Source organism: Phacochoerus africanus, chromosome 4, assembly GCF_016906955.1.
Source record: "Phacochoerus africanus isolate WHEZ1 chromosome 4, ROS_Pafr_v1, whole genome shotgun sequence".
In the NCBI taxonomy this organism is placed as follows: Eukaryota; Metazoa; Chordata; class Mammalia; order Artiodactyla; family Suidae; genus Phacochoerus; species Phacochoerus africanus.
Window position 1 is genome coordinate 12010186 of NC_062547.1, and position 64091 is coordinate 12074276.

The 64091-nt window shown below is 39.3% G+C and overlaps 3 protein-coding genes and 1 pseudogene across 3 annotated transcripts; all 4 read left to right on the forward strand.

Moving 5' to 3' along the window:
• The first annotated feature begins 6407 nt into the window (after positions 1–6407).
• On the forward strand, positions 6408–7346 carry LOC125123962 (olfactory receptor 5AN1-like). The gene has a single exon (XM_047774135.1). The coding sequence runs from the start codon at positions 6408–6410 to the stop codon at positions 7344–7346; it is 939 nt and encodes a 312-aa protein (XP_047630091.1).
• A 7955-nt stretch (positions 7347–15301) lies between these two features.
• Positions 15302–16380, forward strand: LOC125124410 (olfactory receptor 1440-like; annotated as a pseudogene).
• Positions 16381–22047: 5667 nt separating this feature from the next.
• On the forward strand, positions 22048–22992 carry LOC125123963 (olfactory receptor 1440-like). The gene has a single exon (XM_047774136.1). The coding sequence runs from the start codon at positions 22048–22050 to the stop codon at positions 22990–22992; it is 945 nt and encodes a 314-aa protein (XP_047630092.1).
• Positions 22993–34931: 11939 nt separating this feature from the next.
• LOC125124411 (olfactory receptor 1440-like) lies at positions 34932–35894 on the forward strand. The gene has a single exon (XM_047774524.1). The coding sequence runs from the start codon at positions 34935–34937 to the stop codon at positions 35892–35894; it is 960 nt and encodes a 319-aa protein (XP_047630480.1). The 5' UTR covers positions 34932–34934.
• The last annotated feature ends 28197 nt before the right edge of the window (positions 35895–64091 follow it).

Consider the following 64091-nt stretch of genomic DNA (forward strand, 5'->3'; position numbering starts at 1 on the left):
ATAGATTTTTTAATTCATGCATTATCATATATGTGGTTTGCAAGCTTTTTCTCTCATTCCATAGGTTTCCTTTTCTCTCTCTCTCTTTTTTTTTTTTTTTTTTGGTCTTTTTGGCATTTCTTGGGCCGCTCCCGCGGCATATGGAAGTTCCCAGGCTAGGGGTCTAATGGGAGCTGTAGCCACCAGCCAATGCCAGAGCCACAGCAACGCAGGATCCAAGCCGCGTCTGCAACCTACACCACAGCTCACGGCAACGCCGGATCGTTAACCCACTGAGCAAGGCCAGGGACCGAACCCGCAACCTCATGGTTCCTAGTCGGATTCATTAACCACTGCACCACGACGGGAACTCCCTTTTCTCTCTTTTTAAAAACTATTTATTTTGCTGTGCAGAAGGGTTTTTTATTTGATACAAATCCAGTTGTTGAATTTTGAGATTTTTTTTTGCTTTTTCCTTAGGTGAGGTATTCAAAAAATCTTTGCCAACACCCATATCAAGAAATTTCCCCCCTTGTTTTCTTCCAGGTGTTTTATGGTTATTGGTTATACAGACCCCATTATTTAAGACTCAATTCCCTTCAAGTTAATTTTTTTGAGTGGTGTTAAAATTGAGATCTAGTAATCACATTCTTTTCATCTGAATATCCGGTTTTCCCTGCACCTCTCACTGAAGAGACTCTCTTCTCTCCATTGAGTATTTTGGTTACCATTGGTTACCATTGGCTTGAAACATCTTCCTACACTATCATTCCCAGCCTCTATTTTTAAAGCTAAAATGAGTCTCTTGAAAGAAGCACATTGTTGCATATTGCTTTTGTATTTATTTAGACAGTCTATGTCTTTTGGCAGGAGAATTTAATCTGCTGATGTTTAAAATAATGACTGATAGCTTATGACATTATTGACAGATTGTTAATTGTTTGTTTTATAGATTCATTATTCCTTGCTTCTTATCTTGCTGTCTTCTTTTGTGAAGTGATGTGTTTGTGTAGCAGTATGCTTTGACCTTTTATCATAATCTTTTGAGTAGAAACTACAGGTTTTTCCTTTGTGGGTACCATGAGGCTTACATGAAATATATTTATAACATCCTATTTTAAGCTGATAACAATTTAACTTGGATCGCATTCTACATTTGACACTACTTCATCCCCTGCTCCTACTTTTTATGTTATTAACGCTGCAATTTAAAAGGTTTAATATAGGAATTATTTTAGCTATGACTTTTCCTTAGATGTCTATTTTTATTTTTTTTATTTTTTTTTGTCTTTTGTTGTTGTTGCTATTTCTTGGGCCGCTCCCGCGGCATATGGAGGTTCCCAGGCTAGGGGCTGAATCGGAGCTGTAGCCACCGGCCTACGCCAGAGCCACAGCAACGCAGGATCCGAGCCGCGTCTGCAACCTACACCACAGCTCATGGCAACGCCGGATCGTTAACCCACTGAGCAAGGGCAGGGACCAAACCCGAAACCTCATGGTTCCTAGTCAATTCGTTAACCACTGCGCCACGACGGGAACTCCCTATTTTTAAAATTTAAATCAGCATAAGTGCATTACATACCACCAGTACAATATTAAAGCAGCTGACTTTGACTCTGTATTACACTTACCAGTGCAACGTACACCTACATTCAAATGCTTATTTCCTTGTGAAATACCTTCTGGCATTTCTTGGAAGGCAGGTCTGGCAGTGATGAATGTCCCAGCTTTTCTTTGGTTTTAAAAGTTTTATCTCTGAAGGACCACTTTGCCATGTATAGTGTTCTTGGTTAATAGTTTTTCTTCTAATAAGAAAGAAAGGACCCTCTCTTGACCTAAAAAATTGCTGTTGAGAAATCAGCCCATTATTTTATGAGGGGGAATTCCCTTTTAGGTGCTAGGTTGCCTTTTTCTTGTTCCTTTCAAAATGCTCACCTTTGACATTTAACGGTTTAACTATCATATGTGTCAGTGTAACCCTTCATGACACCTAGTTGGGGGCTTAGGGACCTCTTGAACGTGAATGTCTCTTTTGCTCCCCAGATTTGGGAAGTTTTTGGTCAATAATGACTTATGAATTCTTTCTATTCCTTTCTCTTCTGGGAATACCAAAATGAGTGTATTTTTTTGTCTTGATGGTGATGGTGTCCCATAGTAAATCTTGTAGTTCTTAAATTTTTTTCATTCTTTTGTTTTCTTTGACTGAATAATTTAAAATGACTGATTTTCTATCTCACTGATTCTTCCTGCTTGGTTGAGTGTACTGTTAAAACCCTCTATTGATTTCTTCAGTTCAGTCATTTTATTATTAAGCCCTAGGGTTTCAGGTTTTGTTTGTTTCTTTCTTTGTTTATGCCATACCTATGGCATGTGGAAGTTCCTGGGCCAGGGACTGAATCCAAGCCCCTGCTGCAAATGCAGCAATGACAGATTCTTTAACTCACTCTGCTAAGCCATGGATTGAACCTGAACCTCTACAGTGACCAAAGCCACTGCAGTTGTTTTCTTAACCCACCACCACATGGAGAACTCCTGCTTTTATGTGTGTGTGTGCACGCGCATGTGTCTGTGTGTGTGTATGGTTTCTCTTTCTTTGTTGAACTCATTTTGTTCATTTTGTTAATGCATTCTTTTCTAAATTTCTCTTAGTTGTCATTCTATGTGTTTGCCTTGGCAAAGAAAGCCGTTCTTCTAGATGGGTCATCTGGTAATGTCCTTGGGCTGCTGGGGCTAGCTATTAAAGTCTATTTCTAGGTGAGAACACTGTCCATGTTCTGAGGTTGGGGAGAAGATGCCAATGGTTTGACACAGTTGATAGGCTTTCTGCCTTGGTATTTGGGCCAAGGGTGGCATTAAGAGAGGCACAGCCATTGATTGGGCTCTCTGCTCACATGCTACTGTAAACAGGGTTGTAGGATGGGTTATGTACCATTCCAGGTGCATTGGTAAGTTCTTCTAACCAGGTAGGGCTGAAGGCTGTATTCAGCAGTAGTTCAGGCTAGCCTTGGCTGGGCACGGTGACAGAACAGGCCCCAACACTGGCCAGTCTCCATATTTGGGTAACTCCACAAGTTCCCTGGCCTGATGGAGCCACTAGCTTTGGTCTGCAGACGGGCAGAGCCACTGACTGGATACTCCACTCACATGCTCCTGACTTGTGTAATTTTCTGAGTGTTCCAGCCATGCTTCCTGTAGGGGTGGTGCTTGAGGATAACCTCAGTAGTAGGGAGGATTATGAATTAGAGATGCAAGAGAATAGGCTTCAAGGATAGTAAGGCTTACTGTATGGAGTCTCATAGCAGGCAGAACTGCTGCAAGCAGGAACTCAGTCTGCTCAAAGTACTAATTATTGCAAATCCTGTCCCTCTTATCTGGCACAATCTGATTCCCAGTGGTCAAACTCCATGGAATTACCACATAGCTTCTGGGAAATGAGACTGGAGTGGGCCTCCTGAGCAGTGACACATAACGCTGGGGGAGCCGGATGTCCATATTGGCCTCTCTTTTTCCCACTAAAGAAAGCATAGGCCAAGAGGGGTCCTCTTGGTATAGTATTGTGTTGTATAGCAGAAGGGCAATGCAGTCAAATGTACTGCTCCTCTCCCCTTCTAATGTGGGCCTTCTCCCTCTCTGTGGTCTAGGGGTGTGCTTCTGCCTCATCCCTGTGTTTTAAGATTTTCACATCGTTATCTTGTCTGTGAATAATTGCTAATACATGTATATTTTTTGTCCTTTTGGTGCTGCACCTGTGGCATATGGAGCTACAGCTGCTGGCCTATGCCTTAGCAACAGCAACGCCACAAGAACACCACAGCAATGCCACATCTGAGCTGCATCTGCAAACTACACCACAGCTCAGGGCAATGCCAGATCCTTAACCCACTGAGCAATGCCAGGGATTGAACCTGAAACCTCATGGGTCCTAGTTGGATTCCTTTCCACTGTGCAACTACGGGAATGCTGCAAACATTTTTTTTGGTGACAGGAACTGAAGTCAGGAATGACCTATGTTGTCATCGTGATTGTATCACTGAGAACTAAGTCTCTAAAGTCTGACCTTTCACAGAGTATTACACTGTTTCCCAGGATGCAAAATATCTTAAAATCAGGACAGGTGTGGGGGCCAGTAGTGAGTTCTTTTAGCATCATTTTGGAATTGTGTGTATAAAAACTTCCTTAAGAAGGCTTATTTCATAATTTAATTGGGCATCCATTCTGTGTATATCAGGATCATAAATCAGATGTAATTTTGCACATCATTTTGGACTTGATGTATTGAATATATTTGTATAAAAATGTGAAAAGTTATTATTTACAGTGTAATTTTTTATAAGTAAAGAAATAGGAGTTCCTGTCGTGGCGCAGTGGTTAACGAATCCCACTAGGAACCATGAGGTTGCGGGTTCGGTCCCTGCCCTTGCTCAGTGGGTTAACGATCCGGCGTTGCCGTGAGCTGTGGTGTAGGTTGCAGACGCGGCTTGGATCCTGCGTTGCTGTGGCTCTGGTGTAGGCCGGTGGCTACAGCTCCGATTCAACCCCTAGCCTGGGAACCTCCATATGCCGCGGGAACGGCCCAAGAAATAGCAACAATAACAACAACAACAATAACAACAACAACAAAAGACAAAAAAAAAGAAATAATTTTTAGGGAGTTCCAATTGTGGTGCAGTGGAAACAAATCTGTCTATGATCCATGAGGATGTGGGTTTGACCCGTAGCCTGATTCAGTGGGTCAGGGATCCAGCATTGCCATGAGCTGTGGTGTAGGTTGCAAATGTGGCTCGGATCCTACATTGCTATGGCTGTGGCATATGCTAGCAGCTGTAGCTGCGATTCATTCCCTAATCTGGGAATTTCCATATGGCATGGGTGCAGCCCTAAAAAAGCAAAAAGAGCAAAGAAGTAATTTTTAAATTTTATCTAGATGACCATCATGGAGAGTAGAGTTTTTTTTTGTTTTTGTTTTTTGTCTTTTTACCTTTTCTAGGACTGCACCCATGGCATATGGAGTTTCCCAGGCTAGGGGTCCAATCAGAGCTACAGCTGCTGGCCTATGCCACAGCCACAGCAACGCGGTATTGGAGCGAAGTCTGCAACCTACACCACAGCTCACAGAATGCCGGATCCTCAACCCACTGAGCAAGGCCAGGATTGAACCCGCAACCTCATGGTTCTTAGTCGGACTCATTAACCACTGAGCCACAACGGGAACTCCGAGAGTAGAGCTATTTCAAATGTTTCCTTTTCTTTTGTTAATGTGGTGTATGACATTGCTTGATTGTCATACGTTGAAGCATTCCTTTGACCTTGTAAGATGTCCAACCTGATCATGGTGTGTGATCCTTTTCATATATTGTTGGATTTGTTTTGTTAATTTTGGTGACACTTTTTGCATCTACATTCATCAAACATATTGGCCTGTCATTGTCTTTCTTATAGTGTTTTTGTCTGATTTTGGTATCAGAGTAATAGTGGCCTCATTGAATGAATTTGGGAGTGTTTCTTTAAATTAAATTAAATTAATAATCTGTCTAGATGGCTATCTGGGAAAGAACATCATTTCAAACTTATTCTGAAATGATGCACTTATGCTTTACGATTGTAAAGCAGAAGTTCTATATTGAATTATTAGAAGCCTTTTAAAAACTTGTTATTTCAATCAATGACATCATCTTTATATTTGTTCTCACAGGATTTCTATTGTCATTTCAACATTTTCAATCAACTTTTAAAATATGTCTTTTTTTCTGAAATTCAAATTTATTGGTCAGAGAACAGCTGAGCTGTAGGACAATTACTTTTTTTGTTGCACTCTGTATATATCATTCTATGCAGTGTAAAATGATAAAATTCAATAGTGGATTTCAGGAAGACTTTGAAGATGCATGTTACATATAAAGTTACAATAAATATACACAGGGAGGGACAAAAGTTACCATAAAATAAGCCTTTTTTTAGGGGTCTTGTGGCATATGGAGCTTCCCAGGTTGGAGATCAAATCAGAGCTACAGCTGCTGGCCTATGCAACACCATAGCAACAGCAACATAGGATCCAAGCCACATCTGTGAACTACACTACAGCTCACTGCATGCCAGACCCGCTGAGTGAGGCCAGGGATTGAACCCACATCCTCATGGATACTGGTCAGATTTGTTACCACTGGGCTACAATGGGAACTCCTCATAAACCTTTTAAGTTTAACGAGACCTCATGAAAATAACTGAGAACCTGAAGTGCTCAGAAGGCATTTCTTAAAATTCTAGATGAAAAGCTAGGGGTTTTCCTTTCAGGACAGTGACACATTTGCGTTTTTCCAGTGTTCAATGGAGGAAAAATATGCCACATATGAGAACTGTAATGTTACCATTTCACCTGAGTCAACAATGCGTTCTCTTGTCTTTTTTCTAATTTCAGGAGCACCAAGCCAATGATTAGGGGAGGAAATACTACAGAGATCACCTCTTTCATCTTCTTGGGATTCTCAGATTTTCCCAGAATCAAGGCAATGCTCTTTGTTGTATTCCTGGTGATCTATATGACAACCCTGACTTGGAATATGTGCCTCATCATCTTAATAAGAATGTATGCCCACCTCCACACACCCATGTACTTCTTCCTCAGTAATCTGTCCTTCATTGATATTTGCTATGTGAGCTCCACAGCTCCCAAGATGCTCTATGACTTCTTCCAGGATCAGAAAATGATCACTTATGTGGGTTGTTTCGTTCAGAGTTTGGTTTTTTCGACCATGGGACTGAGCGAGTCTTGTCTCATGACAGTCATGGCTTATGACCGCTATGCTGCCATTTGTAACCCTCTCCTCTATTCATCAATCATGTCACCCTCTCTCTGTGGTCGCATGGTGCTGGGGTCCTATATGGCTGGACTCTCTAGTTCTCTGACCCAAGTGAGTGCCATGGTTCAGCTCCACTTCTGTGGGCCTAATGTCATCCGCCACTTCTTCTGTGACCTGCCCCAGCTGTTAGTTCTTTCCTGCTCTGACACGTTCTTCTTACAACTCTTGACTATTGTATTAACTATGATCTTTGGGATAATAAATGCCCTGGTGATCATGATGTCCTATGTCTACATTGTCATCTCCATCATGAAGATCACTTCCGCAAAAGGCCGGTCCAAGGCTTTCAACACCTGTGCTTCTCACTTGACAGCAGTTACCCTCTTCTACACCTCAGGTATGTTTGTCTATTTGAGTTCCAGCTCTGGCGGTTCCTCCAGCTTTGACAGATTTGCCTCCGTGTTCTACACTGTGGTGATTCCCATGTTGAACCCTTTGATATACAGTCTGAGGAACAAAGACATCAAAGATGCCTTGAAGAGGTTGCAAAAGAGGAGAAGGTATTGCTGAGGTCACAAATTCTGAGATATCCAGCATAGTTGTTGTGTCGGAATCCTCATACACTGTAATATCTTACATAATAAGATTCAAATGGAATATAACAAAAATCATTCTGCCTTTCGATTAGAAATTTTTAATTTGATAAAGATAATATGCCAAAATGGCCTGACAGCTGAACCAAACCAAAAACACACAATATTTTTTTGTTAGCCATCTTTTTTTAGTACTCAATGAATTTATTACATTTATAGTTGTACAACGATCATCATAATCCAATTTCCATCCCACAATATTTTCAAGTCATGGAGGATCATTATTTTCATCCTACCATCATTCTACTTTCTGTTCCTATGAGCTCAACTCTTTTAAATTGCACATGTTAGTGACATTATATAGTACTTTTCTTTCTCAGTCTGGCTTATGTCACTTCACACATTTCCCCCAGGTTTCATCCATATCACCACAAATGACAAGATTGCCTTCACTAACAAGTCTGAATAACATTATACTGTATGTGTGTCCCATGTCATTTATCTACTGAGGAGCACTTGGGTTGTTTCCAAACCTTGGCTTTGTGATTAATGCTGCAATAAACATGGAAGTGTGTTTCTGTTCAATAACCCATTTTTATTTGAATTGGATGCATATCCATAGTAGAAATGCTGGACCATGTGGTAAATCTATTTTTAATTATTTGAGGAATCTTCATAATTGGAGATTATGTATTGGATTGGGGATTATGTAATTGGATTAGCTGTAGTAGCTAAACCAATTTATATGCCTACTAACTATAAGACTTCTTTTACCTTCATATCCTTAGCAACACCTGTGCTCGCTCTTTCTGTCTCTCTCTTTTTTTTTTTTTTACAAAACAACCCTTTTATAATGCAAAAATTTAAACACTGAAAAGTAGAATATTATAATAACTCCCTTTGTGTCCATTATCCAGTTTAAACAATTATCAACTCATAGCTAGTCTTATATCATCTGTACTCCTACCCACTTTCTCCCACTTTCACAGATTAGTTTGAGGCAAATCCTAGACATCATAGAGTTTTATCTGCAAATTTCAATATGCTTTTTTAAAGGACAAAAGCTTTCAAAAATATATAATCTTAATGTCGTTTTCTCACCAACAAAATAATAATTCTTTAGTATCATTAGATGTCCAATGTTCAAACATCCTCTCCTATTTGTCACAAAATATTTTTATAGTTTTTATTTCTCAAATCAGGATTAAAATACACTGCAGTTGGTTGATATATATTTTTTTCTTTTTAAATTTTTACCAGAATCTGGGAGTTCCTGTCGTGGCGCAGTGGTTAACAAATCCGACTAGGAACCATGAGGTTGCGGGTTCAGTCCCTGCCCTTGCTCAGTGGGTTAACAATCCGGCGTTGCCCTGAGCTATGGTGTAGGTTGCAGAAGCAGCTCGGATCCCATGTTGCTGTGGCTCTGGCGTAGGCCGGGGCTACAGCTCCGATTAGACCCCTAACCTGGGAACCTCCATATGCCACGGGAGCTGCCCAAGAAATAGCAAATAAATAAATAAATAAAAAATAAAAAAGCCATTAAAAAAAAGAAAGAAAAAATAAATTTTTACCAGAATCTTTGTTTACAAGCTTCTCATATAGGTCATACATTTGTCTTTCCTTCGTACCATCATTAGGATCCGAGGCAATAGGACTGAGTTGAAACAAAATTAGAAAGCACAGAGATATGTCTATATGCAGTGGTAGTGATAGCTTATGGTACCAAAGATATTTAACTTTTGTCTAAAACCACTTCTCTCTGTTATTTCTTTTTAAAAAAAATTTAAAGAGTAGTAGATTTAAAATGTGTTAATTTCTGCTGTATGCTAAAGTGATTCAGTTACACATATATACCTACCCATTCCCATTCAGATTATTATGGGTCGTTGAGTAGATTTCTCTTTGATATACAGTAGGTTCCCAATGACCATCCATTCTGTATACAATAGTGTGTATATGACAATCTCAAGCACCCAATTCATCCCCCACGCTCTACCCCCTGCTGTTCACCTTTGGTAACCATAGATGTGTCCTTCCTTCCTTCCTTCCTTCTTTCCTTCCTTCCTTCCTTCTTTCCTTTTCTTCCTTCCTTTTCTCTCTCTCTCTTTCTTTCTCTCTCTCTCTCTCTCTTTCTTTCTTTCTTTCTTTCTTTCTTTCTTTCTTTCTTTCTTTCTTTCTTTCTTTCTTTCTTTCTTCTTTTCTTCCTTCCTTCCTTCCTTCTTCCTTTCTTAAGTCTGTGATTCTGTTTATCTTTTGTAAATAAGTTTGTTTATATCATTGTTTTGGTTCCCTCATATTGTGATATCGTATAATATCTGTCTTTTTTTGTCTGACTTCACTTTGCATAGTTATCTCTATGCTCATTCATACAAGATCTTTAATGTAAAAATTATGGTTTGAACAAAACCAAAATCTGTAGTAAATTCAAAAAAGATAATGAGAGAAGAATCTAAGCATACCATTACACAGAACCAGGAAATTATGAAGGAAGAGAGCAAGAGAAGAAGAAAGAAACAAAGGAATTACAAAGCAGCTGGAAAAAGATTAACAAATTGGCCAAATGGCTAAATCTTTCCCTATCTGACTTATTTCACTAAGCATAATATTTTCTATGTCCATTTACATTGCTGAAAATGGCAGGATTTCATTCTTTTTCATGATCGAGTAATATCTATTGCAAATCCCACTTTTGACAATGTATAGATCATCCAGAAAAAATATCAGTAATGAAACATTGGAATTAAGCTACACTAAAACAGATGGACTTAACCAACATTTACATAATATCTGTTTAAAGAAGCATATCTACTCTTTAGTAGGGCCTATGGAAGATTTTCTAAGATAGAGCATATGTTAGGCTACAAAACATATCTTAATAAATTTAAGAAAATTGAAATTGTATCAAGTACATTTTCCAGTCATAAAAGTATGAAACTAGAAATCAAGTACAAGAAGAAAACTGAAAGATTCACAAATATGAGGAGGTGAAACTGAACACCATAGGTCAAGGAAGAAATAAAAACAGAAATTCAATCTTGAGGCAAATGAAATGGAAAAACAGTATATCAAAACTTATGGAATGAAGAAAAATCAGTTCAAAGAAGGAAGCTCACAGAAAAGAATGCCTGCATTAAGAAATAATAAAAGTAATTTAAACACCCTAAATTTATAACACAAGGAACTAGAAATGGAAAACAAAACTAAGTCCAAAATTAGAAGAAGAAAGGAAATAATAAGGATCAGGATGGAAAAAAAGATAACACAGAGTAAAAATACAATAGGAAAGAATGATGAAACTAGGAGCTGATATTTTTAACTGATGAACAAAACAGACAAATATTTTTATTAGATTCATCAAGAAAATAAGGGAGAGGACTGAAATAAATAAAATTAGAAAGGAAAGAAGAAACATTAAAACTGGTTTTGAGACTGTGGCAGTGCTGGATCCTTTAATCCAGGGATAGAATCCACTCCTCTGCAATGAGCCGAGCTGCTGCAGTCAGATTCTTAACCCATTTCACCAGTGTGATCTCTTCCTTCCTCCCTCCCTCCCTCCCTCCCTCCCTCCCTTCCTTCCTTCTTTCCTTCCTTCCCTCCCTTTCTTTCTTCTTTCTTTCTTTCTGTGTCTGCAGCTTGCAGAAGTTCTTGGGCCAGAAATTGAACTTGAACCTCAGCAGTGACAACATCAAATCCTTAATCACTAGGCCACCAGGGAACTCCAGGATAGGCTATTTTTTATTGGATTTTTTTTTCTGCCAACACTTTGAATATATCATTCAACTCCCTCCTAGCTTGTAGGGTTTCTGTTGAGAAATTTGATGAAAGCTTAAGGAAGATTTCTTTGTAGGTTACACTCGTTTTTCTTCCTTTCTGCTCTTGGTGTCCTTTTTTTTTCTTTGGTTTTTGACAATTTTACTACAATATATTATGGAAAAGGTTATTTTGAGGTTATATCTATCAATTTGTGAATTTGGATGTCCATATCTCTCCCCAGGTTTGGGAAATTCTTGGCTCTCTTATGTTTAAATAGACTTTGTGCCCTTTTCTCCATCTCTTCTCCTTTGGGAACCCCCATTCTTTTAATATTTGTGTTTCATGGTATCTCATAGATCATGTAGGCTTTCTTTGTTCTTTTTCATTTTTTTTAAAATTTATTCTTTTCTGAATGTGTCATTTCAAAGTCCCTATTTCATGTCTCACTGATACTCTCTTCCCCTTGGCATATTCTGCTTTAGATCCTTTAAATTTCATTTTTTATTTCATTTATTGAATTCTTCAGCTCCAGAATTCTGTTCAATTCTTTTTTATGATTTCTACTGCTTTGTTAAATTTCTCATTTCGCTCATGTATTTTTTTCCTGATATCATTGAGTTGTTTTTCTGTTTTCTTGTAATTCTTGGGTTTCTTCAAACCAGCTATTTTGATATCTTTATCAGATTGACTACAAAAGTCTGTGTCTTTGTGTTCAGTTACTGGAGGATTATTGCTAACTTTTGGTGATGACATATTTTCTTAATTCTGCATGTTACTTGGAGTTTTGAGTTGCTGCTTTTGTATGTGAAGTAGCAGGCACCTCTCATCTTTACTTATGTTTTTGGGTGGGAGACTTTCTCATTGGTTTTGGTTATAACTAAAATTTTCTCCAACCTTGTATAAATACACCATCTCCACCCTCTTGCTTCCCCTTGCAATTGATTTCTTAAACTTGTAGTTATTTTTTCGTTCTTACAGCTTATGAGGTTGGCTGCTGACAAACTTTCTTTTGTTTTCTACATTGTTGCAATATTGCTCAAGTTTTGGATTTTCCCTTGCCTACAGGACATGGTCCAATTTTCTGAGTGTGTCTATTATTTACTAGAGTCCATTATCCTGCCACACTTGAGCATGTGCACAATGAGCTGGCACAGATTTGGGGGACAAGTGAGTTTAGAACACAGGGCATTGCATTTCTTGCAGACCAGGTGTAGGGATCCTTGGTCTCACAGCAAGTCATGAAAACCATCAGCAGAAACAACATCCTTTTAATGTCCTTTGATATTTTTATCTGACACTTTTCCCATACCCCCACCCCACCCCATCATTGAGTTCCAGCTTCAATACTCTGGGTACTGTAGAGAGGAATATGCTTCCCCACAGAATTCTACACAGCAGAGTTATCCAGGCACTTACTCAGCCCTCTCCCTTTGCTCCTTGGGAGACATTGTTGCCAGGTAGTTCAGCACTGTGCTGTGTTGCTTCATGGGATGGGTGGCACTGGCATACTTCTTCCAGTAGAGTACTGAAATCCAATGGAGAACTGATTCCCACCTTGGCAATATGGAACTTTTGCAAGGCCTGTCTCATCCATGGGTGTCTACCCAAGCCAATCACTCTTGTGGTTTTCCCTGACCACAGCCAAGGGGGGTTAGGGCCAGTTTACTGGCTTCTGGTTCCACAGCCCATACTACATGGATAGCTGCCGATGCTTATTTGTTAAAAGGAGGGATAGAAAAGAGGAATATCATGACACAGTGATGCTGACATCACATTTTTAAGTTATTTTGTAATTTTTTAAAAAGTGAAATGGTGCCCTTTTTTAAAACCCGACTTTGGTTGGAAAGTTCTGGACAAGATGGAAGATTTTACCCCGACATCTTGCTCATTCCCAATTACATTCCCACCAAAATGACTTGCAAAATTTAGGTATAGTGACTTATCCATATTACTACTTCAATAGAGCTAAAGAGAGCCCATTTGTGAGTAGTTTCTCATCTCACTCTTCTGGTTATATTAGATTAAAGGGTCTTGTGTGGAAGTGAGGGAGAGGTTTTGTAACTCTCCCCTGATCTCTATTTAGAGATGGAATAGGACTAAATAGATGTGAGCTGAGGAGTAAACAGAACTTCAGTAGTAATTCCTTTTAAAAAAGAAACAAAACAATTAACTAATGCCACCCCAACAGAAAAAAAAATTTAAAATTTACAAGGAGATCCTGCTGAGTAGCATTGAGAACTTTGTCTAGATACTCATGTTGCAACAGAACAAAGGGTGGGGAAAAAATGTAATTATAATGTATATATGTAAGGATAACTTGATCCCCTTGCTGTACAGTGGGAAAATAAAAAAAAAGCATTTAAAAAGATACACTGTGTTTGTGTGTGTGTGCGCGTGTCCACTACCTTTTGAAATATTGATAATAGCTTTCTATTGCCATTTCATAGGTGATGGAAATTAATAAACCTTATGATTCTTGATGTAGGAGGCAACTCACCAATTATTGATATGTCTCTGACCCCGTATATTTTTTCTTTTTTTAAATAATGATTTTTTTCCCATTATAGGTAGTTTACAGTGTTCTTTCAATTTTCTACTGTACAGCAAAGTGACCTAGTCACACATACATATATACATTCTTTTTTCTCAAATTATCATGCTCCATCATAAGTGACTAGATATAGTTCCCAGTGCTACACAGCAGGATCTCATTGCTAATCCATTCCAAAGGCAGTAGTTGCATCTTAACATGATTTCTTAATTTAAAAAATCAACATCTCAGATATTATTTCATATCAGACATGTCTAATGTATATACTTTTTCTGGAAAATCTGGAATGGTACTAAGTCTATTTAAAGTCAGGAAGATGGACAAATGAATTCTGAAAATTCCATTTAGTGCCTGGAATGTGATATTATTTTCCAGCAATAAGAAAGCAAACATTGTTCCATTTGTTTAGGTTGGACGATTTCACTTTACCCTTAGGCTCTGAGAGAGATGGTGTTTCTTCTTACAGGAATCATGCTTTCTTCTCTAGAGTGTGTAGGATTATTGGGGGTGTTCATACAAAGTGACAAGTGTGAATACAGTTTCATTTTGGATGAATGGGGCTACTTGCCTCCATCTTGTCAGGATTTTCAGTATCAAAATAGGCCTTTACACAAGGGAGAATTTATGTTACTTAATTTATATTTAAAATGTTTCTTATTTTTACTTTTTATTGGAGCATTCTTACATATGCACAAAAATATGTGCAGCATAAATGTAATAGATACAAACTATTACATTTAGAATGGATAAGAAATGAGGTCCTACTGTACAGAACAGGGAACAATATCCAGTTTCTTGGGATAGGCCATGATGGAAGATAATATAAGAAAGGGGGTGTGTATAGATGTATGCTGTACATCAGAAATTGGCATGGCATTGTAAATCAACTATACTTTAATAAGAAAATAAAAATAAATATATACTATAATGGTATAGAGACAACACTTCTGTAACCACAAGTAACATCAGAAAATGTAGCATTGTCATCATCCCGGAAGCCATTGGTGTCTTTCTGAATCACAAAATGCCCTATCCCCATTAGATGTAAGTTTTTTTTTTCTTTTTAGGGCTGCACATGTGGCATGTCAAAGTTCCTAGGCTAGGGCTCAAATCAGAGCTGTGCTTGCCAGCCTATGCCACCGCAACACTGCATCTGAGCTTCATCTATGACCTATGCCACAGCTTGCAGCAATACCAGATCCCTTAACCCACTGAGCAAGGTCAGGGATTGAGCTCACATCCTCATGGATACTAGTCAGGTTCTTAACCCACTAAGATACAGTGGGAACTCCTGGATGTTCTTTTCTTTATGTGGGTTATACTTCAATGAAAAGATTTCTTAAAAATAAAGAAATAAAAGTGCATATAGGCAGTTTCTTTTTTCTTGTTATATTGTTTACAGGGAACTATATAAGCTAGAGGGCTGAAGAGCAGGGTAACATCACCCACTTTTAATAGCCCAAGAATATTGTATTAACAGATTTCTTTTATTATCTCTCTTCAGATCTCAGAAGCACAATGACAATGGGTGGAAGAAGCATTACAGTTACCAGGCTTATCTTACCAGAATTCTCTGAATTTATGAGGGTGAAAATATCCTATTTTCAATATTTCTAGGCACTGATCTTATGACAGTGTCCTGGAACCTGGGTCTCATAACACTGACCAGGTTAGACTCTTACCTGCACTCACTCACATATTTTATCAATACAATTTCCTCCTTGGATGTTTGTTATGTTTCCCGCACAGCTCCCAAGATTCTCTCAGATTTCTTCAAGAAGCATAGATTCATCTCCTTTACAGGGTGCACCATGCAATACTTCTTCTTCTCTAGCCTGGGTCTAACTGAGTGCTGTCTCCTGGCCTCCATGGCTTATGATCACTATGCTGCAAATGGCAATCCTCTCCTCTACACAGCCATCATGTCCCTCACCATCTCCACCATTGTATAATTGGATTTTGGGGCTCATTCATTCAACTGCGTGCCTTACTTCAGCTCCATTTCTGTGGACCAAATGTCATCAATCATTTCTTCTGTGACCTGCCGCAACTGCTAATCTTGTCCTGCTCTGATACCTTTTTCTTATAAGTTATAACCTCTGTGCTGACAGTGATCTTTAGATTTGTCTTTCCTAGTTATAATGATATCCTATGGTTATATCATTGCCACATTTTTTTTTTGGTCTTTTTAGGGCTGCACTTGTGGCATAAGGAAGTTCCCAGGCCAGGTGTTAAATCAGAACTGTAGCCCCTGCCCTACGCCACAGCCACAGCAATGCTGGATCCAAACCATGTCTGCAACCTACACCACAGGTCACGGCAATGCCAGATCCTTAAGCCACTGAGCAAGGCCAGGGATTGAATCTGCATCCTCATGGATACTATTACTGCTGAGCCACAACGGGAGCTCCATTGCCACAGTTTTGAAACTCACATTGGTTGAAGGTAGGTCCAAGGCCTTCCACACCTGTGCTTTTCACCTGACAGCAGGGACCCTCTCTTATGGCTCAGGAATATTTGTCTATTTGTACTCTAGCTCTGATGATTCTCTGAGTCAAAACAAGCTAGCCTTTATTGCACATATTGTGTTGATCCCCACGTTAATCCACTGGTTTATAACCTGAGAAACCAGGGAATCAAAGATGCCCTAAACAGATGGAAGAAGAAAATATTAAACTGGAATTGTTTATTATGGGGTGCCTTTTAGGTCTTAGGACAACAATCATAGAACAATGTACGAAAAGTAGCTGTAATAGCACCTATAAGAATTTTAATAAATTATGTAACTTGTAAATATCTTCTTTGCCTTTGCTCCAGGAAAGAAGATTGTATTTTCATCCCTGTGAAGTCAGACTTGACTATGTGATTTCTTATGGCAAATAAAATGTGGGCAGAGGTGACATATTTCATTTTTGGTCAGAGGCTGTGTGTGTGTATTTATGTCCTTTTTTAATCTTCTCCTTTCCCAAGGCTCCCATTAGTGGTTGATTCATAAGGAATAAGATGATGATTCAGGAGAATAACACCCCCCACAGCTGACCCAAGATAAGACATATAATACTGGCCAGAAATAAATATGTTTTGGATTATTTGTTTTTGTAGTGTATTCATTCTACTAGTTATGTTATAGAAATTTGTACAGGTAGTGGTGTGATTTTTTTTTAATAAATTTGATAAAATTTGTAAGTTTTTTTAGGGCCTGGCAGTCAGTGTCAAGTAATGTGTTATTGCTAACTGGAAGAATAGCAATTCAGGCTTAGCACTGTAAAAACATTTGATATAACAGTCACTTGAGGTAATTTAAAATGGAGATTACATGGGAAAATCGAATGTTTCCAGTGCCAGTTCTTTGCTGTTAGATGCATTTAACAAGTTTCCACAAAAATTAGTCAAACACAAAAAAAATTGTCAGTTTGCAAGTAAAAATAAGAGAGAATATAGAAAGAGTTAAGAAATTTGAGGAGTTGAAGTGTTAGAAGAGAAGCTTTTCATTTCCAACAAGTAAATATAGAAGTTAGGACTCTGAGAAAATAGACAAATAAAACTCTGCCCTGCATCAAGGACAAAATCAAAGATGTAGTCATCATATCCCATGGCTATAAAGTCTAAATTGTTGAAGGTTATGCTCAGTAAATCTTTTAAATTTGACAAAGTGGTTCATGTTAAAGAAATCAAGAGAGTTACAGTATGACGCTCACAGAGAATCCATATATACCTAAGATATTTGAAATCTGTATCTATATACTGTATCTGTTTATCCATTGAGTTCTAGAGATCTATAAATAATTGTGAATATAAATGTGGCTCATTATATGTGAATAGGTAGATAAAAAGTCACCTATTAATCTGGACTAATGGAAATTTGACTATTTGAGACCGAAAAGAATCCTTGACCCATCAGTCTTCAATGGCCATGAAAGAGACTGGGACGGCTGATAAAGCCCCCAATAGAGACTTTCTTCGGTTTCCTAGTCAAGTGTTGCCAAGGAAGATAAATGTCCAAGTAAGGACTTTTCAGAAGGCAGAATTAAGTGTCGTGAAAGATAGTGGACTGGGGAGAGTGGAAATCGTTGCTAACCATGGAGTAGTCTACAATGTAATTATGGGGATTCCTCCTAAAAGATGCTTAGGAGGATTCTGGGATTGCAAGACCAGTGAGTGCTATATGTCTTCTTTCACTTTCAAAAGAGTTCTGTTTACTGCTGTTGTCCTGTCCATGTTTCACTATTAAATATTGGGGTGTACAGAAAACATAACTTGTTTAGCCTACATGTATCCAAACCAATAAGAATGATATATACATTATTAAGAGACTTGTAGGAATCCCTCAAAGATATAGTTCCAATTGGAAAAGATACCAATACAAATAGGGCTGACAAAAGATTAGTATCTAGAATATAAAATGATCTCCTATGAATAAAAAGACAAATGTCTTAAAGTGGGCTAAGTAAATCAACATCCATGATTATTAGAGAAATGCAAATCAAAACTACCATGAGATACCACCTCACACCACTCACAATGGCCATCATTCATAAGTCCACAAATAACAAATGCTGGAGGGCGTGTGGAGAAAAGGGAACCCTCCTGCACTGTTGGTGGGAATGTAAGCTGGTACAACCACTATGGAGAACAGCATGGAGGTACCTTAGAAAACTATACGTAGAACTACCATATGACCCCGCAATCCCACTCTTGGGCATGTATTTGGACAAAATTTTCCTTAGAAAAGACACATGCACCTGTATGTTCATTGCAGCACTATTCACAATAGCCAAGACATGGAATCAACCCAAATGTCCATCGACAGATGATTGGATTAGGAAGATGTGGTATATATACACAATGGAATGCTACTCATCCATAGAAAAGAATGACATAATGACATTTGAAGCAATATGGATGGAACTAGAGACTCTAGTACTGAGTGAAGTAAGTCAGACAGAGAAAGACAAATACCATATGATATCACTCATATCTGGAATCTAATATACAGCACAAATGAACCTTTCCACATAAAAGAAAATCATGGACTTGGAGAATAGACTTGTAGTTGACAAAGGGGATGGGGAGGGAGTGGGATGGATTGGGAGCTTGGGGTTAATAGATGCAGACTATTGCCTTTGGGATGGATTAGCAACAAGATCCTGCTTTGTAGCAGTGGGAACTGTGTCTGGTCATTTATGATGGAGCATGAAAATGTGAGAAAATAAAATGTATACATATATGTGTAACTGGGTCACCGTGCTGTACAGTAGAAAATTGACAGAACACTGTAAACCAGTTATAATGGAAAAAAATAAAAATCATTTTATATTTATAATAATATATTAACCAATTATTATAATACATTATAATAAAATATAAACTGGATCTTTGACTAAGAGAGAAAAAAACCACATGCTTTTTCTTTTTCTGTTATTTGAACAGGTGTGTACACTTTCTCTAGCAAGAGCCATCTCATCTCATTGCAAAGAACAATGTTAGGGTAAGGAGAATTTCACATAAAAGATGCTCAAGTTTAAAACTAGAGGTTCTATTTAAACAATAAACTCCTATGAAATTCACTTACTGCAGAGGGAAATAGAAGCAGAGATTTTTAAAAACCCACCAAGATGGCATTGCAGCAACCAGAATGAAACCATAGAACATGTAATTATTTCTTATGGCTTCCATAAGTACTCAGAAAGGGGAGCCAGGTGAAGTACTGGACTTATGAAGTGAGATAGGATGGATACCTGTGCCTTCTAGACCTGGATATTAAAAACAAATGGGCCATAACCTATGGAAGAGTCTGCAAAACGCTTAAAACTCAGTTATGTGAAGCCCTTACACGCAACTAAAAGTTTATGTGAGATACATATTATACTATACTATGGGGAGTCAATTAGCAAAACGCAGACTGTAAGAAGTCCTGAAGGGAGAAACAAATTTCATAGAAGAGAGAGAAAGAGGCAGAAAGAGCTACAGAGACAGAATCATAGAGACACACAGAGAGAGAAAGAGAGAACACAAAAAAGAATAGCACTCAAGTTAGCAATTAGATATGCGCAGGTGAGTGACAAAACTATAAATAAAAGTACTGATTATTATTAAACCAGAATAGTGGATACCTGTATGTGGGAAGGAGGGGCCTAATTTTGGGATGGAGTATGAGGGAGATTTTTGACATAGAAAGCAAAGCATTATCTTCTCATATTGGTGGAGCTACTAGGGTATTCTTATGTAATTCATTAAGCTGTATATCTTTATGTTGTTTTCTGTATTTAATTATTTTTAATAATAAGGTTAAATTTTTTTAAATAAAAAGCTAGCATATTATAATCAAGGTTGATGAGATCAGAAATACCTAGGTTGCATTTATATTGTTAAAAACAAAACAAAATGTAAGATAATGATCCAATATAGTAAGAAAAACATTAACCAAATAAAAATTTGGATAGGATATTATACAACCATTAAAATAGAGCATGCAAATGTTTAAAAATATGAAAATCATATTGTATAACAAATGCTAAGTAGGGAATTGTATATATACTATGTCCTCATTTTTATAAAGATATGAGCAGAAAAAAATGGAGACATCACAACAATTACATTATTAGCAATATTAAAATTTCTAACATTTATTGAGTGCTTCTAGGTACTGTACAGGTATTATCTCATTTAAGTTCTGTTAGCAATCCATTTTATTGATTAAGTAACTGATGCACTGTTGCAGTAAAAGTTTAAGTGAAAGGATCAAAGACACAGAGCTGGTAAGTAATTAAGTCAGAATTCAACCCAAGTGGGTCCATCCAGAGCCCGAGGACATAATCACCACAACCTCATTGAATGACTGTTCTGATAAAGAATTCAAATGCTGAGTGACCATACAATTTGGTTAGCCTGGGACAATCTAAATTTAGGCTTATTGTCCTGATACAATTAGTGTTAACTCATTTTCATGCTCAAGGTTGTCCAGTTTCAATAATAAATACTATGATCACCCTGCATTGAGAGCCCCTCCCAGATCTCATGCTTCTAAAAGTCTAGAAAGGAAAATTTGAACATGATTCAGTTAGGTCATGAGGTGCGCAGGATAATGTGGAGAAATGGAATCGACTAGGGACATTACTCCATTTATTTCTCCATCCAGCACTCAAGAGAATAATTAACCGAAAACATTGCCTTATGTTAGTTGCCTCCTCTCTCTCCACACAGGACCCTAAGGAAACATTTAAGAGAATCTTGAGTTAGAAGCACCTCTCTTATAGCAATATGTAGCAGGAACCACGACCCAAAGCGCAGAGCCTGGAGGAAGTCAACCTCTCTATCCTGAATGCTCATGTTATGTTTATATCCTCTAATTCCTGAAAGAACTCTACCTGTGTCTGGGCATCTAGAGTGCCATCAAGGTCCAGATCCAGGAAAAGACAGCCGTAGCAGCACACTTACCTGCTTCCACCAGGACACTCCTGCTAGAATATCTACAAGAATATCTGGGTGGGTAAAATCATAATGAGACAACTGGCTTTTTTGCCCCCTTTTTCTTCTTGCAACCATGCTCTCCTCTGCCCTCAACCCAGAGGCCTCATGTATCCAGTTTCAATGATTATTTTTCCTTTTTTATTTTCTCACAGTAACCATGTCCCTTCTCCCCTATCCCAATGGGATTATTTGAATTATAACGGAAACTGAGGGGTTTGAGTCTAAAGAGAAATATTTAACATTGAATTTCAGATATTAGCAAGTAGGTAGCATGAGGAATGGAGGGCATAGAGGCTCAGGATCTAGGCTAGCAAAAGCTGAGAAAATTCAGCCCCTCCAAACTAGCTCTACAACACTACCAAAGGTCTATATAAAACAGACCTAATTTAACCTCAAATAAACTTTTTAAGATATGTTCCATTATAGTTATTTTACTAGTTTTCAGATGAAATAACTTAGGTAGAAAGCTAACAATCTCTTTAGAGTTATAAAGTTCACAGACAGCAAAGCCACATCCCCTTAGAAGTATGTGATATCTAAGGCCATGCTGTTAGTCACTAAAATATATATAGGAGTTGTTTCCTATTAATAATATCCTAAAATTTCCCAAGTATCTTTTAAGAAGGGCTTTCCAAATGTTAACATACTTTCTTTCACCTTCATGAGAGGTTGATGGGTTAATAATGAAAAATGTAATATCCTCCTTTACATGTGGGAAAATCGACACCCAGAACCATTATTTAGGGACAAAGTTAACCAAGGTTATTTCCTATAAAACAATTCAATATTTCTCTTTATTCTGTGTTCAGTGTGGGTATAGGCAGTTTATTCCAATAGAAATTGGGGTAACTCGACTTAGAGATTTATTCTCTTCTCTCCCTGTAGACCCCAGGATCAGCGAACAATGGCTGGGGGAAAGAACAGTACAACAATTACAAGGTTCATTCTCTTGGGATTCTCTGAATTTCCAAAGCTCACTGCTGTCCTCTTTTCAGTATTCCTAGGGATCTACCTCATGACAGTGTCCTGGAACATGGGTCTTATCATGCTTATCAGGATGGACTCGCATTTGCACACACCTATGTACTTTTTTCTCAGTAACCTATCCTTGCTGGACATCTGCTATGTTTCCACCATAGCCCCCAGAATGCTCTCTGATTTCTTCAAGAAGTATAAATTCATCTCCTTTATGGGATGCACCGTGCAGTACTTCTTCTTCTCTAGCCTGGGTCTGACCGAGTGCTGCCTCCTGGCCGCCATGGCTTACGATCGCTATGCTGCGGTTTGCAATCCTCTCCTCTACGCAGCCATCATGTCCCCCACCCTCTGTGTGCAGATGGTGGCCGGATCTTGTGTAACTGGATTCTTTGGCTCATTCATTCAACTATGTGCCTTGTTTCAGCTCCATTTTTGTGGCCCAAATGTCATCAATCATTTCTTCTGTGACCTGCCCCAACTGCTAATCTTATCCTGCTCTGACACCTTTTTCTTTCAAGTCATGACCTCTGTGCTCACAGTGATCTTTGGACTCACATCTGTCCTGGTTATTATAATATCCTATTGTTACATTGTTGCCACCATTCTGAAGATCACTTCAGCTGAAGGCAGGTCCAAGGCCTTCAATACCTGTGCTTCTCACCTGACAGCAGTGACCCTCTTCTTTGGCTCAGGTATCTTCATTTATATGTATCCTAATTCTGGTGATTCCCTGAGCCAAAACAAGTTGGTATCTGTCTTATACACTGTTATAATTCCCATGCTAAATCCACTGATCTACAGTCTAAGGAACAAGGAAATCCAAGATGCCCTAAGTAGATGCAAGAAGAGAAACTTTTCCTGGTGTTACTAATCATGGAATTTATTTCAGATGAACAGTGTAAGAGAAATGTCAACTAAAATATAGATCCTGAACTCTCCTACTTGCAGACTGAATTGTAGTTGCTATAGTCTTCTTTTATAGACCAGGACTGGCACAAGGACAAGAAAAATGCATAAGCATCTAGAAGTTTAATATCTCCATCCTTCATCAGTGATGATCTAATACATCAATGGGCCAAGCAATCCACAAGTATTTTTGTAGCCGGTCAGCATGGTGTGACCATTCAACTTCAATATTCCATCCCCACTTAGCTTGTACTACCTCAGGGACCAACAATGCCAGTGCTGGTCAAGGCTGCCAGGAGAACAGCAAGCCTCCTCATAGCATCTCACTTTAGGTAGGACAGGAATTATTATTAGTAGGGAGAGATCTTTTTTTTTTTTTCCTTTGGCTACACCCACAGCATGTGAAAGTTCCCAGGCCAGAGACTGAACCTGTGCCACAGGTCAGAGATTGACCCAAGCCACTGTAGTGGAAGTATTGGATCCTCAACCTGCTGTGCTAACAATGGAACTCCCTTGGAAGATATTTTTATGAAGAATTTCCTAAATAATTAGGTTAGTTCTCACATTTAACCTATTCTTTCATCTCTGGAAATTATGAATTAATTTCTTCATTTACATATTTGTTCAAAGCAAACGATTTTTTAACGTCACATACAAATAAATGTGTTGTAGGGAGTTCCTGTTGTGGCGCAGTGGTTAACGAATCCGACTAGGAACCATGAGATTGCGGGTTCAATCCCTGGCCTTGCTCAGTGGGTAAACGATCTGGTGTTGCCGTGAGCTGTGGTGTAGGTGGCAGACGCGGCTCGGATCCCGCGTTGCTCTGGCTCTGGCATAGACTGGCAGCTACAGCTCTGATTAGACCCCTAGCCTGGGAACCTCCATATGCCGTGGGAGCAGCCCAAGAAATGACAAAAAAAAAAAAAAAAGACAAATAAATGTGTTGTAATAAGAATGCTTAACTTGGGTGTTGTTTTTAAGGTTTGGTTGATCAATGGCTTATTAGGGACCCTTAGGCAATTCCTTGTCCCTCATTGCTATAGAGTCATCTTGTTCTTCGTTCTTCACTGTGTCACCAGAAAAGGGAATCAGAAAATGGTACTTTGTTGGTGAGGTTGTCCAGAACCTGATTTAGGCACCTCCAACAATGTCTTCATGTTCCTTTTTTTTTTCTTTTAAAGTAGATCAAGCCTCCATTAGGAAGTTTTTTTCTCAATAACTAACAAGGGGGAAGTGGGTGATAAAATCAGCTATAAGAAGCTGAACTTCTGGTGCATAAGAAAGTATAGATTTTCCCATCTCCCTTTTAACCTTGGTTGGAATTGTTGCAAGGCATAGAGAAATACTGGAGAGTTGAGGCTGGGACAAAAACACACTCCCCTTGTTTATCTTCTGATAGAATTCTGATTTCTATAATCTTAGGCCAGAAATAAAAGATGTACTCAAGAGAGTATTCCTGGTAAAAGGCATCATGTACATTTCTCCTTTTATGTTCAGAAGGGAAAGTTCAAAATCCTCACAAGCATTATTTAAGAACTTAAAGCAAACCCATGGACAACTATAGACGCAATAGCTTTGAAGATCCTACCTCTCGGACTCCATATTCCTGGGGGGAGAATCTGATTTCATGGCACTTGGAAGTGAAAAAGAATGTTCTTTTGGACAAAAGCTGAGTTACAGTTATTGGATAAGACTTTTGTCAAGGGAAGTTAGATATAAGGCTGTAAATCTAGATTTCATCTAATGTCTTTTTCAGCACTAACATCTGTTGTGATCCCATTCAGACCACCCTCAGCGTTAGCCTAACGATAAAAGACCTTAAGTGAATGGACTGGCGTTGTGAAAGAAAAATAACTCCATACATGTCACACAACTTGCTTGGCTGAATCTTTAATATTTTTATGGTCATAGAGAGTTAAAATCTCTGAAGAGAAAGACTTCTTTGAGTCAATGTCTTAGCCAGACAATGTCATAGTTAACCATAATTACTGAACATTACAAATCTCTTCAATTATGAAAAAATAATCCTCAGAAAGAGTGATTTGGCCTTGAATTAAGAGGAGCCTATTTACATTGTCTACCAAGATCCCTTTTATTCTGACCTTCAAATTACCTATAAGCATGAATGTATAGAATAAATATCCCTGTGGAGGAATTTCTCATGAATGACAAAGCTTCAGAGATTGATTTATCATGAAAGAGTCCCAATAATTAGACTCTGGGGAAGTACTGTGTGCTTGCTTCTCTTTTTATAACTATATAAGATTAACATTTTTATCTTAGTGCTCTTTTTAAAGAAACAGTGGTAACTAATGTAAAGTTGCTTTACGGGAAACGTAATCTGCAGCTATTACTTCTCTCATGCAGTATCTTCTGGGTTTCTAGGCTGCTTCAGGAATTTAGCACCATGACTGAGAACAGACATGCTCTGAGCTATGGAGTAGTAAACTCTGTGTTTTAAGACATTACATTTTCCTTTCTGTGTTAGCAGAAGAGGATGGGGTTTGGTAGATTCTAGGACCCTGGGCATAAGCTACATGCTCCTAATACAGCATTGATTGCTGATGGATTGTTCTGTTTGTCACTATACATTTCAATGATCTTATATTCAAGTACTCCCATATCCCACGTTACATAAGTGTTCTAATACTTTATTTCTGATTAATAAAAGTAGATGTCAAAAAGTGAAGAGAAAACGGGGGTTTGGAAAAGGTTCCTGTTTCCTAAATTGAGACACATTGGCAGGAATGGATCAGTGGTTGCTATACTTATTGCAAGAGCAGCTTCAGAAAGATTAATATTCACCTGACATTCAGAAAGTCATCAGAGCCATTTTCATCCACAGGCTTGACCATGGCGTGGTACCTAGGTCCCAGAATTTTAAAAATGGTTGAGGCAGTGAGCAGCAAATTGGATGTCTCAGAAAACCAAACATCAAATTAGAAAACTACCTTGGGATCTTTCCTAAGAATTCAAAGAAAAAGTATAAACAGATGAATATGATCAGCCAGATGGTGAGGCATGAGGAATTGCTTCAGTAGATCCAATGTAATGTAATAGGAAGTTCAAAAGGCAATAATTAAACAGACATAGACAACAGGATGGTTGACTTTTAAGAAAAGATAATTCCTTTGATCTGAAGAAGAATATTGAAAACTTGCCTGTTTTAATCAAGTGATTTGCTTGTTAATTCCAATCAAAATCCCAATAGCATTCAATGGTGGTGGTAGAGGGAATGGTGAAAAGAATTTTGTAAAATGATGCTAATGTTCCACTTGGAAAATAAAGGTTGACAATAACAAGAATATTTTGGAAACAAAACACTTCATAAGTAATGGCTTGTGTCCCTAGGTAGTCAACTTATACAATAATTTAAACTATGTGGAAATGGTATACAAGTTGAAAAGTAGAACAAAAAACTCTATTTTAAAAATATCCAGTTAGATTAAAATTAATTTTTAATAAAGGAAGCCCCTACAAGTTATTTATAAAAAGACTATTAAATTTACAATTTTGAGATTAAATATTTCAGAATATAAAAATAAGTTTGGGAGTTCTTGTCATGGCTCAGTGGAAATTAATCCAGCTAGCATCTATGAGGACATAGGTTCTACCCCTGGTCTCTCTCAGTGGGTTAAGGATCTGGCATCGCTGTGAGCTGTGGTGTAGATTGCAGATGTGGCTCAGATCTGACATTGCTGTGGCTGTGGTGTAGACCATTAGCTACAGCTCCGATTGGACCCCTAGCCTGGGAACCTCCATATGCCACGGAGGCAGCCCCAAAAAGCAAAAAAAAAAAAAGTAAAGGAACAAATGATATTCTACAAAGGGTTAATAATTTGATGGAGTTTTTATTCACTGTCTTGAAAATTAATCAGATTATTACAAACCCCATTTAAGGCTGAATTACAAAAGAGAATATGACTCTAAGAAAATAATGAAAAATAGCTCAAGCTCAAAGTAATCAGATAAATGCAAATTACAACAGCTATTTCTGCCACATTGCACCTGTCAAATTAATAAAAGTAATTTAAAATATGGAATAGAATTTAATTATTCTGAAAGATCCTTAATTGAATATTCCATTTTTTTAGGCCTGGTTAGGTCCCTAACACTCACCATAAAATAAATTATTTTTCCTTTCTTTGGGGACAAATTGAAATTGACAGTTTGATTATTATGTGAATTTTACCAATATCATCACGTTCATTTTTCTGAAGATCTATTTCACCTCTGGTAACCAAATGACTGTGCAATGTTTTAGAAATCTGTCAAACCCACCAGAATAGTAGCAATAGAAACATCTTCACCATGGAGAATATTTGATTATTTTTCAGGATGATAAAGATAATGTCTCTGGAGGGGGAAGATGGGCAGGCTGCCAGCAGCCCTTTATAAGACTGGCGGTATTTTAACATTAGTGTTCCTTGGGAGTTCCTGTTGTAGAGCAGCAGAAATGAATAATTAATATCCATGAGGCTGCAGGTTCCACCCCTGGCCTCGCTCAGTTGGTTAGGGACCCAGCATTGCTGTGAGCTGTGGTATAGGTTGCTGACAGCTCAGATCCTGTGTGGCTGTGATCAGCATGCCCTGGTGGCTACAGCTCCCATTTGACCCCTAGCCTGGGAACTTCCAGAAAGCAAAAAGCAAAAATAAATAAATAAATAAATAAAAATAATATTCTTCAAGTGTCACACAAACCCACACGGTGTGGGTGATTTTCCTGCGTCTGCTTCTTCATTGCCTCCATGGCTCTTGAGAGAGGGCAGGAACTGACGCAAACATAAAGCTGATGCTGCCTTCTCTCTAAATCCACTCAGGCTCACTGTTGTCTTACTAGCCAAAGCTATTGAAGTGTGAGAAGCTAACCTAGCAGCTACCACTAACTACACTGCTGCCCAGAAAATGCTTGATATTTGACACAAGATAAACACTAACCTATTGGAATGAAAGACATCAACAAACTACCATTATGGCCAAGACAATGGATGCTAATGAAATGCTAGCCATGTTAGTTAGTGGTAATGAGAATAGGTCATGCTTCTTGAGCCTTTACCAAGGGCCAAGCACTGTTCTGTGTACTTTACATATATTTTCTCATCTAGTTCTTACAATTTCACCAGAGATGCATTACTGCTATATACATTTTTTAATCTGAAAAAACTGGAAGTTGGAGTAACTGTCCCAATGCTTAATAGCTCATGAGTGATACAGATAAAGTTGAAACGTAGTCAGTCTGAGTAGAATTAATTATTCCTTAGAATGGGAGTTTCATGTTTGTGTCTTTCTATAATGGTGGTAGGATGACATTTACCAGTGAATTTTTACCCCTTTGTGTTTCATTGAATTCCTTTGTTTGAATCTTGAAAGTCTTTCTCCAAGCTAGAAAGTCAGACATTAGTCACTCATATGAGATAGAAAGTTACCACCACAGAACGAGGGAATAAATAGTGAAAATTCCTGTTGTTTAAATTCAAAATCTTTGGTTCAACTGAAAGACCAAAAAAGGCTTGGAAGCTGATAAACTTGATCAAACCAAATAAATATTCTCCATATTGGTGAGTGGACAAAGCCAAGAACTGGGTGTGAACCAGGAAAGTTTGGTGGATTATTTGGGGATTCTCGTCCCTTGCTCCCTGATCATTTTGGGTTAAGTCTAGAGTCCAGAATGATAAATAAGCTCTTTTGAAAAATCCAAAGGAGAAGGCACTCATGGGTGCCCCTTGACTGGGAGCACGCAAAAGTAATACAGATTCTAGAATTCTTCTATTTACCACATAAATATAAGGTGGCAGCCTAGAGTGTAAAGAGCAGCAAGAAAAGCCTAGGCTGATAAAGTTCTTGAGAAAATCCTCCTGAGTTTTCTGTGGCTAAGAGAGGCATGGGAAAGGATCATAAATTTTCTTATGCAACCCAGGAGGGGTGGGAAAGGGGTAATAAATCAAAAGAGCCAGACGGTCATGGAGGAGGAAAATGCAAAGTACATGGACTAATGACCAAAGGCCACCTCTTATAAAATCACCAGAGAGATTTGTATTTGGTGTGGATGACAATAACCACGGACAGAGCTGACTGAAGAAAAGCCTCCAAACCATGCAGTACAAGAGACACAAAGGCCCAATCCATAAGTACACATGCCTTTTGGTTGTAGTAACCGAGGCACTTTCTTAACTCATTCTCTCTGCTCTTACCATTGGGAAAGAGGATGGCTCCCACCAGAATGAAGGGGTGAAGGCAAAAAGGAAGTCAGTGATGTGAGTATATTCACAGACAGATAAAAATAGGGCTTGGAAAATAAATAGCAGAAAGTGAATCATTGATGGAGCCAAGCCTCGATGTGACTGCAGGTGAATAACTTTATCCTTGGAGGGTAGGAGAGCAATTATTTATTTGAAATAAGCATGAGTAATGGAGAGATGAACACCAGTGCTGGTAAACTTAGGAGCTGAGACAGAATAAAGCTGAGAGGCTTTATTGTGATGGCAAAATAAAGGCAAAGGCAACTACTAAAAATTAGTAATATGCTGCACTCTACAGAATTAGACACCACATATAATTTGCAGCAGCACCTGCTTTTTCAGATTTTCCTTGATGCTATCTCCGTCACCACAAGTACTTGGGGAAAAGCACTGACCTATAAACTCCATAAGCTTGTCTCATAGCTGTGACACTTGCATCTTTCTTTGGGGGATCAAGGACTCATACCATCCCAAATAACGGATGAAAGATCGGAGTTTTGAGATAGTAGTACCCTAACCAAAACTATACTGAGAATGCAAGTAAACTACCAGTGGACTTAAGGGATCTTTTTTTGTGTGTGTATGAGAAAAATGTTCTAAAATTGGATTGTGGGAATGATTCCACAATCTACTAAAAATCACTGTACACTTAAAATGGTGAATTTTATAATATACTTCAACAAAAATCATGGAAACAAAAATAATATTAGAAGAAGAAGAAAAAATAAATACCTCCAAGAAAGACTGGCTAAAAGATATGAAATGTCCTGTTATACTCTGAGCCATAGAAATGAACTTAGTATAAAATTATTCAATAATCGGAGTTCCCATCATGGCTCAGTGGAAACAAATCTGACTAGGAACCATGAGGTTGTGGGTTCGATCCCTGGCCTTGCCCAGTGGGTTAAGGATCCAGCATTGCCATGAGCCGTGATGGAGTTCGCAGACGTGGCTCGGACATGGCATTGCTGTGGCTGTGGTGTAGGCTGGCAGCAACAGCTCCAATTAGACCCCTAGCCTGAGAACCTCCATATGCTGTGGGTGCAGGCTTTAAAAAGACAAAAAAAAAAGCAAAAAAAATAAGCAAAAAAAATGTGGATAGCAACATGCACATGAAAAGGTACTCAACATCATTAATCATCAGGGAAATTCAATCAAACCACCATGACATATCACCTCATGCCTGTCAGTATAGCTATTATCAAAAAAGACAACAAATATCGAGTGTTGGTGAGGATTTGGAGAAAAGGGAATTCCTGTTCATTGCTGGTGGGAATGTAAATTGGTGCAGTCACTGTGGAAACAGTATAACGTTCCTCAAAAAATTCAAGACCTACCAGAAGATGTAGTAATTCTACCTCTGGGAATTTTTCTGAAGAAAATACAAACATTAATTCGAAAAGCTATATCCACTCTGATGTTCGTTATGGAAGCAAATTAAGGGCGGCTCATAGGATGAATGAATAAAGAAAATGTGATACACACACACATACACACACCTGCACACATGGCAATGGAGTGGTTCTCAGTCATTAAAAAGGTGAATCTTGCCATTTGTGACAACACGAATGGACCTAGACTGTAAAATACTAAGTGATATAAAGTCGGAGGAAGACGCATACCATATAATTTTATTTATTTGTGGAATCTAAAGAAACAAAAGAACAAACATAGGAAAATATAAATAGACTCAGATACAGAGAACAAATCGGTGGTTGTGGAGAAGAGTGAGGTAAGAGGATGAATGAAGGAGATTAAGTACAAACCTCCAGTTATAAATGCCGTAGTATGTAATGTTAGAGCATGGAGAATGTAGTCAATATTTTAGTAAATTTGTATGGTGATAGATGGTAACTAGACTTATAGCGGTGATCATTTCACAATGTATAAAACTTCAAATTATGTTGTACACCTGCAATGAACATAATATTGTAAATTAATTGTAATTCAATACATAATAAATAAAGAGAAACATTATATAACTTAATACCCAAGTTTGTAATGGGGTTTAAGAATTTTTTTAAAAAACATTTTAGGGAAAAAAGAAAAAGAAAAATGAATCTTTTTAATCAATTTTTTATTTTTATTTACATATGTATTATGACATGTCAAGTGAGACAGGTACATTATAATATTCTGAAAATATAATATTCAGCAAAGACTGGCAAAAATCAATCCATAAGGTTTTAGACAAAGATGATGTGTGAGATGTGCTCCTATTCTAGTCATCCATTGGTCTAAAAAAGTTTTCTCAACTTGAATCATCCACAAAGAGAAAACGGAATCGGCAGGGGAATCTTTCATGTTTTCTATGGTCGTTGCACTAGAGAGCAATTACCTGGACAGGTTAATTAGCCATCCTCTTTCCACTTTGGATTCTAAGGAGGCATTTAAATGAACCCCAGGTGGAAGTGCCTCTCTTCTCAAAGCTGGTCAGATTGCAGGGCCAAAGAAGAGTTTGGAAGGGAAGGCCCTCCCATAGGAATGTTCCTTTAGGAGACAGTTGAAAGATGGTAAATGTCCAATGACTGTCCTAGGAATCTAGGAAGCTGTCCAGACTAGGAAGGGGCAGTGGATATTCCATTGGGGTCTGCAGGGGATGGTCCTTTGGAGTTCCCAGACTCCAGAGGGATAAACAGCATCAGTGGTCCACCTTCCTCACAGACATCTAGATGAGAACTGTGGTCAATGGCAGCATGGGGCACATAGCAATGGTATTCAAGGACTCCGACTCCCAACTTGAGAGCCTCCCTCATCCGCATAGCCCTGTTTTCCCTCCATCATAATCAAAACAGAGGAAATTCTACCTACTTCCAGGAATCATGCAAGGTACTCAGTGTATGATCTCTTGATATCCTTACTGTGACCCTACAACCAATCATTACATCTCTATTTCATGAGTGAAGAAACTGAGGTTCAGAAAGGTTAAAGTAACTTGGTCCAGGTTATGTAGTAAGTGCTTTTGACCCAAGACTCTCACACTTTTCTTCCCCCTCTTCCAGATCTATCTGAGGTTGATATTCATTCAGGGTTACACTCAGAACCTCTTTCTAAAGAAGACCTTCTCAGGTTACTGTGAGTTCTTGACAATTGGTGTTATTTCTCATGGAACAAGTACATTCTTGCCATCAGCTTATGATTGGCGGTAAAGTTGAAAGTACAATTGACATCTTTCTGTTATCAAGAAAATCATGCAGGATATAGAAGTTATATTTTTAGATACGTTATGACAATCTCCTGCATTGACCATGATGGAAAATAATATTTAAAAGAGAATGTATATATTTATAAAATGATCTCAAAGTGAAACAATGAAGGAATGTTTTTCTTACCACTTATCAAAATGTTCTATTACTTTAAAATAAAATATAGTTATACATAATTATAAAATGTTGTGCAGGGCTAGACATAGGATTCATGGACTATTAGATTAACAATTGGGCAGATTTTGACTCAGCAGTAATGAACCTGACTAGGATCCATGAGGACATGGGTTTGATCCCTGACCTTACTCAGTGGGTTGAGCATCTGGTGTTGCCTTGTGCTATGGGGTAGGTTGAAGACGCAGCTCGGATCTGGTGGTGATATGGCTCTGGTGTAGGCTGGCAGCTACAACTCTGATTTCACCCCTAGTTTGCGAACTTCCGTATGTCAATGGTGCAGCCCTAAAAAGACCCCCCCAAAAAAAAAATTGGGCAGAAGGGAATTTGTAAACAACTTCATCTTAGAAGTGACTTTAATCAATGCAGAAATCATTCCATTAATTGTGTTAGGACAAGTGGCAGTTTGGAAAAAGAAAACCAAAATCATCTTATGTGCATACCTCACTCCGTATACTAATATGCTCGGAAATTTTCAATGTAAATATAAAATTATAAGTGAATTAAAAGAAAATGTAAAAGACTTTTGGATTGTGTAAAGAAGTCTTTTTCAGTATAATACCAAGGCCAGGAACATAAATATCATAGAAAATTGATGATCTAAAAATAAGAAAAATCTGTATAACAAATTTCAGTATAAACAATATTGATAATAAGTGACAAACTTGGAAAAGATTTAGCAAAATGTGTGAGGGAGAGAGAGTTATCATCTTTGATATGTTAAGAGCTCCTACAAAGCAATGATAAACAGCCTACTAAAAATGGGTAAAGGGGTAAAGGGGTTCTCTTGTGGTGCCGTGGGTTAAGGATCCACCATCGACACTGTAAGCAGCTTGGGTCGCTGCTGTGATGTGTGTTCAATCCCTGGCCCAGGAACTTCCACATGACTTAGGCACTACTTAAAAAAAGATAGAATTCCCATCGTGGCACAGTGGAAACGAATCCAATTAGGAGCCATGAAGTTGCGGGTTCGATCCCTGGCCTCACTCAATGGGTTAAGGATCCAGCATTGCCATGAGCTGTGGTGTAGGTTGCAGATGCGGCTCAGACCTGGTGTTGCTGTGGCTCTGGAGTAGGCTGGCAGCAACAGCTCCGATTAGACCCCTAGCCTGGAAACCTCCTTGTGCCATGGGTGTGGCCCTAAAAAGACAAAAGACAAAAAATAAAAAATAAAAATAAGATAAAAAATAAATAAAATGAAATGGGTTAAAAAATACATGTATATAAGCAAATCAGTAAACTCAATGCAAATGAAATTCAATGAAATAATATTTTTTTACCTGTAAGGTTGTCAAAGTATAAAGTTAAACGACTATGGGCAGTATTGATAATGGGATGGTAAGGTATATTGTCAAAAACTCTTAACACTTGTGTAAATTAGTACCAAGTTTTAGACAGCATTTTGGCAATATCTTCGTGTGTATATGTGCACACACATGTGTGCAGAAACATTTGCAAGAATATATCACAAACTATCAAGTATAACTGGGAAATGGGATTCCCAAAGTTTTTTAAAAATAAGTTTTATAGTGAGATACTGTTTTAAAATGTTCTTTTTTATAGTTGAATTTTTAATTAAAGTGTAGTTGATTTACAATGTTGTGGCAATTTCTGCTGTACAGAAAAGTGACCCAGTCATATGTATACATATATACACATTCCCTTTCTTATGTAATCTTCCATCATGATCTAACCCAAGTGATTGGATATAGTTCCCTGTGCTGCACAGCAGGACCTCATTGCTTATCCATTCTAAATGTAATAGTTTGCATCTCCCAACCCCAAACTCCCATTCCATCCAACTCCCTCTCCCCTCCCCTTTGACAACCCTAAGTCTGTTTTCAGTGTCTGTGAGTCTGTTTCTGTTTTGTAGCTAGGTTAAAAAATATTATATTATCTTTTTTTTTTTTTGCTTTTTAGGGCTGTACCCTAGGCATATGGAGGTTCCCAGGCTAGGGGTCTAATTGGAGCTACAGCTGCTGGCCTATACCACAGCCACAGCAAAGCCAGATCTGAGCCATATCTTCGAACTACATCACAGCTCACAGCAATGCCAGACCTTTAACCCACTAGGCAAGGCCAGGGATTGAACCCAAAACCTCATGGTTCCTAATCGGATTCATTTCCGCTGCGCCATGACGGGAACTCCAAAAAATATTATCTTGACTATGGATAATTTTGTTCCAAAACCACGAAACTATATCCAAAACAAATATGTTTCCTAATACTGAAACAGTCAATCATTAACCCAAGCATCTTTTTGCAGTGTGAAGAAATTTCTCAAGACAATGGCTGGAGGAGGAAACAATACAATAGTCACCAAATTCATTCTTTTGGGATTCTCAGATTCTCCCAAGTTCAAAATTGTTCTCTTTGCTGTATTCTTGGGGATTTACCTCTTGACAGTGGTCTGGAACGTGGGCCTCATCCTTCTGATTAGAATGGACTCCTGCCTACATACGCCCATGTACTTCTTCCTCAGCAACTTATCCTTCTTAGATTTCTGCTATGTTACCTCCACAACCCCCCAAATGCTCTCAAGCTTCTTCCAGAAGCCTGAATTCATCTCCCTTACAGGGTGCACCATGCAGTACTTCTTCTTCTCTAGCCTGGGTCTGACCGAGTGCTGCCTCCTGGCCGCCATGGCTTACGATCGCTATGCTGCGGTTTGCAATCCTCTCCTCTACGCAGCCATCATGTCCCCCACCCTCTGTGTGCAGATGCTGGCTGGAGTCTATATAACCGGTATCCTTGGCTCGTTGATCCAACTGTGTGCTTTACTTCAGCTCAATTTCTGTGGCCCGAATATTATCAACCACTTCTTTTGTGACCTGCCTCAATTACTAGTCCTCTCCTGCTCTGAAACCCTTTTCCTACAAGTCATGAAATTTGCGATAGCAGTGATTTTTGGCATGACATCCGTCTTAATCATCATGATATCGTATAGTTATATCATTGCTGCCATCTTGAAGATCAGCTCAGTGGAAGGCAGGTCCAAGGCCTTCAACACCTGTGCTTCTCACCTGACAGCAGTGACCCTTTTCTTTGGATCAGGACTCTTTGTCTATATGCACCCCAGTGCTAATAACGCTCTGGGCTATGATAAGACGGCATCTGTCTTCTACACAGTGGTGACCCCCATGGTGAATCCTTTGATTTACAGTCTAAGGAATAAGGAAATTAAAGATGCCCTTAAGAGGTGTAAGAAGAGAATGTTTTCCCATTGCCATAAAGGCCCGATAGGTTAGTAACCCTGCTGACTGGAAGTTTCCAGGCTCTGGAAGGGAAATGCATGTAACTTCATTCAACATCGCTAATGCTCTGGCAGGATTACCACTGAGTCAAAACATCCAAATCCAGAACTGGTTGAGTGCCATGCAAAGCCTGTGGCTTCTTTGAGTCTTGACGGTAGACTCTCCTCTCTTACACCAGCAATGACTTCACAAAGCAGTTAATATATTATTTATTTTATTTTATTTTATTTTTAAAGGTTTTATTGAAGCATAGTTAATTTACAAGGTTGTGATAATTTCTTCTGTACAACACAGTGACCCAGTCATACATATACACATATTCATCCTTGATCAGATTCGTTGCCCACGTAGATTATCGCAGAATACGGGGGAGAATTCTCGGTGCTATACAGCAGGTCCCCATTGGCCAATCATCCTATACACTTCAGTGTGCATATGCCAGTCCCGAATCCCCATTCCATCCCTCCTCCCCACCCCCGACCTGTCCCCTTTGGTAACCATAAGTTTTTCAAAGTCTGTTAGTCTATTTTTGTTGTGCAAAAAAGTTCATTTGTACCCTTTTTTTTTTTAAATATTCCATGTATAGGTGATATATGATACTTGTCTTTCACTGTCTGACTAACTTCACTCAGTATGATAGTTTCTAAGTCCATCCATGTTGCTGCAAATGACATTATGTCATTCTTTGTATGGCTAATATTCCAGCAGTTAATATATTAATTTTCATGTACATATAACCTTCAATTTATCAGTGTTTACATACCCTTTCAGAATTTCAGACTGCAGGCTGGAGAGAATGGTACTAAACACAAGGCCAGTAAATAATCTTTTTCATAAGCAACATCCCAAATGGAACAAGGACCACTGTGTCCCAGACTCCAAACCCTCTGGATGCCTTGGCATATTCCAGCTTATTGATGTGGGGATGTGGAGAGAAGCAGAACTTTAATTTTGATATAACTTCCCTGCCATGGAAACCTACCATAGGGACTTTGGTCTAGAGTTTGTTTTCCGGATTTTGATTTTTTTTTTTCCTTTTTAGGGCTGCACCCACGGCATATGGAAGTTCCCAGGCTAGGGGTCAAATAGGAGCTACAGCTGCCAGCCTATGCCACAGCCGCAGCAACGCCAGATCTGAGTTGCTTCTGAGAACTACACTACAGCTCATGGCAATGCCGGCTCCTTAACTCACTGAGCAAAGCCAGGGACCGAACCCACGTAGTCATGGATATTAGTCAGGCTGGTTACTGCTGAGCCATGAGGGGAACTTCTCCCAGGTTTCAATTTTTAGAACTCAACATCGCTAGGTGAACGAACAAGGGGATTCCTATGATACTAACCTGACATGGAAGAGCTAAAATAGGAAGAAACAAAGTGATCATTTGCATTCTGAAATATATTGAAAAGATTATATGTCTCTTATGATGGCATTGAATAACGCGAACACCCACCACTAAAAAACAACTAAAGATGATGGACAAAATCTTTTTATTTTATTTTTTATTTTTTAATTTTTTTTATCTTTTGTCTTTCTAGGACTGCACCCATGGCACATGGACGTTCCCAGGCTAGGGGTCTAATCTGAGCTGTTGCTGCCGGCCTACACCAGAGCCACAGCAACGCCAGATCCGAGCTGTGTCTGCAACCTACACCACAGCTCATGGCAATGCCGGATCCTTAACCCACTGAGCAAGGCCACGGATCAAACCTGCAACCTCATGGTTCTTAGTTGGATTCATTTCCATTGCCCCACAATGGGAACTCCCACAAAACTTTTTTAAAAAATATTTAAAAATACATTTTTGAGAAGGCAAGAAAAGAAAGGAAATCAACATCCAAGTATAAAGTAAAATCAGGAATCCTGGAAGTAAAGCAGCTGTGGAAATGACTTTTACATTAGAGGAATCAGCTAAACTCTGGTAGTATCAGGACTGTATATATATATATATTTTAAATCTGTCTGCAAATTTCTTTAGCAATATAATGGGAATAAACGTAGTGTCTATTTCACAACATTGTTGAAAGAAGTTAAAAAGTAATCTTTATAAAAGCAAAGCGGATTGCATATCACATAACAATCACTCAAAAAGATTAACTATTACATTATTATTATTATGCTAATCTTTAAAAAATTATAGTTGATTTATAGTGTTGTGCCAATTGTTCCTGTACAGCATAGTGACCTAGTCATATATATATAAACTGAAGAAGGTGTATGTATGTATATACACATTCTTTTTCTCATACTGTCTTCCATCATGTTCTTTTTTTTTTTTTTGTCTTTTTGGGGCCCTAGTCTCAGCATATGGAGTTCCTAAGCTAGGAGTCCAATCAGAGCTGTAGCCACCAGCCTAGGCCAGAGGGACAGAAATGCTGGATTGGAGCCAGGTCTGCGACTTACACCACAGGTCAGGGCAACACTGGATCCTTAACCCACTGAGCGAGGCCAGAGATCAAATCCTCATCCTCATAGATCGGGTTTGTTAACTGCTGAGCCGCAACGGGAACTCCCCCATCGCGTTAGATCCCAAGAGATTGGATATAGTTCCCTGTGTTGTATAGTATGACCTCATCGCTTATCCATTCTAAATGTAATAAATAGTTTGCATCTACCAACCCCAAACTCCTGATCCATCCTACTCCCCTCCCCCTTCCCCTCGGCAACTACAATCTGTTCTCTATGCCAGTGAGTCTGTTTCTGTTTTGTAGATAGGTTCATTTGTGTCATATTTGAGATGCCACATTTAAAAGATATTATAAAGTGTTTGCCTTTCTTTTTTGGACTTACTTTGTTTAGTATAAGAATCTCTAGTTGCATCCATGTTGCTACTAATGGCATTATTTTGTTCTTTTGTATGGCTAACTAGTATTCCATTGTGTATATGTACCATGTACCATGTCTTCTTAATCCACTCATCTGTCGATGGACATTTAGTTAGTTTTCATGTCTTGGCTATTGTGAATAGTGGTACAATGAACATAGAGGTGCATGTATTTTTTGAGTGAAACGTTCGTCCAGATATATCTCCAAGAGTGGGATTGCTGGATCATATTAACAAATCTACAAATAGCAAATGCTAGAAAGGGTGCAGAGAAAAGGGAACCCTCCTCACTGTTGGTGGGAATGTAAATTTTTACAACCTCTATGGAAAAGAGTATGGAGGTTCACCAGGAAACTAAATCTAGAACTACCACATGATCCAGCAATCCCACTCCTGGGGCTGTATCCTGACAAGGACATGGGGCTCAGGGAGAAGAAGTTCAAGCCTGAGGCTGCCTTAGACTTGACAGGAGACCCATATGTACCTGTGAGAATTTGGTGGGCTGAACTTTGATGTGAGAGGAAATTAAGGAGAAAAAAAAGTCCTATCTCACAAAAACATAAAAAAAGAAAACTTAACTCTCTCAGGCTTCATGCTGGGTGTGGAGAAAAGTAAATTGAAACTTTGTGGGGTTCTTATCGTGGCTTAGCGCTTAATGAACGCGACGAGTATCCATGAACATGTGAGCTCAATCCCTGGCCTCACTCAGTGGGTTAAGGATCTAGCGTTGCCGTGAGCTGCGGTGTAGGTCGCAGACGTGGTTTGGATCCCGTGTTGCTGTGACATTGGCTTAGGCCAGTGGCTACAGCTCTGATTGGACTTCTAGACTGGGAACCTCCATATGCTGAGGGGCAGCACTAAAAAAATATAAAAGAAAATTTGTAACCACACTCGTGGAGGTTTGGGGTTAAAAAATTTGACTAGCAGCCATGAGGACACAGGTTCAATCCCTGGCCTCACTCAGTGGGTTAAGGATCCAGCGTTGCCATGAGCTGTGGTGTAGGTCACAGATGCTGCTTGTATCTTGTGTTGCTGTGGCTGTGGCGCAGGCCAGCAGCTATAGCTCCAACTGGACCCATAGCCTTGGAACCTCTATATGCCATAAGCGCAGCCCTAAAAACCAAAAAAAGAAAAAGAAAGAAAGAAAGAAAGAAAGAAAGAAAGAAAGAAAGAAAGAAAGAAAGAAAGAAAGAAAGAAAGAAAGAAAGAAAGAAAGGAAGGAAGGAAGGAAGGAAGGAAGAAAGAAAGAAAGAAAGAAAGAAGGAAGGAAGAAACAACATTTCATGGGTAAAAGCCAGGAAGACATGGACATGTCAAACTTTTAAAGGAGTCAGGAATGGCAACTGTCTTAACACAAATATAAATTAGGTGTGACTGATATGGTCAAAGATAAGAAAGAAAATTGAAAAAAGACCAGGAAAATTAAGTTTACTGAAGATTTCTTTGTCTGGCACTGTGGTGAATTATATGCGGTACCCGAAGGACCCTTGGAGTTGACACGAGTGAAATGCTGAATTTGAAATAAAATCATCTTTCAAATGAATTTCCAGGGAGCTTAATGAAAAGGAGGAAGATGCTAAGTCCTAAAATGAAGTGAAGCCAGGAACCCAGGGGAGCAAATAAAAACTAAAAACAGCTATTACTTTGGAGAGCCCTCCTGAATTCTGGAGACCCTGAACTTGGGTCTGTGTGGGTGGTGAAAGCCCAAAAGACAAGACTCCACACCATGGCCCAGGTGAACTAGGAGGCTGTACCCTCTGGAAATTAGCAAGATGTCCCACAGATTCAAGAACAAAAAGAACAGCTCATTGAAAAAAAATAAAATAAAAGCACAAACCTCTATACAGAGTCAAACCACTGTAACTGAGAACGGAAAAGTCCCTATAAATAGACCTGCAAAATCTTCAGATATTCAAATTATCAGTAAAGACGATAAGGGAGTTAGGACTAGCTAAGGTGAAACACAGATTAAATTTCCCCTCAAAAAAATACTCCCTCCTCAAAGGGAGAAATACTGACAATAAATCAGAGACCTGGTAACCCAGAGCACTGAAAGCTGGGAAAATCAAAGAGGGGAATGAAATCACAATATGGATGGAAGATGAGGGCATATGTGAAATGAATAAGTCAGAGAAAGACAAGTATAATCTGGTCTCACTTATATGTGGAATCTAAAAACTAACAAACAGGAGTTTCCATTGTGGCTCAGTGGGTTAAGAAGCTGATCAGTGTCCATGAGGATGTGGGTTCGATCCTTGGCCTTGCTCAGTGGGTTAAGGGTCTGGCATTGCCACAAGCTGCCGTATAAGTCACAGATGTGTCTCAGATCCAGTGTTGCTGTGGCTGTGGTGTCGGCTGGCAGCTGCAGCTCTGATTCGACCCCTAGTCTGGGAACTTCCACTTTGCCGCAGGTGCTGCCATAAAAAGGAAAATAAATAACTAAATACATTTTTTTAATTAAAAAATGGATACAAAGAACAGATTGGTGGTTGCCACAGGTAAGGAGTGGGGAGCAGGCAAATGCATAAAGGGAATGAAAAAAAAATAGAAACTTTTAGTTATAAAATGAATAAGTCATGGGAATATAATGTACAGCATGACGACTATAGTTCATAATATTGTACCGTCTATCTAAAAGCTGCTAAGAGAATATAACTTAAAAGCTCTCATCACAAGAAAAAAAAAAAAGCTGTACCAGGTGTAGTGATAGATAACTAAACGTTGTGGTGAGCACTTCACAAAATACTGAATCATGTTGTATTGCAATCAGATATGATGTTATAGATCCATCATATGTCCAAAAAAAGGAGGAGGCTTCGTTTATCCACGCGGTAGAATATTATTTGGCTAATAAAAAAGGAGTGAACTACCGACATGGGTTATCGCATGGATGAGCTTTGAAAGCATCACGCCAATGAAAGAACTAGTCACAACGGATCATGTATTGTGTGATTCCGTTTTAGAATAGGCAGATCTATACAGAGAGAAAGTGGAGGAGTGTTTGCCTAGGTACAGGGGGTGGAGAGGAACAGGGAGTCATTAGATGCTAATGAATGTGGATGAAAATATTCTAAAATTAGATTGTGGTAATGGCTGGAAAACTGCATCTACTGAAAGTCACTGAATTTTATCATACGTGAAACATGTTTCCATAAAGCTGTTTCTTATTTTTTGTTTTTTAAAAAAAGAGATTGGAAAGTGCACAGGACCGAAGGTGACATTCTTGGGAAGGCGCCGTTTCTGTGGTGGATATTCCTTAAAGAGTTGGCAATGAAAGAGAAAAATGAATTGAGCATGGAAATGAAAGCTTCTAAGAAAAATTTTAAAAATGAGCAAAACACTAACCTCTGTTCCTGAATAAAGTTGCTACACAAATGAAACTGTCCTTCTCTATACCAATAGAAGAGGACACATTTATTAAACTAAGAAATGTACTAAATGTTCAAACTCCGTCCTTGTTTGATCCCCACATAGCCCTGCACAGGCTTAGACCTCAGGCCCTAATAGAACTGGGATTGCCCACTGACTAATAGCAATTTCCCCACCTGACATGCTATGGCATGGTCCAGATACATCATTCACCTGTCAGACATGCACTCTACAACTCAATGTTCTTAGGACAGAGTTAGCAAACTCAGGTTGGGCTGCTCTAGGCTTAAATATCAATATGAGAGAGACAGATCAATGTTGGGGGGAAAAAAGTTGTTCTTAATTATTTTTTTTTCTTTTTAAGGCTGCACCTGGGGCATATGGAAGTTCCCAGCCTAGGGGTCAAATCAGAGCCACAGCTGCCAGCCTACAGTGCAGCCACAGCAATGTGAGATCTGAACTGCGCCTGTGACCCACAGCACAGCTCGCAGCAATGCTGGAACCTTAACCCACTGAGCAAGGCCAGGGATTGAAACTGCATCCTCATGGATGCTTGTCTGGTTCTTAATCTGCTAAACCACATCAAGAACCCCAGAAAAGTTGCTTTTAATCCACAATCCTGGCAATATGGTGGACTCCGTGTCCCGCAAAGTTGTCTCCGAAGATTCTGCTCTGCCGTGAAAGTGTTTAGAGGGACAGAGGCAAGTAATCTCAGTTAATCATTGAGATGGGAGGGCGGGGTCAGAACCATCCCCATCCCCCACTGTGCAGGCTTGTCTAGAGGCTTGTATGCAGGCTTGTCCCCTTCTTGTGATTTTTCTTTAGATGCTCTCTTATTCACACAGTTTGTTCTCGAGGTTACTGAAGGAGAAGCTACGGAAGACATCTGGTCATCTGTTAATTACTTATTCTTCCTTTCTACTTCTTTGCTCCATGGAAAGAACCAAAAGGTAAGGCAAGGTATTGTGTGGTCAAAAGACGTGAAAGTTGTACTAGGCCCAGAGGTGAGTAGAGCCTGGGGGTGCCTGGTTTAAGGTTAGTGACAAGACCAGGGGACCTCCTGCAGAGAGCTCATTCCTGCAAAGAGCTCTTTCTTTCCAAGAGCTGCTCACAACAGAACTGAGCCAAATGAAGGAAGAGGAAGGGGTGGCCTTTCTGGTCAGAAGCAGAAATGAAGAGATTCATCATAGGTTTCCTTGAAATAGCCACTTTTCATTATGCACTTGAAATACGGTTTGATTTGGATAATTTATTTAAATGTAGATTGTGAAGAATGCATAACATAGCTATAAAGATGACCAAATTAACCAATGAATATAAAAAGGGCAGTAAAATAGAACACAGTCTTGTATGATATGCATCTGGTATGTTGAGACATCAACATGATATCCTGTTAGACCTTCATTAACCAGCAGAGGGGGTTCCTTCACAAGACTCTAATGTAACTGAGCCATGGACACAGGACAAGGAGCGGAGTGGATGGCGCTGACTAGTGATGTGATGATACTAACTGCAGTGTGTGTAATTCTTTACAGTTTGTATCCATAAATGTTTGGTCTTCATGATCACTTGGCTTTGAGGCCTTCATCTATAAGATGAGGAAGCAGAACCTCAGCTTGCCTTTGCAGACGTGCCCTAGCAAATGAGCAGCAGATGACAGAATGGTCACGAGTGTGTACCCGCATATTAACATCTCTCACACAGTGGTCCAAATAAGATACTCTTTCCCCCCAATACTTTCCACTTTATCTAGAATGATTCCTTTAGATATCTTGGCATGCATGTCTGGGAGAGGCTAAATATATCCATCTTTGTGTCTAGGAGTCATGAATATTTATCTTCAATACTGTTCTTCACCCCAAGGGTTCAGAATCTCTTAATCCCTTATATTTTTGGATGGAGATAAGGAAATTCTCACTGTAAGAAGGTTCCTCCTAAAACAACAAAAAAGAAAGGTCCTCCTTGAACTAAGCAACAAACTCTTTCCAAGTAACTTCAATTGGTTCTCATCTGCAAATGGGATGTAAAAAAAAAATACCCTCCCTCCTTACTTCCCAAGATGCAAGAAGAGGTGGCACTCTACTTGAAAAGCTGGGTGCAGCTAAAACAGCCCAATATCTTCTTTTACTCTGTTCAGGAGGAAGACAATAAGTAGAGAACCCAGCCACCTTGTGCTCAAACTTCTCACCTACAGAACTATGAGATACTATATGCCTATAGTTTTAAGCTACTAAATGTGGGGTAATTCATTATGCAATAATGGGAAACTAATATCCTCATTTACATTTTAGTATGCTTCTCTGTAAAACTACCTCCTCGCCCCGAACTTTGCAGTTGAAATCCTGATACAGCTTTAAAAAGTCTTGTGCGGAAAAATGGTTCTATTCAATTCAGGAAACAACCAGTGAGACAGGAACTGGAATACTAAGATGAATAGGAAGTTGAAACCCTAAAAGACTTCAAATAAAAATTAAAATAAGTAGACACATAACTATTATCTGAGTCAGAAAGTGATGGATGCCATGAGGGAATGACAAGTACAAGTTATGAGAGGTTAGAACTGGGAGAATTCATAGCCGGTTGAGGGTGTCAAGAAAAGTTATCTTGGGATGGAGGCAGGGAATATAATAAGGAATCAACAGGAGGCTCAGAAAAGAGTTTATGCCACAGTGACTGTCTATGGGATTGTAGACCTTATTTAAATAGCTGAGCTCTTCAGCAACCGAAGTCTGGGAATAGCATGGGGAAAGGAAGAAAATTATGAGGGGTGGTTATAGGAACAACTTAAGAGTCATGGCCTCATGAACCTGGGAGGGTTTGAGGAACAAAAAGACACCAAGAATAGAGTCATTGAGAGTTGCACAGTAGAAAAACAGGAAGTGTTGGTAAAGGGAAATTTTAGGGTTGGAGATTTTACATTTAAGCAGTGTCCCATTACAGTGAGGTCTGGGATGGGGCTGCCACATCTGTTAGAATTTGAAGTTGGTGGTGGTTTAGAGGTCAAGACAGTGTGCAGCTAGGGAATTTCAAAGCATCAACCTTGAAATCATGATTTATATTTTTGATGGCTCTTAAACATAGCTAAAAAAAAAAATTGACTTGAAAAGCATATGGAAGAATCAGAATGAGGCGAAGTCAATCCAGAAATATTCTCAGTATTCTTGAGTTCCAAATTTGGTCCTAAGGAAAGGCAACATATGGGTGAGCAATAGGTCATTTCTTGCCCTTCCTAGCCATGTGTGGTTGCTCATAAGCTGATTGGCCAAACCCACTGGTGGTCGACTTGAGAAGAGTGATGTCTTGAGACCTCAATCAAAGACAAAACAGGGGGAGTGTGCAGAGGGAACCTGTTGGTTTTCCACTCTCTCTTTCTGTCACTTCTGATAGACTTTCAAGACCGAGTTTAGCTTTTTAAGACTAATTAATGATTGAATAAAATAAACCGATACTTGGTAACCTACAGCTGCTGTCTCCTCTCTTCCTTTCTTGCCTCTCCAAATCATCAACATCCACACAGACTAAAATGCTCCTTATTCATCTGGCTCTTTGTGGCCTTATAGACGAGGCCTTTCCCACCATCTGGGAGCCAGCTGGATAGCCCTCTGCAGCGAACATTCATTAGCCTAGCCTCCTGTATCCAATCACAGCTGCCTTTTCTCCTTGAAATTCAGCCCACTGACCATAGGCTAGGTTTAAGATCAAGCAAATTCAGAATGGTTGTACATTTCCCAGCAACATCAGCTCTGGGTCATTTGAAGGTCTATTTGAAGGGATAACTCAGCCTTGCAATACACAGTTAATTGGCTGCATGATTCCCAGTGGCTCCATGCTTGCCCGTGTTCCAGGCCCCAGAAAGGCTTCTTTAGGAAAGTCTTGGGGAGGGCTCTCTCAGCAGGGGACACCACAGCCATGTGGCTTCCCAGAAGAGCTGAAACCCTTCCCATCCCTCTAAATGGGACTAAAGGATCAGAATCTCTTAAAGAAGAGACAATAGACATTGTGTGTGAAGGTCCACATGTGCTTGGGCAATTATTTTCCAGGTTTTACCATCTCGTTTATAGATTCAAGACAGAATAGATTTCAGAGGACTCCTTCTGCATTCACCCAGGATCCAGAAAAATAAACTTTCTTTTTTTTTTTTTTTTTTGAACATGCTCATGACATGCAGAAATTTCTAGGCCAGGAATCAAACCTGTGCCACAGCAGTGACTCAAGCCATAGCAGTAACAATGCTGGATCTTAACCTGCTGAGCCACCAGGGCTCTCCTCATGTTATTTATTTATTTTCCTGTTTAAATTTTTTTCTTTTTTGTGGCCGCACCTGCAGGATATGGAAGTTCCTGGATGAGGGGTTGAATCTGAGCTGCAGCTGCAGGCCTGCGTCACAGCCACAGCAACACCAGATCCCAGCTGCCTCTGTGACCTACACCACAGCTGGGGGTGACCTGGATTCTTAATCCACTGAGTGGGGCCAGGGATCAAACCCACATCCTCACGGAGACCACGTCATGTCCTTAACCTGCTGAGCCACAGTGGGAAGTCCTCTTCATGTTATTTTCAACAAAGTAAAACAAATACTTGCAGAGGAAGATGAGACTAGCTTTAAGCAAAAGCATAAAGTCCTATAATTTTTGTCCTCTGTCTTACCTCCTCTCTTTTTAAGCCCCTCCCTTCTTGATTCTGGGTTCCTCCCATATCGCTTGCCTCAGTTGTTCCTGCATCTCTTGTGATTGGAAGCATGGGCTTAATTTCTGGCTCTGCCAACGAGTGGTTGTGACCTCTGAGCAGCCAGCAGAACCATTGCCACAGATTATCCCTCTCTATGGCCTTTTCTCCAGTCTCTAAACCTGTTCCAGTTTCCCTCATCTTGAGGATTCTTTTGTTGACAGGGCTAGGCCTTGAATCCACGTTTCCATTTCCTTCTCTTCTTTTCCTGCTAAACTGGCATCTCACTTTCTTTAGCACCTGGCTTCACAGATGCCCTCTCAGATCCCCATTCCAGATACCCCATCTGGAATGGATGGGCTTCTGTTGCAACTGTGCTGGGAAGACCACCCCTTCCTTCCTCCTTGCCACATCCAGTGGCTTTTGGTTCATATTTTTCTGCCTTTGATTTCCATGCCACGTTCACCAAACCTCACTGGGTGGAAAGGACCTTGTGGATCAGCTAAGAAACTTGGGTGTCATCAGGCTATTAATGAACAACACCACTCATGAATATTCTTGAACAGGGATTGACATGATGGGACGGTGTTTCAGGAAGGTCTTTCTGCAGGTTAACATGGAAGGATTGAATTGGAGAGAGTCTGAAGGCCAAGAGAAGGCAATGGAAAGATGTTGGCAGATCATGAACAATCAGGTTGAAACAAAAGGGGGCTGGAATGGAGATGTCACCAAAGAAGAACTTGATTCTGTTGATGATATTCTTATTCTGAAAATATTAAAGAAAGAAAGTTGTTTATGAAATTTTTCTCTTGGGGAGGAGAGAGGGGAGATAGGCAAGAATTAAAAACAAAAAATATAGTCTTCCAGTATTTCATCCTTAAAACTTTCACTGCAGTGAGTAGTAAAAAACTGGAGGGTTTGTGTGTGTGTGTGTGTGTGTGTGTGTGTGTGTTTATTCCATATTTTTTAATCTGGAAAAGGTTAATTACATACAAATTACTGCATTGACCACGAGGGTCCTTTCCCCAATGTCAAGGCTTAGAGGGACCCTGAGAAGGTAGGACTAAGGCCAAGAGCTGGGAATTTTGGGAAAGGGTATAATTTTTTGAGCTTCACAGTAGGAGATTTTAACCCTGATAGAAGATGAGTGGGTGGGGTTTGGGAGTGGAGAAGGGAAAATGAAGCAGATTTTTCTCATCTGGATGCAGATGGAAGAACTGCCAACATAAACTGGGTGTAGCTGCCATCACAACCTTGAAAGAAGCCACAGAGTCCTGCGGGTTTGCACAATACCCACTTCCTTCTGTTCCTTGCCATATCCTTTCACAAGACACACAAAGAGACTTCAAGTCTTTTCAAGTCAGTTATTTGATAAATCATAAGAAAAGCACGGACATGTGGGATATCTGGCCTTAGTCAAACACTGGAAGTTTTTTTTTTTTTCTTTTAAACTCCCTGTACTTAGATTTTTCTTAAAAAATGAAGTCTATCAGGTGATTGTTTTTCCCGCATTGCCATCCATTTTTTCTTGTCTTTAAGATGATGGTAGAGGGAGGTGGGATAGAGGGGACTGAACATGAACTTTGGATTCTGGAAGGCCTTAGTACAAATTCCAACTTTACCACAACCTCTCTGCATGACCTCTGGCAAGTACTGCTTCAAAATTCCACTCTCTCCTTTGAAAATGCATTTAAGAATCTTTCCCTGGGGAACAACTGTGAGGATATTATGAAATAAAGGATACAAAAGGCCCAGTCCACACAACCAAAAATGGCAGTACCTGTCTTCTTTCCTCTTTCTCCTTATTGTACAGAATCATAGAATCTTAGAATTTTAAGGAACCCCACAAGATCAACTACTTCAGCCTCTCTCTCTTAAATTCTATGGCCACACCAGCACCCTCAGCATGTGGAAATTTCCAGGCCAGGGACTGAATCCAAGCCCCAGCTGTGACTTACCTACGTGCAATGCCAGATCCTTTAACGCACTGCCAGGGATTGAACCTGCACCTGCACAGTGATACAGTGATCCATTTTTTTTTTTTTTTGGTCAGCCCCACGGCATAGGTGTTCCCAGGTCACGGATCAAACACAAGTCGTAGTTGCTGCCTAAGCCACTGCATTGGCAACACTGGATCCTTAACCCACTGTGCTGGGCTAGGGATTGAACCTGAGTCCCAGCACTCCCAAGACACTACTGATCCTGTTGCACCACAATGGGAACTCCTACAGTCGGATTCTTAACACACTGCACCATAGCGGGAGCTGCCTCTTTTTCTCTTTTTAAAAATAGCCTATGTATTTTACTTTTCTCCAGAGATACAAACAACATATAATATTATATTAGTTTCATGAGTACCACATAATGATTTGGGATATGAAATGAGTCCCACAGTAGGTTTATGCAGTTAAGAAACATCACCTTGTATAGTTACAATTTGTTTCTTGAGATGAGGACTTTTAAGATATACTCTCTTAGCAACTTTTAAGTATATGATGTGCTACTGTTAACTAGAGTTAACAGGCTGTGCATTACATCTCCAAAACTTATGTGTCATATGACCAGAAGTTTGTACCTCTTGGCTATTTTCCATCTTTTCCCCCACCTCCACCCCTTGCCTCTGGCAACCAATCTAGTCTCTGTTTCTATGAGTTTGTGTGTTTGTTTTTAGATTCCACTTATAAGTGAGATCATCACTGTCAAGTGTACTATCTTCTTCTTACTTCTTTCTGGTGATGGAGAATTTACTTCTTTCCAGAACCTCCACTCTACCTTTGGATCATCCTATTGTTTTCTTTATTTTTTTCAAGCTTTTTATTAATTTTTTTCCCACTGTACAGCAAGGGGATCAAGTTATCCTTACATGTATATATTTTCCCCCCACCCTTTGTTGCAATATGAGTATCTAGACATAGTTCTCAATGCTACTCAGCAGGATCTCCTTGTAAATCTATTCTAAGTTGTGTCTGATAAGCCCAAGCTCCCGATCCCTCCCACTCCCTCCCCCTCCCCCTCCCATCAGGCAGCCACAAGTCTCTTCTCCAAGTCCATGATTTTCTTTTCTAAGGAGATGTTCATTTGTGCTGGATATTAGATTCCAGTTATAAGTGATATCATATGGTATTTGTCTTTGTCTTTCTGGCTCATTTCACTCAGTATGAGATTCTCTAGTTCCATTCATGCTGCTGCAATGGCATTATATCATTCTTTTTTATGGCTGAGTAGTATTCCATTGTGTATATATACCACTTCTTCCTAAGCCAATCCTCTGTTGATGGACATTTGGGTTGTTTCCATGTCCTGGCTACTGTGAATAGTGCTGCAATGAACATGCGGGTGCATGTGTCTCTTTTAAGTAGAGTTTTGTTCGGATAGATGCCCAAGAGTGGGATTGCAGGGTCATATGGAAGTTCTATGTATAGATTGCTAAGGTATCTCCAAACTGTTCTCCACAGTGGCTGTACCAGTTTCCATTCCCACCAACAGTGCAGGAGGGTTCCCTTTTCTCCACAGCCCCTCCAGCACTTGTTCTTTGTGGACTTATGAATGATGGCCATTCTGACTGATGTGAGGTGGTATCTCATGGTAGTTTTGATTTGCATCTCTCTTATAATCAGCGATGTTGAGCATTTTTTCATGTGTTTTCTGGCCATCTGTATATCTTCCTTGGAGAAATGTCTATTCAGGTCTTTTGCCCATTTTTCCATTGATTGATTGGCTTTTTTGCTGCTGGGTTGTATAAGTTGCTTATATATTCTAGAGATTAAGCCCTTGCCCGTTGCATCATTTGAAACTATTTTCTCCCACTCTGTAAGCTGTCTTTTGTTTTCTTTTGGGTTTCCTTTCCTGTGCAAAAGCTTTTCAGTTTGATGAGGTCCCATGGGTTTATTTTTGCTCTAATTTCTATTGCTTTGGGAGACTGACCTGAGAAAATATTCATGATGTTGATGTCAGAGAGTGTTTTGCCTATGTTCTCTTCTAGGAGTCTGATGGTGTCTTGTCTTATATTTAAGTCTTTCAGCCATTTTGAATTTATTTTTGTGCATGGTGTGAGGCTGTGTTCTAATTCCATTGCTTTGCATGCAGCTGTCCAGGTTTCCCAGCAATGCTTGCTGAATAGACTTTCTTTTTCCCATTTTATGTTCTTTCCTCCCTTGTCAAAGATTAATTGACTATAGGTGTCAGGGTTTATTTCCGGGTTCTCTACTCTTTTCCTTTGGTCTGTTTTGATACCAGTACCACACTGTTTTGATGACTGTGGCTTTGTAATATTTCTTGAAGTCTGGGAGAGTTATGCCTCCTGCTTGTTTTTTGTTTCTCAGGATTGCTTTGGCGATTCTGGGTCTTTTGTTGCTCCATATAAATTTTTGGATTGTTTGACTATTGTTTTCTTATCATCTGTCTCTATCTCTTTCTCTCTCCCAATGTTGCCCATTCAGTCCTAGCTCCAACCCTTGGATTCATCCAAAGGATATTTTTACAGTGAAGAAGTTCTGTAAAATATCTAGTGCTTTACAAAGGTAACTGTTATTCATGATATAGTGACATATTTTGAAGCCAAAAGCCACTCTTGGCTTTCACTGCCTCTAGGGTTATGTTGTTGGAACCAGAGCAGGAATTAGGAATCTAATGGAGGTAGGGCCAATGGAAATCAATTCCACCCAACCAAAGCTGGCATACTTTTTGTCCTCTGAGTCCAGATGGGCAGCCAAACTGCCAACAGGTTCTCTCTGGGACATGTCATACCCCACAGCCTAGAGAGACCCGAAGGTACCCAGGAGAGAATGGATTTTGCTTTAAACCCCATCAAGTCTTCCCCTTGGTGGTCAATTTAAAGTAGCTATATCCAAATTTTATTTATCGCATTGGCCAACACCAGTGCTCCATGTGCAATCAGAGATGCATTTCATTCTTGCTATAAGCTTCTGGTCTTCGCCATTTGTCTGAAACCCAGAGTTTAAGGAGTTTTGGATGAGTTTTCTCTTTGATCTTTCTTAGAAATGAGTTGCGGTAGATACTAGAAGCACAGAATGGGAAAGTTAGAAAGACCCCTTTAGGCTCTTTGGATTAATACGTACACACTACTATTTATCAGACACATAATTCACAAGGACCCATTGTATGGCACATGAAACTCAATATTCTGTAATAATCTACATGGGGAAAGAATCTGAAAATGAATGGATATGTGTATAATTATAACTAAGTCACTTTGCTGTGCACCTGAAACTAACACAGCATTGTAAATCAACTTTACTCCAATATAAAATTTAAAAAAAAATTTTAAAGACCCTTAAAAGTCGGAAAGGTGGAACAAGCAGAATGCTGGAGTCCTCCTCTTGACGGCTCTGACTTTAGCCAGAGGAGCTGGACTTGACCTATTTTATATTCTGGAATTCTGCAGATCTCATTTTTTAAAAGTTTCTGCTGCTTATAAATGAAAGGAAGGAAAGTGGACTAGAAAACAATGATCTAAGCCAATATTTTCCTTGTATAGATTGGACATAAGAAGATTAAGATTCAGAGATCCTGTTGTAGCTCAGCAGTAACAAGACGGACTAGGATCCAAGAGAATACAGGCTCAGTCCCTGGCCTCCTTCAGTGTGTTAAGGATCTGGTATTGCCAGGAGCTGCAGTGTAGTTTGAAGACATGGCTCAGATCTGGTGTTGCTGTGTCTGTGACATAGGCAACAGCTGAAGCTCTGATTCTACACTTAGCTTGGGAACTTCCATATGCCATGGGTACAACCCTAATAAGAAAAAAAAGAAGATTAAGATTCAGTAAGAAAAAAAAAATTTTTCCCCCAAGGTCACCTAGTCAAAAGGTAGGAGAAATAGGACTTGAATCAGCGTTTTATTTTTTAGCTTTCAGGCTAATGCTTTTTGTGCCATTCTAAACTCATGAATGTATTTACATGTGTGACTGTGTCTGCAGTTTTAAAAAATTGTCTAGTTTCCTTGGATTTTCTCTAGTGACCACTGAGACTTCACGTTTTAGAATAAGGTAAAGCAGAAAGAGCTACTCCTGGGGAATGAGATTTACGTTCTAATTTCCCCTCAGACAATAACTCTCTCTCTCTGGCTTTAGTTGTATTATTTGTAATGGACAAAGGCTGGGCTAAATGGTTTCTACTTCTGATATTTTATTATCTTAGGCATATTGCCAGAATTTCCTGGATATCCATGGAATGTTTAAAATAGGGTAGATCGGGAGTTCATGTCTCAGTGACTAACAAACATGACTAGCATCCTCGAGGATGCGGGTTCCATCCCTGGCCTTGCTCAGCAGGTTAAGAATCTGGCGTTAAGGATCCGTGAGCTATGGTGTAGGTCGCAGAGGTGGCTCAGATCCTGTGTTGCTGCGGCTCTGGCGTAGGCCGGCTGCTATAGCTCTGATTGGACCCCTAGCCTGGGAACCTCCATATGCCACGGGTGCGGCCCTAAAAAGACAAAAAGGCAAATAATAATAATAATGATAATAATGTAGATCTAGTAGTCTTGGGATTAGGGAAAGTTTATGATATCTATATAGTAATTATTTTATAATGCTTTATTTAGCCAGTCAATAAATATTCATTGGACACCTACAACATGCTAAGCACTATAACAGATGAGGAGAAATAATTGATGAAAGCAGAAAACACATTTCTTTTCCTGCATGTTAGTTAGTCTTCCTAGATTTGCTTCATCAATTCCTCTGAACTACAAATACCTTCTGCATCTCAATGAATCATTTATTTAGGAATTACCACATTAGACCTTCATTCCTCTTTATCTTGATAGCGGCTTAATCTTTTTAAAATGTCAATAGACTTACCCCGGTTGAGGAGAAGAAAACTCTTGACAATGATTTTCAGAATTCGAGTTTCACATAACCAGTCTTGCCCAGTCAGTTGGAAAAAGAAAAAGATCGCATCTACTGCAGTTCTGTCTGTATTATGGTCCCATGGGCTCTTGCATGGCATTCAGGAAAGAGAACAGGCTCTGGGTCAAAGCATCAAGCATTTAAATCTTGGTTTAATCTTTTGTCACTTAATAGCTCTTTGAGCTGTCATAACTTCAATGAGCTTTTCGTCTGTAATACATGTCTTTTGGGATTGTTGTAGATTAAACTCATTTGGCAAGTATTATTTAATGTCCGCTATATTCCGGCAACAATGCAAGGCAGTAAAGGTTGTAATACCCTCCCAGAGTTGACAGTTTAAGATACAGACAGGACAAGTCAGCAAACAAAAGTAAATACAAGGTGTTAGTGTTATCCAATAAGACAACGTATAGCTATAAATATTGGCAATATAATTTTTATTACTTTCTAGGTCACAAAGGGCATACAGTTGATGTAGCAATTATTATCATGTACAAGTATATCCTTCTGAGTTAGCTGGCGGGTGCAGAGATCAGACCCTGGATTAGGGAGGAAGTAGGACTGGATTCATATCCTGACCGTGCTGATCATTTTTTTCTGAATGAAATTATCCTTTTAATAAGAAGAGGCATTATTGGGATCTGCTTTTTATAAAAAATTAATTTTATTGGAATATAGTTGATTTACAATGTTGTCTTCATTTCAGGTGTACAGCCAAGTGAATCAGTCATATATATACATATACCCATTCTTTTTCCCATATAGATTACTACAAACTATTGAGAAGATTTTACTGTGCTATACAGTAGGTTCTCATTAATCATCTATTTTATATAGTAGTGTGTATATGTTATTCCCATCCTCCCATTTCTTCCCTCCCTCCAATGGTTTCACCTTTGGTAACCATAAGATGGATTTGCTAAATAATAGAAATATTTCATTTTCTCTCCAAAACTTGATGTAAGTTATTTCATTTAATGTTCACAATCTAAGAGGTGTTCCTATTATTGTCTCCACGTTACAGTAGAGGAGATCTGGAGTTATTGTTGTGGCTCAGTTGTTAACGAATCTGACTGGGAACCATGAGGTTGCGAGTTCAATCCCTGGCCTCGCCCAGTGGGTTAGGGATCCGGTGTTGTCATGATCTGTGGTGTAGGTAGCAGACGCAGCTCGGATCCTGTGTTGCTGTGGCTCTGGCATAGCCTGGTGGCTACAGCTCCGATTGAACCCCTAGCCTGGGAACCTCCATATGCCGTGGGTGTGGCCCTGGAAAAGGCAAAAAAAAAAAAAGAGGAGATCTGAGAATAACGGGTCAGTTTGAGCAAGGCCACACAGCCAGTGAGTAGTGATGTGAGGACTGGAGTCTAACTGTGTCTGACATCAAATCCCTGTGTCTGACATCAATACCATGATGGATGTGAAAATGCTGCAGAAAATTAAAAGCACTGTCAAAATAAGTGGTGGTGGGTCTCGGACCACTCAACCCAATTTATATATGGTTATTACGGCATGGAAATTTAATGTACATCACATTTTCTATTTATGCATGTTTACCTACAGATGATTCAGGTCAGAATAATCAGGTTATTGACGTAGTAATCCTATAAAATAATTGGTAAGTCACCTTTATCACACTTAAAAATGTAATAGACTAGGGAGTTCCCATTCTGGCTCAGTGGGTTAAGAACCCTACTAGTATCCATGAGGATGTGGGTTCCATCCCTGGCCTCATTCAGTGGGATAAGGATCTGGCATTGCTGCAGACTGTGGCATAGGTCATAGATGCAGCTCTGATCCCACCTTGTTGCGGCTGTGGTATAGGCCTGAAGCTGCAGCTCTGATTCAACTCTGAGCCTGGGAACTTCCATATGCCACAGGTTTGGCCCTAAAAAAAGTAATAGACTAAATGTCATAGAACCTTGAGTTTGAGGTGGCAAGAATTGGGATGAGTCTTGCTAAAATATACATTTGACAATAACGTTAGCTGTTAGCTGCTTCTAGTGTATATTTTATTTCAATTATTGTATTTTGCATCTCTTCTTGTTTAAGTTTTATATCTTGTATCTTTTTGGTCAGTGTTTCCTGTAAGTTATCCATCTTTGCCTCCAGTTTATTTCCAATGTCTTGTATCATCTTCAGCATCAACAATCTAAAGTCTTTTTCCTGGGGGCTGAGAATCTCCTCATCGCTTAGCTGATTTTCTGGGGTTTTTCCTTTCTCCTTCATCTGATTTATAGTTCTCTATCTTTTCATTTTTATAAGATTTTGGTGTGGTGACCCTTTTGCAGATAATAGAGTTGTACCCTCTCTTACTTCTGGTGTCCGCCCTCCCTGTGGCTGAAGTTGGTATGGGGGACTCCTGTAGGCTTCCTGGTGGGAGGGGCTGATGCCTGCCCCCTGGTTGTTGAGCTGATTCTAATCCCTCTGGTAGGTGGGGCTTAGTCTCTGGATGGGTTTAGAGGCAGTTGTGTGCTTGAGGGGGTCTTTAGGTAGCCTGTTTACTGAGGGGTGGGGCTGTGATCCCACCTGGATCGTTGTTTGCCCTGGGGCTTCTCAGTGCTTTGGGTGGGGCCAGATTTTCACAAAATGGCCACCTCCAGAGAAAAGCAGGCTGCTAAATATTCCTGAGAGCTTTGCTTTCAATGTCCTTCCCTCACAACAAGCCACGTTCACCCCTGTTTTCCCAGGATGTCTTCCAAGAACTGCAGTCAGATTTGACCCAGATTCCTATGGAGACTTCGCTTTGCCTTGGGACCCAGTACACATGAAAGTCCATGTGCGCCTTTTAAGAATGGGGTCTCCGTTTCCCCCAGTCCCGTGGAGCTCCTGCACACAAGCCCCACTGGCCTTCAATGCCAGATGCTCCAGGGGCTCTTTCTCCCCGTGCCAGATCCCCACACATGAGAGTTTGATGTGGGGCTTAGAACTCTCACTCCTGTAGGTGAGTCTCTGTGAGCCAGTTAGTTTCCAGTCTATGGGGCTTCCCACCCCGGAGGTATGGGGTTGTTTATATCGTGAAATCTCCCCTCCTACCTCTTGATATGTCCTCCTCTTTTTCTTCTGGAGTAGGATATCTTTTTTAAGGTTTCCGGTCCATTTGGGTGAAGAATGCTGTCTTTAGTTGTGAATTTTGTTGTTTTTAGGAGAGAAGTTGAGCTCCAGTCCTTCTATTCTGTCATCTTCAGTATCTCCTCTAACAATATTTTAGGGGAGCATTTATTTCTAAATCTACCTGTTTCAGTTCAAGTCACCATTAGTTTTCTTCCTGGCCTTTGAAGCAAAATTCCAGTCTTACAATTTTCCAGTCTTCCTTCTCAGCCTTCTTTCAATCCCATCTATTTTCTCTACTGCTCTCATTTATTTTGTTAAACATTTAATTGACCTCTAGTTCCCTATTTATAAAGAAACAAGTAAAAATTTTAAAACAAACAGAAACAAAACTTTTGCATTTTCCCTTTGCCCAAAGGGGAAATGTCAAACTCCTTAAAATCAAGTTTATTTAGCAAATTTGAATTGAGCATCTATGACGCCAGGGACTGGTGTAGGTGCTTATGACACCTCAGTGAACAAGAGAGACAAAAATGCCTAAAAGTCATGGTCTTCACTGAGCTTACATTCTTGGGGAGGGAGACAGACAGTCAGCAGTCAACAAACCAATGAATTATGTACAACCGTAGAAGGTGATAAGTCTTAGAAGGACAGGACAGCAAAAGGGACAGAAGTTCAGAAGTGGAATAGGTTGGAATTAAATATGAATATGTACATACATATATGCAGTTATATATATGTGTGTGCAATTATATGTATGAAAGATTTCGACAAATGTCCTTGCCATCTTTGCTTTTGAAGATCTTTCACAATTTCTTCACCTCCCACTGTCTCTCAAAAGTAGACTTAGCTTCTCTTAACTCTCTTTACCTCTGCCTTGCTAACATTTTTAAGATTCCTCAAACACTGTGCTCACCTGCGCTTTTGCAAATGCTCTCCCCATTTTTTCTATAAACTTCTCAAGTCAACTGCTGGCCAACCACTCACATACAAAATTTTCATTCTGGTACCCTTTCCTCCTTGTTGCAATGCTCCTCAATTTCCTCTCAGGAGCCTCCACTGACTATGTCTGGGACCCAGGGCACTGTGCAAATACTTCTCTTAGGGCACCTTCACACTATGCTGTGATTTATCTTTCCTGACTGTCCCTTTCAGTACTTTAAATATTTTGAACTTAATAATGATGTTTTATTGTTTTCTACACCATCTGCATTTCTCTATCAAACACATGGTGCAAGGTTATTTGATAATATTTGTGCAAAATGAGCATTAGCATTTCACAATGTTGAACTCTTTTTTCCCAACTCCTCCTTTTTTTTTGCTTTAAAGTTTGATTGACAAATAGTTTTTTTTTAAGGTTTTATTGACTATAGTTGATTTATAATGTTGTGAAAACTTCTGCAGTACAACAAAGTGATTCAGTTATATAAATACACACATCTGTTCTTTTTCAGATTCTTTTCCCATTCCTTACGCCTTTCTTTACTCTCTAAAGGGGAAGCCAGCTTTTCCTATCTCTCTGTGCTTCATTCCACTGTTTTAAGGAAAAAGAACACTTTGACCCCAAACAACCTGATCACAACAGACCTCATGATGATGAGAAAAAGAAAATTGCCTCTCTGGGCATTTCAATTTTTGACTTATTTTCTTAAAAACAGGAAAGCTATCTCATATAAATCTGAGTGCCTCAATAATCCAGCCACAGTGCTTAGAACAATGGGGGGAAAGGGGTCCAAGTACTATTAATAACTTCCTTTAATAAAGTCACACATTGACAGTAAAGGAGATGATACAGATCATGCAAAATACTACTTATAACAATCCATTCACTATTTGGGACAAATTTCTTGTTTCCCTTGCCTTGGATACCTACCTAAACAAACATTGATACTGATCAGGAAGGTTGACTCTGGATTAGGAACCTGAGACTCCCAGCCGAGTTGGGTTGAGTGATGGTTACTCAGAGCCAACAAAGCAAGAGGGTACCTGTAAACCACATGCAGAAGAGCCAAGATTCACATCTGTGGGATCATGGGATTTCCTGTGGCCAGAAATAGAGACTTAAACCAGCAGATCCAAAGTTGTGTAATCACTGTGAGGCAAGAGCAGTGATAAAGGTGAGAAGCCCAAAATGAAAAAAGAGTGTAAATAGAATTTTCATGGCTGAAACTGCCTAGTGACTAGGTAGGACCTGATTGAAAGAACTAGTTCAAGGAAGGGAGGCATCCTCTGGCAGTTCTGGTTTTATACCTGTTCCCTATACTGGTTCTCACTCTTGGTCATGCGCAGATATTTGACTTACTCTCTGTTCTCTCCTCGTCTTCAGTTTACTTTCACTTCATGTGCTAGAGTTTGTGTCATTCCCACCAACTCTCTGGAATTTGACTTCAGTCTGTTACATGACTCTGATACCCCTGCTTTCATTTTCACGTATTATCTTCACAACACAATCTGAGGTAGGACAACCAAGTCAGTGAATTTACTGCAGAACTGAATGTGGATTTTATGTTGTCTTTGATCCAATTTTACAAGATGGTTCTTGAGCAAAGGACAAACATTTATGAAGTCTTGCTTCTTTATTTTATTTTTATTAAAGTTTAGTTGATTTACAGTGTTATGTCAATTTCTGCTGTACAGCATAGTCATACGTATATATATACATTCTTTTTCTCATACTATCTTCTATCATTCACAAGCCAAGACAGAAACCGATTACCATCCATTGAGGATTCGGGTTTGATCTCTGGCCTCGCTCAGTGGGTTAAAAAGCCAGCATTTCCATGAGCTGTGGTGTAGATCCCGCACTGCTGTGGCTGTGGTATAGGCTGGCAGCTACAGCTCCAAGTTGACCCTTAGCCTGGGAACCTCCATATGCTGTGGGTATGGCTCCAAAAAGACAAAAAAAAAAAAAAAAGCAAAGACATGGAAGCAACCTAAATGCCCATTGAGATGAATGGATTACAAAGATGTGGTACATATGGGATACTACTCAGCCAAAACAAGAATGAAGTAATGATATTCACAGCAAGGTGAATGCAACTAGAAATTCTCATACTAAGTGAAGTAAGTCAGAAAAAGAAAGACAAACACCATAGGATATCACTTACATGTGGAATCTACAAGATGGCACGAATGAACCTATCTACAAAACAGAAACAGACTCGCACACATAGAGAACAGACTTGTGGTTGCCAAGAGGGGGGGGGAGAGAGGGAGTGGTATGGCCTGAGAGTTTGGGGTTAATAGATGCAAACTATTATCTTTAGAATAGATAAGCAATGAGGTTCTGCTCTACAACACAGGGAGCTTTATCCAATCTGTTGGAATAGAACTTGATGGAAGATAGTATGAAATCCTACTTCTTTAATGGTTGTATATATAAATCACGGTGCATAGTGACAGTCATCCTTAAGTTGCATCAACTTTGGCTGTAATTCTTCTGCCTCAATCCTTCTTTCAATTTATGCTGGTATTTGATCCATCCTCTGACTATTTGGATTATTGGCAGTTCATGCATAGGAGGGGCTGTGATATGAAGTTCCTTTGTGAAGACTTCCTTGGACTCTGACTCCTCCAAATTAAGTTAAGTGCTACTACAATATATTCCCATAGCATTCTCTGTTTCATCTATTAACTCCTATGAGATGTACTATTTTTTTCTTGTTTGGTTCTCTGTCTTCTCCTCAAGTTGTTAACGTCTTTGTCTCAATTACTCTCTACTATTGCCCCAGAGCTTAGAACATGACTGGGATAAACTCTGTGTTAATAAATATTTGTTTAATAAATGAATAAATAAATCCAAATTCACTTGGCAGGTGATTCAGATACTTTTATGCCAAAATGAAGGAATTAGCACTTATGCATTTATTATATACCAGGCATTGTTCTCAGGTTTTTAAAATCATATTTCCATTATAATATATGCACAGATTTCTTATTTCAAAAAAATTAAAACACTATAGGTGAGGGAATGTTTCTTTTAAACCATAACCATGCATTCCCTGAGAGGTAATTACTGTTTATGTTGTCATGTAAATTTATATTTTTTCTGCTTATTAATATTCTTTTATGTACCAATCAAAAATATGTAATATTGCTTTATGTGTCTCTGTGTGTGCTTATATCAATCAAATCATATTGAATGATTATTCTATACCTGGATTTTAAAAAAATTCAATCATTATTTTCTGGGATTTTCCCCATGTTCTACATGTAAATCTACCTCAATCTTGTTATTGTTTCATAGAATTTATATGTCAAAATTTATGTACCTGTTCTTCCCTATTGGACATTTAGGTAGTTTCCAGTTTTTGCTAGCTTTCTACAGTGTTGCAATATGCATATTTGTACATACTCTTCCCACTAATATGTACCTGTTATAGTAGAAACTGAGAAGTTGCATTGCTACTTATAGGGAATGTATATCTTAAAATTTTAATAGACACTACCAGCTTCTCTCTAGAGCAGCTACCAATGGCCTTTCCTGTCAGAGATGTAACAGGGCACCTATTTTCTCATACCCTAGATGAAGGATGATACTATTAAACTGATTTTTCTCCTGCCTAATATCTCTTTAAATGTATTCTTTTCATCCTTGAAATGACCCTGTTAGATAGGATCATTTATTGTCTTCAACTATATAGTACAGAAAGTCTCTATATACACAATTTTTTTTTTAGTTCTCACAACCACATTATGTAATAAGGGATTTAATCATCTTTATCTAAGAGAAGAAGTACAGAAGGCTCAGGAAGAAGGTTATGTAATGTACGCAAAGGCACACACTGACAAGCTAAGGAGACCCTAAGTGCATGTCTACATAACATCAAGGCCATGAATTGAAAATATACTTTCTCACATGCATGCTTGGCATCATCTAGAGATGAAGAAGAAAATAGTAAAGCAAATTCTGTAAAACAAACAAAAAAAACCAAACTAACAACCCGTAACCACAAAACTGACTAATTTCTCAAGTCAGGCATGATTTCAGTGTATAAGGAGAAAGGAGAACTGACTTACTTCTGTTAAATAGTTGGGGTTAGTTTCAGTAAGATCATCACTTGAGTTATATGCCAGGAGTTCTATACCAGGAGTTTTATTTAAAACATTAATTCAAAAAGCATTATTCAGGAGTTCCCATTGTGGTACAGCAGAAACTAATCTGACTAGTAACCATGAGGTTGCGGGTTTTATCCCTGGCCTCACACAGTGGGTTGAGAATCCAGTGTTGCCGTGAACTTTGGTGCAGGTCACAGACGCAGCTCGGATCTGGTGTTGTTGTGGCTGTGGCTGTGGCCAGCAGCTGTAGCTCCGATTTTACCCCTAGCCTGGGAATCTCCATATGCCCGAGTGAGGCCCTAAAAAAAACCAAAAAAAAAGGCTTTATTCAAAAATTGATTTTTTAATGGAACAATTTTATAAATGGTTTTATTCCCACATGGCCACGAAACAAGAAGAAGCCAAAATGTTAAAACAAAGCCAGAATTGAGTTAATAATTAATTACTGTTTCCCAAAGGTAACAATAGCAATGATGCTCCAACCCAGTTTATAGCATCTGTCTCTGTATTCAGATAAAGAAATGACCTATAGGCTCTGGGGAAAGAAGACAGTCTTGAGTGGCAATGTATCAAGATATTAGGGCTAGGGGGATAATAGAAGGGATGATGCTTCTCCCCCTGGATTAAGCCAGATAAAAAAAGTTTGGCAGGCTACATTGTATCAGTACCCACAACAAACTGTTTACACTGGAGGATCTCAGAAGAATTTTAATCTCTAATAGCTACTTTCCTATCAACACTTTTTCTGTATCCATCCTATTAACACTGTGAATTGTATTACTGAACAGGGAAACACAAACTCTTTCTACATTGATTGCTGAGAAGTTATGAGTAAAATCTGTCATCATCTGTAGAATTTAGGTCCGTTTGATGCATACCTTTATTCTTCTTCCTGTCTCCACTCTGCATCGCTACTTTTTTTTTTAACCATTCTTTTCATCTGTTATCATGTATACTTTATATATACATATTGCAGACTGCTTGCACAAACATTTTGGAGCCAAGTAGAACGTAAAGATGATCAAAGACTTTGCTTTACCCACTGGGTTGGTGCATTAGAAGGTGAGATCTTTTCGGGTCTTTGGGTGACCTGTATCAATCCGCTTTGCTCAAATCAAATTTATCTCCCTGGAGTTCCCGTCGTGGCGCAGTGGTTAACGAATCCGACTAGGAACCATGAGGTTGCGGGTTCGGTCCCTGCCCTTGCTCAGTGGGTTAAGGATCGGGCGTTGCTGTGAGCTGTGGTGTAGGTTGCAGACACGGCTCGGATCCCGCGTTGCTGTGGCTCTGGTGTAGGCCGGGGGCTACAGCTCCGATTCGACCCCTAGCCAGGGAACCTCCATATGCCAAAAAAAAAAAAATTTATCTCCCTAACCCATAGTCATCCAAGACTCCCTTTCCATCATTTTTTCCATTCTCTCTCAATGTCTTTCTCTGCTTCTCTCTTCTGTCTCTATCTCTATTGTTCCCTGCCTCTGTGTCTCACTGTGTCTCTGTTTCTCTCCACCTCTGTCTTGGAGGACCACCCTGACCCCCTGGTCCAAGTTGAGGCCTTCCTCCATGGTCACCCTGCACTTCCTTTTCACATAAAGCATCATTGGTCACTGTCTGTCTTCCCATAGACTATAATCTCCATGGCTGAGCAAGTGATGCCTGACACATAATAGTTGCACAATAAATTTTTGTGAGTACATTCATAATTTGCTGTATCTCAGAACTTTTTCAACTGTCAGTGACCTCCTAGTAACTAGTCTATTCCATTCCCCTGTTTTCACAAATGAAGAATTGAGACTTTGAGTGGTGAAATAATTTGCAAATGAATCACAGCTGGCTAATGAAAGCCCTCCATTCCAGCCCACAGATTGTTCCCAGACTACACAACAGCTGGCCGTTGCCATCAACAACATACCCAAAAATAGGTGAAAGGTTCTATAAGAAAGAATGCAATATGGTATAAAACCTCTTGCTTCACTGTTTGGCTGCTTTGACTTCCTGTTTTCAGAGAAATCTTGCTACTTCAGCTCTGGCTCATGAATTTTATGGCTAGGGAAGGTTTTCTCCTTCTCAGCGTGATTGTAATGCCTCAATTGGAAGAAACTGTAGACACTGTGCGCAGACCGGCTGTTTTTAAACTGTGTTCCATGAACCCCAGTAATCTGCCTCTTCTAACTTGTGAGGAGGAAACAAATTCATTGGGCTTTGGGGCTCTGGCCCTGGTTCATCAGAGGCAGCTGTTCTTTTATGCTGTTTTATATACCAGTCTCCATGAAAGGTTACATTTGAAAACAAGGCTTCCCGTAGTTCCTGTTGTGACTCAGTGGGTTAAAGACGCAACATTGTCTCTGTGAGGGCGCAGGTTTGATC

Bases quoted from the DNA above. Each gene is read 5' to 3' on its own strand.
- LOC125123962 (XM_047774135.1), top strand. From the start codon at position 6,408: ATGATTAGGGGAGGAAATACTACAGAGATCACCTCTTTCATCTTCTTG.
- LOC125124411 (XM_047774524.1), top strand. From the start codon at position 34,935: ATGGCTGGAGGAGGAAACAATACAATAGTCACCAAATTCATTCTTTTG.
- LOC125123963 (XM_047774136.1), top strand. From the start codon at position 22,048: ATGGCTGGGGGAAAGAACAGTACAACAATTACAAGGTTCATTCTCTTG.